The sequence below is a fragment of the Olea europaea genome, chromosome 15, assembly GCF_002742605.1.
Source record: "Olea europaea var. sylvestris chromosome 15, O_europaea_v1, whole genome shotgun sequence".
Taxonomy (NCBI): Eukaryota; Viridiplantae; Streptophyta; class Magnoliopsida; order Lamiales; family Oleaceae; genus Olea; species Olea europaea.
This window is the reverse complement of record NC_036251.1, coordinates 25,548,415-25,617,442: the sequence shown is the minus strand read 5'-3', so window position 1 is coordinate 25,617,442 and position 69,028 is coordinate 25,548,415. Positions and strand designations below refer to the sequence as shown.

The 69,028-nt window shown below is 34.0% G+C and overlaps 5 protein-coding genes across 7 annotated transcripts; 3 read left to right on the top strand and 2 right to left on the bottom strand.

Moving 5' to 3' along the window:
- The first annotated feature begins 4,287 nt into the window (after nucleotides 1–4,287).
- Nucleotides 4,288–8,717, top strand: LOC111410638 (RNA pseudouridine synthase 4, mitochondrial). Its single transcript, XM_023041076.1, has 10 exons — nucleotides 4,288–4,652; nucleotides 5,151–5,201; nucleotides 5,328–5,471; nucleotides 5,581–5,628; nucleotides 5,709–5,789; nucleotides 6,517–6,630; nucleotides 6,714–6,812; nucleotides 7,287–7,395; nucleotides 7,932–7,978; nucleotides 8,080–8,717. The coding sequence occupies exons 1-10, from the start codon at nucleotides 4,305–4,307 to the stop codon at nucleotides 8,431–8,433; spliced, it is 1,395 nt and encodes a 464-aa protein (XP_022896844.1). The 5' UTR covers nucleotides 4,288–4,304; the 3' UTR covers nucleotides 8,434–8,717.
- Nucleotides 8,718–30,183: 21,466 nt separating this feature from the next.
- On the bottom strand, nucleotides 30,184–31,675 carry LOC111410636 (transcription factor MYB44-like). The gene has a single exon (XM_023041075.1). It carries the CDS (start codon nucleotides 31,473–31,475, stop codon nucleotides 30,606–30,608), a length of 870 nt encoding a protein of 289 aa, XP_022896843.1. The 5' UTR covers nucleotides 31,476–31,675; the 3' UTR covers nucleotides 30,184–30,605.
- Nucleotides 31,676–34,610: 2,935 nt separating this feature from the next.
- LOC111410635 (tubulin-folding cofactor B) lies at nucleotides 34,611–43,928 on the bottom strand. 3 transcript variants are annotated; one of them, XM_023041072.1, is made up of 9 exons: nucleotides 43,801–43,928; nucleotides 40,107–40,233; nucleotides 39,341–39,492; nucleotides 38,813–38,931; nucleotides 38,084–38,145; nucleotides 37,625–37,666; nucleotides 36,610–36,743; nucleotides 36,469–36,538; nucleotides 34,611–34,927 (listed from the first exon to the last, which is right to left on the bottom strand). In XM_023041072.1, exons 2-9 carry the CDS (start codon nucleotides 40,206–40,208, stop codon nucleotides 34,880–34,882), a joined length of 729 nt encoding a protein of 242 aa, XP_022896840.1. In that variant the 5' UTR covers nucleotides 40,209–40,233; nucleotides 43,801–43,928; the 3' UTR covers nucleotides 34,611–34,879. The 3 variants fall into 3 exon arrangements, with proteins under 3 accessions (XP_022896840.1, XP_022896841.1, XP_022896842.1); XM_023041073.1 differs by having other exon boundaries at nucleotides 40,107–40,228; nucleotides 43,801–43,921; XM_023041074.1 differs by lacking the exon at nucleotides 40,107–40,233 and having other exon boundaries at nucleotides 43,801–43,921.
- A 3,258-nt stretch (nucleotides 43,929–47,186) lies between these two features.
- LOC111410634 (PRKR-interacting protein 1-like) lies at nucleotides 47,187–62,026 on the top strand. Its single transcript, XM_023041071.1, has 2 exons — nucleotides 47,187–47,572; nucleotides 61,514–62,026. The coding sequence occupies exons 1-2, from the start codon at nucleotides 47,306–47,308 to the stop codon at nucleotides 61,784–61,786; spliced, it is 540 nt and encodes a 179-aa protein (XP_022896839.1). The 5' UTR covers nucleotides 47,187–47,305; the 3' UTR covers nucleotides 61,787–62,026.
- A 3,410-nt stretch (nucleotides 62,027–65,436) lies between these two features.
- On the top strand, nucleotides 65,437–68,368 carry LOC111410633 (probable carbohydrate esterase At4g34215). The gene is made up of 2 exons (XM_023041070.1): nucleotides 65,437–66,158; nucleotides 67,978–68,368. The coding sequence occupies exons 1-2, from the start codon at nucleotides 65,601–65,603 to the stop codon at nucleotides 68,173–68,175; spliced, it is 756 nt and encodes a 251-aa protein (XP_022896838.1). The 5' UTR covers nucleotides 65,437–65,600; the 3' UTR covers nucleotides 68,176–68,368.
- The last annotated feature ends 660 nt before the right edge of the window (nucleotides 68,369–69,028 follow it).

The following is a 69,028-nucleotide window of genomic DNA, read 5'->3' as shown; positions in this document are numbered from 1 at the left end:
CCTCACTAAATAGGTTTTGGTCAAATAGCACATAATCTACGCTTAAATAGTTTTCAACTACAATTTTTAAAAACTATATATTAAATTTTAATCGCATGAAAGCTTCACATATTTTGAAATCAATATTCCGTTATCCAAAAAGGCATGCTACCGTTTTAAATGGCTAGTGCTAGATCAACTAATTTTGTTTTAGTTTCACGTTATGTCCCCACATATCCATATGAAAAATGAATCAATGCAAGTTTTCACTATATTTCGTGTGAAATCAAGACCTGCAAACTAAAACGGTATGTTGTTGTTTTAAGCTGTTGATGTCATTTTAGCTAATTATGTGCCTGTTATACTCTATGTTCACTCTTATCCTCATAAATATAAATAAATACAAGTTTTCAGTATATTTGGCCATCACAGTCTATACAAAGTTTACACGATAGTGATCAACATTATTGTTCCTAGAGTAAATTATATTAAATTTCAATACAAATGATGTTAAATAACTCAAATTACATTATACTCTAATTATGAGATAAGAAGCTCAATAAATTAGTTCATTAACCTTTTGAGTCTTCTAATAGGTTTCAAAATATGATCGACTAGTTTTGAAGTGAAATCGAGACTTCTTGACCCTAAATGACATGCTGCCCTTTTTTGGCAGCTGAGTGTTGTTTCAAATAATTTCGTGTTCGTATCAATTTATGTTCACTTATATCCACATGAAAATAGATAATGCAAGTTTTCACGACATCTGATATCACCATCGATACAAAAGTTCACACGATAATGACCAAAATTATTGTTCCGAGAGTAAAACATACTAGACATCACTACGAACGAAGTAAGCAACTCAAATTGCATTATATTTTAATTATCAGATAAGATACTCAACAAATTAACTCCTTTACCTTATGCAAGTCTTCTAAGATGTTTCAAAATATAATCAACTTGTTTTGGAGTGAAATCAAAATTTCTTGACTCAAAATGGTATATTGCCTTTTAAATGGTTAGGTACTGTTTCAACTAATTTCGAGTCCATTTCATTTTGTGTTCTCTCATATTCATATGAAAATGAATGAATGCGATTTTTCATTACATTTGGATGCTATAATAGATACAAAGTTCACACGATAATAACCAACGCCATTGTTTCATAAGTAAACTACGTTAAACTTCATTACGAACAAATGCAAGTAATTTAAATTACATTATATTTCAATTATGAGACAATATACTGAACAATAGCTAGTTTAACTTTTACAAGTCTTTTAAAATATTCCTAAATATGATTAACTAATTTTGAAGTGAAATTGAAACTCTGTAATCTAAAATGAAATTCTACTTTTTAAATGTCTAGATGTCCCTTCAACTAATATCGCATCAATTAGACTTTACTATGAACGAAAGTAAGTGACTCAAATTTTATTATATTCTAATTATGAAATAAGATACTCAACAAATTAACTCGTTTAACTTGTGCAAGTTTTTGAAGATGTTTCAAAATATGATTAACTAGTTTAGAATTGAAATCAATACCTATAGTTTTAAACTATCGTGTGCCTTTCAACTATCGGGTATGTTTGACTTTATCTTCACTCATATCAACATAAAAATGAATGAATGCAAGTTTTCATTATATTCGGACATGACGGTCAATACAAACTTAGCATGATTTCCTCTGAATAAACGACTCTAGACTTTCCTATGGTTGAATGCAAGTCACTCAATTTCATTATATTCCAATTATGGGATAAGAAACTCAACAAATTACCTCGTTTATCTTGTATTTCTATGATGTTTCAAAATATTATCGATTAGTTTTGGAGTGAAATCGAGATCCCATGATCCAAAATGTTTGAATGCTGTTTGAATTCATTTTTCGTCGCTCTCATTTGTTTGAATAACTAAACAAAATATCGTTAGTACAATTGGTGGTCTATTTAATTTTGTAAAATAGAAAAATCAATGTGATTGCAAGAAAAATTGTATATGCTATGTGATCCAACTGTCCGAAATAAATTGCACTAACATTTCTGTTAACATTATCTAAACCCCTCACCAGAAAAAACAGAAACGGGAAAATTGCAGCAACGGTCCTTAATCTTTTCATTTTTTGCAGAATTTATCCTAACCTTCATTTTGTGCCAGCGAAGGTCCCTAACCTTTTATAAATATGCACTTGAGGTCCATTTGGACGGAAACCGTCTAAAACACTGTCAGTTGACCGAGAAAATTCTTAAACTATTTGCTACCGCGACGATTTATTAGATGTTGATACTTTTTTTTACGGTGTTTTGGATGATTTTATTGAATATTGATTCCTTAATTTTTTCGATCAACTAACGACATTTTGGATGGTTTCCGTCTAGATGGACCTCATATGCATATTTATGAAAGGTAATGGACCTTCACTTGCACAAAATGAAAGTTAGGATAAAGTCTATAAAAATTGAAAAGATTAGGGACCGCTACTGCAATTTTTCTCAAAAATTAATCGAGTTTCACAAAGGAAGGCTTCGTTGGACGCCTTCATTTAACTCTTATCTTCAACAAAATAACATAGTCATTTTGCTTTCTATTCTTAAAAAGAAAAGGGATTCTTTTAAGTAGAAGGCATAGGCTCTATAAAAAATCATAAACAAGAAATTACATGTTTAGATATATAAAGAGGGCCATTAGCACATTGCGTCCCTACATTGCACCATTATTATAAATAACGTCTATATCTTTCATTTGTTGACATTTTTACCTTTAATTATACATTTGATTGCGCAAAATATCGTTTTCATCCAACTACTCAATATAAGGTTTTAAAAGGACGATTACTATTTAAATAAAACCAAAAAAAATAAAAATAAAGAACTAATTGCAACTATACTCCTAAATTGTTTTAAAAAAATGTAAACGAATCCCAAATAAAATATTAAAAAATTTATCTTTCTTTTCATTCTTCTTTCTATTCCTCCTCCTCCACCTCCACCAATAATTTGTGTGGACCCAATTTGTTTGCCGTTACTGTTTCAAATCCAATTGGAGATGGATAGCCCATGTGGAACATAGATATTCATCCTTAATTCATAAAACATCTTATCCTTCCCCATCAATACCCGAGTTAATTCTCTTAATGGTCACTGAACTTACGTCGATACTCTTTTATTATTCTATGAAATTTAAAATGTCGAGTTTTGTACACTATATTTATTCAAACGCTGGATGTTACTCATCGACATGACATTAGTTTCAAATCGTTGATAGAATTAGTGATGTAACTAAAGGAATGCACATGTGCCGCCCGTCAAGGTTGTTGTTCGTTAAAAAATGTATACCGCAAGCGCACGAATCGTGTAAAAGTAATAAAATGGACAAATGAGTCCAGATTGTCACAATAATGAAATTTAATTTTAATATATTTTTGTAGAATTTTAAATCATTGTTAAAATTATTAAATTAAAAGTTGGATTTTGCAATATTGTATGTTTCATTGTAAAAATTCAAATTTAATTTTTATTCTGATTTTAATAACAAAACACACGATACATTTGCTTAAATTTCAAATGATAAAAATAACTTAAAATTTTTACAATAATAAGTTAAAATTAAATTTAACTATTGTAGAATTGAGTAATCATTTTTCGTGAGATCGACATCTCGGACTCATTTGTCCACTTTAATGAATAACAGGTCGATGTCATTTTTATAATTTTAGTAGTTAAAATCTTATCACATCAAATTTCAGTTAGCAATTGAATACGTTTTTCAAAGTTTAGTAAACAATCGAATGTGTTTTTTAAAATTTAGTGAGCAATCGGAGACGTGACAATTTGTTAACAGTGTAATGAAGTGCCACGTGTGCATTTCATTAGTCACGTCACTAATTCCGTTAACGGTTTGAAACATATGTTATATCAATAGGTAATGTACAATGTTTAGACAAATTTAGGGCCTGTTCGATAATGATTATGAGAATTAATTTTTTGATCATTAGATAGAAAAGTGGGTCCTACCTGTGAATGAAGAAGTAAAAAATGACGATTGAAATAGTGAAATAATGATCAAAAAATTAATTTTTTGGAGAGAAATTACTACCAAACAGGGGTTTAATGATCAAAATTCGTCATTTTAAACTTAAGTGATCGATCAAAGACACGGACACAAGTTCAGTGCCATTGGGACAATTAACTCGAATAATTGGTAATTTGATATGTCTTATTTCTCCTCGAGGGTTTTTTGGGGAGTTAATATTTTTTAAATTAAAAAAAATATATTTTAATTCAATATTCAGGAGCAAAACCCAAATCTAAACCCTAACCATGACGGATCAATTTCTCATCAGCAAATTTCGGTGGCGGCCTCTCGCTGGCGCCAAAAAAACCGTGACCGCAGCATTTTACCAGCTTCAACATTACCATGCCACCGCTACAACCATTAATACCGACGGAGGAAACACTAACGAGGAAAAAAAGACCAACCAATGGCTCACTCTACCGGCGTTCACTCCCACCGTCGATGGTTCATCCATCGCAAAATTACTCTCCGGCCGGACACCGGACACGAAAGCCAGAACTATTACCAATAACATGACGGCGCTTAAATGGATCCTTAAGTGCTGCCCTCAACTCCCCAGGTCCCTTGTTCACAAGCTCTTTAGACTAAGACAGGTGCATTTTCTCAAACATACACAAACAAACACATACACACATTGAAGCTTGAGCCGAGCAGGTGATCGTTCGCGTCGGCTCATTTGTGAAACGAGCTCAAATCCATGAAGATGCTTGATTGTTGATAATTCAGGAAAAAACCAGTTATTTCTGTATATTAAAAACTAATGCATTTCATGAATTTGATTGACGCATTATCACAACAAAAATAATAAATAATGATAAATGATAATAGAAATGCAATTATAAACTAAGGAAGTGATTAGTATTCATTTTTTAATTTTTTTCAATTGGTGTAAAATAAAATGTATCCAAAATTTATATCAAGATTTGACTTTATTCAATTCTTCAACTCGTGTGCTTGTTCATGAACTAGCCTGCACTGGCAATTGAATGAACTTGCTAGCTAACTCGGCAGTCTGAACTGAGGGGATCTTACATATACATATCAACCCGCATATGTTTAACCTATTTCTTTCCTTTTGCATTTTACATCAGGTTCGAAAAGAATACTTAGCTGAAGAAACTAAGTCATGTCAACTCAAAAGGGTAAAACAGTGATTCATAAATATGATTTTCATGTCATTTATTTATATTGTTATTCAAAAAGGTTTATTTTACCCTCCTTTGATGCAAGCACCATTTTTATGTTCGACAATTTTGTGTTTTTTGAAGGTAGGAGCCAAGGATCTGATGGACATTGGTGATATAATATTCCTTCCAACAACAATTGATGTAAAGTCTCGCTCAACAAAACATGAGAATGAGAACCTTTGTAATGAAGGAATGAAGTTTATCCGTGGCCTTGAATTATTTAAGGTATTAATCTCTGTAAACTGTTTCAGTAGCATATGCTGTCAGATGCTTAGGTTTCTTTAGATTGTGCTACAACTATTTGGAAAGTCTAATTTCCTTGCACACCGTCCAGGATTCAGCAATAATTGTGATCAATAAACCACCTGGAATGCCTGTACAGGTAAATTATAAGTTTGCACTGATCAGTTCGAAACTGCCACTGTTGACATTTTCTTCACGGTTAAAGAAATTTCTGTTTAGGGTGGCATTGGGATAAAGAGAAGTTTAGACGAATTGGCTGCCAAGTATTTGCTATATGACTATACGGAGTCTCCTCGCCTGGTAAGTTCTACAAGTTTTTGATGTAGAAGGGAAAAGAGAAGAGAAAGGAAGAAGACACAGAGAAAAATGTTGAGACAAATTTCTTTATCATTGGATATATAATATCAATTGTCTATTTTATTCAACAATACTAGTTATACTTACGTAACGAAAATAGGAAGTTCCAAAATAGCATAATGGAGAAAATTTTCTTACTCAAAACTAATAATTATTACAAGAAAATAGAAAGTACGTGAAATGTATGTTTAAGATTATACTGCTTTTAGGTCAAGTTGATATTGGCCCAACTAGGTTGCACGTTTGAGATTGGTGGCTACTACCTTCTCCATTGAACCCACATCTTTATGTTGATACGTGCATTTGAATATGCATGTACTATTCCATGCATGTATGAATAATAGATATTTCGCCAAGTTTAATCTAGGAACTGTAAAATGAAATTGCAGTGAAAAATGTTTTATGATAGTTTGATCTTGCACTTATATATTTTTCCATGCAAAATCAATTCTGCTTCCAATTGAATGAATCCTGGAACTGAGCATATATCCTTCATGATTCACAAGCCACAAAGTTCATGAGCTGGTTAAAGTAATATCAGTGATCATACAATTTTCCTATGTTAATATCTTTCACTGCAATTTTTTCTAATTCTCTGTTGGTTGCAATATTTTTTCAGTATTTAATCTTTCGTTGCGTGTATTATTGAGGACAACTTGTTCTGTTTTAGGTTCACAGACTTGATAGAGACAGCAGTGGCATATTAGTGATGGGAAGGACACTATTAAGTGCTACCATTCTGCATTCAATCTTCCGAGAGAAAACTTTTGGAGCATCGGATGATGTGTGTAATTTTCTTTGATCTCTGATTCTTGTTGTGAAGGCTTAACTAACTCCATGTCTGGTTGATCCTTTCATGTCTTAAAGGTTCTTGAGAGTAAAAGATCCTTGCAAAAGCGCTATTGGGCACTTGTTATTGGATCTCCTAGACGTGCTGGAGGATTAATCTCAGTACCATTAGGAAAGGTGCATTTCTTTTTTGTAGTAATCTCTTTTAGAAGAATCGTCAATTTTGGAGTTTTTGCTATGTCGATTGTTATATGTTCTTGCTCCATATATTCTTTCTCCAACTAACTTGTCAAGAGAAGCTTTTCTAATGCCCAAATAATTTCATTTGATAAAAGCTCTAATGCTGACAAGCATTTGAACAATTTAAGAAAATCAGCTTTGTATAAAGGACCAGTTCAGAAAATTCAACATAAGATGAATCTTTTAGTGTTTATCCTTCTAAATCCAAAAAACAATCATATAGAACAGAGTTTATAGATTGTCTTAGAAGGTAGGAGCAGTACTTTTTGGTGGATGTTCCTTTTGACTTTTCAGATGCACCTAAACATTCACATGCATTGGAGGTTTACTACTGAGGCATAACTTGTACTATTTTCAGCCTGAACAACTTGTATCTTCGACTTACTTCTGTTGTTTTTGCAAAAAAATTAGGTGGTGATTGACGATGGAAAGTCTGAGAAGATTACTGTAGTCGACAAATTCCACATGTCAGCACAGCATGCTGTGACAGAATATCGAGTCATTTCATCTTCATCTTGTGGTTCGTTTACAGTGCCTTCAGAAATTTTGTAATATACTGTTCAAGAAGTAAATTCAAAAAATTGTTTCCAAAATTGTCACTATATGCTGCCAGTAATCTAATGTCTTTTTTCAAAGTCATTTCTCCACTACTTTTCAGATGAGTGGCCGAATTATTTTGTTTTCAGGAAAGAGTTATAGGTAGTTTAATTACTTTCCCTAAACTTTTTATTTCCGAATATGTTTGGTTAATTTAATTTTTTTCTTTATTTGAAGTAAAAAAAAAGTTAATAATTTGAAACTCTTAACATTACTGCCGAAATTCGTAACTTCATTTTTTTTCTTTTTATCAATTTGAACCAATAACAGAATTACTTATTTTAAAACCTTTTTTAGTTATTTACTTGACCTCAATAGAACTTGCTCGTTGTTTATAGGTTTCTTGGGGGAGATGGGGTTGTTTCCATTTGTAGTTTGATGCTTTGTTTCTACCGGTTTCTGTTGTTTAATCATAAAAGTTTTATGTTCTTGTTTCCTAATATAGTGATAAAACTGCAGGTTACACATGGCTAGAGTTGTCTCCACTTACTGGAAGAAAGCATCAGGTCTTGATTACTGCTGTATTCACCCATGATTTTAAAGCATCTCATATGGCTTAAGCATGTTAATCTGATTCCTCCTCTTGATTTTTGCTATTATTTGATAGCTGCGTGTTCACTGTGCCGAGGTTTTGGGGACACCAATAGTCGGAGACTACAAGTATGGGTGGCAAGCTCATAAGAAATCAAAACATATCTTCGTTAATTCAGATTGCCAACTGGAAGAGAAAAATTCCAAGGGAAAATCGGATCCTTTTGGCCTCGATTTGGAGAATGGAAGTATCTCTGATAAACATTTTCGTCTTCATCTTCATTGTAAGCAGATGCTGTTGCCGAACATTGCTCAGGTTTTGCGACGTGACAATCCAGATTCGGATTTTGATTCTAAAACTGTAGAAAGCATCACGATAGATGCTGATTTGCCTCCACACATGCAAAGAAGTTGGGACTTGCTGAATTGATATTTTCTTGAACTCTTGTAATTCTAATTGTATCAGATTCCATTTTCCTTGCATATCGTAGAGTTAGTTGGCCATTTTGTCCCCTTAGGCAGGTTACAGCTCGTAAAACAGATTATTTTCCCCAGGTAGCTCGAAATATATGAATCCCATGTTCGGCATAATTAATCTCTCGTTGATATCGTCATGTATGTAGGTATTAGTCACTTGCGAGCGTAGCATTGTATCTACCATTTTTCCAATGTAAGGGCAACATACTGTTTCATATTTCAACATGGACGATGCTACATGCATCGAATTTTTTTACCTATCACTCACAACAGGGGTGGGGATCATATGTAGGCATTTTTAAATTCACGCGGAGCCCGCATGCATTGTGAGAGGGAGACACCATTTGATATTCCGATTCGGTACATATGGAATAATCCTTTTAACATATGTGGCATCAAGAAACTTGGCATTGAGTGTACAGAAATTTGTACCAATGTGTGGAGCTAATTCGAGAAGTGAAAAACATGTTTCCTTGGAGATAAAATCAAGAATCAGTATTTCACACAAAGAACACAGTTTAATCTTCGAGAAATGTTGCCATTCGACAGGTATCATTTATCATTGGATAATGCTATTCATCAAACAACCAAGAGATCAACGTCACTTAATATTTGTGATAGGTAAGCAGAAACACAATGGTTGTACAAAAATGACTCCATCAACCAGTATTTTCAGTTGAGTAACCCCTCCATTCAATGACAATATTTTCAGCCGCCAAAAGACCTAATCAGACCTACTGAAGCTTCCCCATGGCATATCCCTTGTGCATAAAAGAAAGAGAACCAGCTAAGGATCTCATTTAACTATCACGTGTTTAAAGTATCTTACTGGATATCCTTGTGTCATGTTCAGAATATCACTAAGAGAAAGACGAAATATTCAAATGCTAGGCAAAAAAAGAGATGCATAATAGAAAAAAACTAAATGCATAATAGAAAAAAAACTAAGTGTTGAGATACACACGCAGGGGAAAGGACTATGACAATGCCAATTGGATTTAGAAATAAAGTGGTTCACTCCAAAAAGGGCAATACTGCATCACTGGAGAAGAAAAACCACCAAAAGAGAGAAGATCATTTTTAGATACAAATTTTGGCAATTTTTTGTGTGCGTTTTTCCCAGAAAATCAGGAAGCCAGTAATCAGAGAAAATGGGGGCATATAATAAATTCTAAAACCCAAACTATGTTATGTAAGGAATTTTAAACGATCATGTGGGCTTATATGTGTAAATTGTTGTGCATTAAATTAAAAGCTATCGAATTCGGTTGAGTCTATTTAAAGTGATCTAATAAGGTTTCAATTTTGGACCGTTACGCATCCAATTAAAGTGTGGATTTACATATGTGTAGAGATCGGGCCCAATACATCTAATTCTAAGATGGGTCGAATTAGTTCAAAAGGGCATCTTTATATAAATACGGTTATGGTTCCTAGATCATACGTACGTATTATTCATTCCCTCCTACATCCCATTACAGAGAGAAAAAAGGAGATTACGTGTAGATTTGGAAGACAAAATCGAGAAATTCAATCATTGCATTAACTATGTCTGATTCAGATACACTTTCGCTATATTTATGTATTTTTTGATGATTTAACATGAAAGATCCGGTAGTTTAAGATAATAAATTATCCTATAAGTGGTATCAGAGTCTTTTCATGTTGAATCATTGAGAATCAAAGATTTTAATTTGGTTCTTGCAATATTTTGAAGTTTTCAGATTTGACAATTTTGGATCTAGTTTTGTTGAATTTGAAAATTATTCTGTATGTTTTTCTTGGTTATCTTTTCATAATTTTGGATTAGAATTGGTTTGAGGAATTTCTGGTTAAAATATATTTGGAGTACAGATTTTGTAATAAAAAAAAAGGGGGATTTTTTTTTTCCACAGCGAGCAGTGACGCCGCTGTCGTTGCGTGGGCCAGCAGCGCCGGGCGTGCTAGGCCAGCGCTACTCCACTAGGGTGGCGCGCGCGCACACACACACACATTATTATTTGATTTGGGGGTGGAGGCTTCCTCTGTGTGTGTGTGTGTGTGTGTGTGTGTGTGTGTGTGTGTGTGTGTGTGTGTGTATATATATATATATATATATATTATTATTTTTTTTTTTTGTTCTCAGTTTATGTGGATTTGGGGGCGGGGGCTTTCTCTGTAAATTAGATAATTTGAGCCCCTGACTACAATTAGGCTTAGCGTTTTAAAATTAAGATTTCAGTCTCTAATATTTTAAAAGTACATCCAATTTGGGCCTTTAAGTTTTGAATTTAATAATTCAGTCCATAAGGTTTAAAATTAATTAATTCGGACCATTAAAGTTCTGAATTTTATAGGGATGTCAATGAGTCGAATCGAGTCGGTTCACGAGCCAAAACTCGAGGTCGGGTAAACTAAGTGGGTTTTTTTTTCGAGCCCGAGCTTTTGGCTCGGACCTTTAGGCTCACTTTTTTAACCTTTTTGAAAAAAAAAATTAATGGTTGCGACTGCCTCTTAAGGCAGCATTTAGCTGCCTATTTTTTTTTAGGCTCCCGGGCTGGCTCGGGCTCGGCTCGGCCCGTCCTCCCAAAAAGAACCAAGCCTCGAGCCAAGCCGGCTCGGGAAAAGAGCTATGGGCAGTTCGAGCGGACGAGCCGAATTGTCATCCCTAGAATTTTATAATTAAAGCCCTCAAACTTTAATTATTAATTCAAATTGGTCCCCAAAGTTTATAATTAATTCAAATTGACTCCAAAGTTTCAAATTTTCAAAATTTGATCCCTAAAGTTTTGAATTGATCAATTTTTGGCCACTAAAATTTTAAATCTGTTCTAATTGATCCTCTAAAATTTTGAATTCATTAATTATGGTCCCTAAAGTTTCAAGTTTATTGATTTCAACCCCTAAAGTTTGGAATTAATTAATTTTGCCCCCAATAAAGTTTTGAATTATTAATCCTAAGTCCCTTAAATTTTAAAACTAAGTCAAATATGCAAAATTGGTAATTCTTTTTTCTCAAATCTTGGTACTAAGGACTCTTTTTTAGGAGATATAATATTCGAAAGTTGGTTAATTGAAGCAACATGTTGCCAAAGCAATCTCTCTTGTGAAAATTGACTAACTTAGAATATTAAAATGTGTTTGTACATGTGTTAGTCGTGAAAATATTGGTCGGCCCAAAGGAAGGTCAATATTTAGCCGAATACACGTGCACCTGTGGTGATAAACATGTGACGATTATTTGGTTTAATGTGTGATCAATAAATCGGTCCAAAGAAAGGTTTATTGATTGACACATTGTTTTATTCTCAATGTTTGATCACTACACCAAGAGTACCATTTACAAGTCAATATTTCTGTCCAAAGACTAGATATTGATGTTGTGCTAGGTATCTTATGATGGGCTCTACCACTATTTGAGATTATTATTATTTGCATATTAAGGATATCAATGTGACCTATTCGTAATAATTGTTTTCTAATTCAGTTTCGAGCTCTGCTGCTAATATCCCTACTAGCATCAACTCAATTCCAATTCTTAATGGCACAAGCTTAAAGGTATGGCAAGAGAATGTATTCATTATTCTCGGAGTCATGGACCTAGACCTTGCTTTACGGGTCGATCAACCTGCTACACTTACTGATAAGAGTATCTCTGATGACAAGAAGGAGATGGAAAAATGGGAACGATCGAATCGCATAAGTTTAGTGATCATGAAGCGTGCTATTCTAGAAGTATTTCGGAGCACTATGTTCGATAAGGTGACCACGGCTAAGGGTTTCCTTAAAAATCTTGAAAAGATATTTGCCAAGAATGAAAATGCTGAAACTAGTACACTTTTGGCAAACCTTACTTCAATGAGGTATAAAGAAAAAGATAAAACCAATTGATAAGGAAGCTGCGGGTATATCATCACAAAAGAAATATCAGAAGGAACAAACTGAAGGTGGTTGTTTCTTTTGTGGAGCTACAAGTTATAAGAAGAAGAATTGTACCAATTATCATGCGTGACGTGTGAAGAAAGGTATTCTTCTTCATTTGGTTTATTCTGAGATTAATATAACTAGGGTATCTAGACACACATGGTGGATAGATTCTGGTGCAACAACTCACATCAGTGTGTCTATGCAAGGTTGCCTGAGTTGCCAAAATTAAGTGATTGTAAAAGATACATCTATATTGGTGATGGCAAGACGGTGAAACTAGAGGCAATAGGAAAATTTAAATTATTGTTAAAGACTGGACTTTATTTGGATTTGATGAAATATTTATTGTGCCGTCTTTTAGATGGAATTTGATTTCTATTTCTATTTTAAACAAATCCAGTTATTCTTGTTCATTTGGAAATGGAAAATTTAGTTTGTTTCATGATTAAAAATTGGTTGGTTTCGGTTCTTTATCAGGTTACAATAATCTTTATTCAATTGATACAATTGCTTTTTTTTAATGAATCCTTGCATGTTAGTACTCAAGGTGTAAAGCGAAAATTAATCGACGAGAATTCTGCCTCGTTGTGGCACAAGAGATCACATCTCCAAAAGGAGAAGTGAGAGCCTTGTGTCTGACGAAATTCTCGATCCTCTTGACTCCACAGATTATGATTTGTGTGCTACGAAATATTTTCTTTCGATTTAAATCACCGCAAGTGTACGATTCGTTAACAAGTAATAAAGTGGATTAATTGAGTCCGAATATCGTCCCATAGAGATTGATTAGTTTAATTTTACCTAACTTGGCCTTAACCGAAACTGATTTGTCAAACGTGAATTGTAGTGACTTAAATTAACCTTACTTGGACTAAATATGCAAATATGTATGATTTGAATGAACTAAAATGCAAAGTGAATGTGTTGATTGTAAGTTGGTGTACTCAATGAATATAAAAGCGCATTAGGATCACGAATCCCCAAACAATGCTCAATTTAACCTTAATTCCACACTTTGACAACACCATGACATTTTAAAGAATCAATACTCCTAAATCTATCCAACATCTCTCTCAAGACGAATTGAACCTATTCTCATACACCACCAGCCTATATCTTTATGACGGATGCAAATATATGAGGATGCATGTAGTTTTGTGAGTACTTAGAGAGATTCACGCAAAGCATAAGGGTATATTTCTATCCCCTATCGGACCCTACGATGATTTATACCTTGTCGAATTTATTTCTCTTCTTTCGAATAGATGAAACAAACCACCAAAACTCACAAAATTACGGGCCCATAATCATGGAAGTAATTAAATGCATATAAATCATTCAAAACAATCAATACATGTTTTTTGTCAAAATACGGAACAAAGAATTAAATATCACGTTACAAGGTTCATCGATCTCTTAGTATATATTTTTCTAGCCTAGCATGATGGGAAGAAGAACACAACAACAAGAATCAAGAAAAGACATCATCCAATCGCCCTTTGATTTGAAATCTTGAATCTTGGAATGAATCCTCTCGTTCTTGCCTTCTTTTTTCTCTTCAAATCCTCCCAAAATAATGTATAATGCGTGGTGTCTATTTTTGGACGTCCCTAGGGCTTTAAAAGACTCCTAAAATTTGTTTCTATAAGAGTTTTAATTAGAAAAGGAAATCAGAAAATTTTCACCTTGATTGGCCTGGACTGTCGCTCAGGCAAAACCCAGGCTGTCGCCCAGGCCAATATTTATTCTCGATAATAAGAAAAACATATGGGGCGATCGCCCGATTTTTATAACTGGGTTGTTGCCCAGGCAAAATTTCTTCCATATTTTGCATTTTACCCCCCCGAAGTCGATTTTTGATTCTTTCATGCCCTTTCTCTTGCAATTTCAACTCTTTAACTTTCATTTGCATCCAATTGAACCCATAACATCTTTAATCTTCATTTTGTGATCCGACTCGACTATTAAAATATTACAATTTAGTCCTCATACTTTGAAATTTTTTTCCTTTTTGGTTCTTTTTCGTTTCTTTTCTCTTGAATTCCACCATATTCGTCAATATAGTCTTACAAAACATAATTATATAAAATTAAGCCATAATTCAAACTCTTTGATCATAACTAAGTCATGTTTGTGAACTAAATAAGTGTGTAAAAACACACTTATCACTGTGTGTCAACTGTATATAGGGAAAACAAACCAAAAGGAGATTTCAAGCCAATAGGACTTCGGACGTCTTAGAACTTATACATTCGGATATTTGTGGACCATTCCCTACGGGTTCTTGGAATAGTCAACAATCTTTATAACGCTCATAGACGACTTTTCAAAATATGGCTATATATATCTCATTCATGAAAAATCACAGTCGCTGGATGTGTTCAAAAATTATAAAGCCGAAGTTGAGAACCAACTCGACAAAAGAATTAAAAGCGTCAGATCTGACCGTGGGGGTGGATATACTATGGCAGATATAACGGTTCAGATGAACAATGTCCAGGAACATTTGCTAAATTCCTAGAGGAATATGGTATCGTCCCACAGTACACTATGCTGGGTATGCCCACTATTAAATTTTGTTGCTGAGAAACGAAACAGAACGCTTAAGGACATGGTAAGGGGTATGATTAGTCATTCTACCTTACCAGAATCTCTCTGGGGTCAAGCATTAAAACCGCAGCGTATATACTCAACAGAGTTCCAACTAAGGCCACTGATAAAACCCCATATGAGCTTTGGACAGGCAAGAAACCTAGTTTGAAACACATACACATTTGAGGGTGTCCAATTGAGGTAAGGCCCTATAAGCAAAATGAAAAGAAACTGGATGCAATGACCATCAATTGCTATTTTATTGGATATTCTGAAAAGTCTAAGGTTTCAAGTTTTATGATTCCACAACTAAGGCAATTTTTTAGACAGAAAATGCTTGGTTCTTTGAGGATGTTGAGTTTGCGGGGGGAGAAAGGGTCACAGGCTTTGTCTTTGATGATGAATATGTTGAAATTCCTCCAATTACCATTGACAACGATCAGGTTTCTATCCTTGAAATTGTTCAAAAAGCAACTTCGGATCTAGACAATGTCATACCTCCCTCTCAAGATCAACAAATTGTTCCAGAAGAACAAACTTTACAGTCTCAAGAACCAATGTCATTAAGAAGATCCACTAGAGAGAGGAGAAGTGCAGTTTCAGATGATTATATCGTATTTCTCCAAGTACATGAAGTTGACATTGGAATGGTGGAAGATGATCCGATCAACTTCCATCAAGCCATGGAAAGTTCTAACTCTCAAAAGTGGCTCGATGCCATGAATGAAGAGATAAAGTCCATGAAGAACAATAAAGTTTGGGATCTCATTCCATTGCCTGAAGGTGCGAAACCCATTGGTTGCAAATGAATATTTAAGACCAAGAGGGATTCAAAGGGTGATGTAGAGAGTTATAAGGCTCGTCTTGTCGCAAAGGGCTTTACACAGAAAGAAGACATCGATTATAAAGAGACTTTCTCTCCGGTTTCTTCAAAAGACTCTTTTAGGACTATAATGGCATTGGTAGCACATTTCGATCTTGAGTTACATCAGATGGATGTTAAGACAGCGTTTCTTAATGGTGACATTGATGAAACAATTGATGAAACAATTTATATGGTACAACCAGAAAACTTTGTATCGAATGATGCAAAGCAAATGATTTGTAAATTAAAGAAATCCATCTATGGACTTAAATAAGTGTCTCGTCAATGGTATTACAAGTTTCATCAAGTGATCATCTCATTTGGTTTTGAGATGAATTTGGTCAATAATTGTATATACCACAAGTTCAGTGGGAGCAAGTATATTTTCCTGGTTTTATATGTCGATGACATATTGTTTACCAGCAACGATATAAGCTTATTGCAGGAAATCAAGAGATTTCTAGCAAAGAATTTTAAGATAACAGATTTTGGTGACGCCTCTTTTGTATTAGAAATTCTAATACACCGAGATCGTTCTCGGGGTATTCTTGGATTATCACAAAAAAACTATATCGAAAAGGTACTTAAAATATATGGCATGCAAGATTGTAAACCAGGTGACACCCCTGTGGCTAAAAGAGACAAGTTTAGTTTAAGTCAGTGCCCTAAAAATGACTTTGAAATTAAAGAAATGCAAAAAAATTCTTATTTCTCAGCTATAGGGAGTCTGATATATGCTCAGATTTGTACGCGTTCGAATATAGCGTACATTATTGGGATGCTAGGGAGATATTTAAGTAACCCGGGAATGGATCATTAGAAAGTAGCCAAACGAGTCATGCGGTATTTATAGAGAACAAAAGACTATATGCTTATATACAAGAGATGAGATCAGTTGGAGATCATCAGTTATTTTGATTCTGATTTTATGGGATGCTAAGATAGTAGGAGATCCACTGCTATGAGGCATCAAATCGTGGAATATGGCTACGAGATTTTGTCACTTGGCTGCATATTGTGGACAATATAGAAAGACCATTCAAGATATTTTATGACAATAAATTAGCAGTGTTGTATTTCAATAACAACAGGAGCTTGACAAAGTCTAAACATATAGAGATCAAGTTCCTGACTGTTAAAGAAAGAGTTCAGAGTGGATAAGTGTCAATAGAGCATATTGGAACAAACTTCATGATTGCGGATCCGCTCATTACGAAATTGATACTCAAGGTCTTTCATGAGCACACTGCTCATATGGGCAAAATGTCTCTTGACGATATTTAATTTCAGTGGGAGTTTGCATTTTTTGTGCTAGACACCTATACTAACATTTTGGATATGGCTTAAGGTTAAAGTTATTTTTGGTCATAAGGTTTATTTGGTTTATTATCTCTGAATTTGTTTAAAATGATCTCACTAAGGTATTAAGGTGGACCAGTTGGAAATAGGCATGTTACGGATCACATCACGTGTAATTTCCATGCTATACATCCATGCTTGATCCATGTCATTTGGTTGCATCAATATACGTGACCATTGATGGGTTTAGCTACATGAAAATAGTGAAAGCCGCTTTAATCTTATGATGATATGATTGACGGACATGATTGTTTAGGGATGCATTCAGTAATGATAGCAAAATTCTGAGTACTCTTAGGTTATATTTAATGCACAATAATAAGGTGACACATATAGTCCAAGTGGAAGATTGTAAGGAATTTTAAATGATGGTGTGGGCTTATATGTGTAAATTGTTGTGTATTAAATTAAAGGCCATCGAATTCGGTTGAGCCCATTTAAAGTATCTAATAAGGCTTCAATTTTGGACCGTTACACATCCAATTAAAGTGTGGATTACATATGTGTAGAAATCGGGATCAATACACCTAATTCTATGATGAGTCGAATTAGGTCAAAAGGGCATCGCTATATAAATACGGTTATGGTCCCCAGATCACACGTACGTATTATTCATTCTCTTCTGCATCCCATAACAGAGAGAAAAAAAAGAGATTGCATGTAGATTTGGAAGATAAAATCGAGAAATTCAATCATTGTATTAACCATGTCTGATTGAGGTACGCTTCCGCTACAATTCATGAATTTCTTGATGATCCAACATGAAAAATCCAGTGATTTAAAGTAATAAATTATCCTACATGTTAAGTGCATATTAGTAAATGGAAAGGCAAGTCTTTTAGGTAAAATTTATCTTACCGTCATAGACTAACAAATTGAGGTCATGATAGTAGGAAACAACCACTAAGAAGAGCAAATTTGATAACAATTCAAGAACAAAACCGTGAGCTACCAGAAGAGGCGATAGAAAATAATGCACAACCATCAGAAAACGAAGACATCAGCAGCATTTTAGCATATATTTAGACTATACTCCAAGAAGATAAGTAGTTTCACGTCATACTGACCATAAAGCAACACGAACATTGGGAAAAAAGAGTTACAATGTACATCAAAGCATACAACCTTCAGAACATAGATAAAAAATAAGTTAGCAAAAAAACACCATTGCAACAATAGAAATGCGACTTTCCCAACAAGTGCACTCCATTCATCCTAACAAGGATATTATCAAATAAAATGTAGCTTTCAAAAAGTGGAAGGGAAAAGCTGAGAACTTGCCACCCTACCCTTTGCTCCACTACATGGCTATTTGGAGCTTCTTCTCAAAGATAATTGTTTGAAATGAACCTGCATAAAGTTTGCTGTATAAGTTTCCATTTAGCCACCTTATTTTGATCATAACAAATAAGATTGATATTGTTTCTAACAATTTATTTTGAGTGATGATAATTCGATGTTAAAATCTATCAAGCAACATATATTGGACTTGAAATGAAGATCAAATTAGAAGTTGCTTATGCATTCAAGTAAAATCATTAGAGATGATAAACGCCAAGAAAAGTCAAGAATTGAAGATCAATGATAAGAAACATAAAGATCAAAAGTTCAAGAGCCAAACATGGAAGAAACATCGAAGGAAGATATAAGACTTAATTTATTAGGCAAAATGTAAATGTATTAACACTTTGATATTTGACAATGAATGGTTAAGCTCAAAATCCTTCTATGTATTGAAAACAATTTTTGTGCATTAAAAGTGATTCCAATATAATTTTTTGATCAAATATAAAAATGACTTTTAAAAGTGATATTTAGATTTTAAAAAATATTTTTATCATGAAAAGTTAGTTAAATATATTTTCCAAAGGTCCACGAACTTCAAATCTTTCAAATCGGAACAAATGGGGCCAAAACTTAAAAACACTGTGCTGCCGGGAAGGTCAACCGTCCAGAGAGGCAGTTGACCTGATCGGTCGACCGACCGTAGGAGGCAATCGACCGGACACCCTCTAACGGTCCAGAATTTGACCGTTCTGACTTCTGATTTTTGCTGTACAAACGGTTATATTGATCTTCCGGACAAAAGGCGATCGACCAGACTAATCTTCCGTCAATATAGATTTTTTACTCTTTTTTGAACTCTATAAATATCCTCACTCTTTCCATTTTTAAATAGATTTTCAAGTGAATGAAAGTGAGATATTTTTGTTTTAAGAATTCTTGGAGCCTTCATTTGCATTCATTTCATTTGTTTCCTCATATCAAAAACTTTGATTGATTCAAACTCATTAATCATCATTCTCATCAAAATTTTCTATCTTTCTTTGTGTTTAACTTATTTATATCATTCTTAAAAGAGTGATATGTTCTTGAAGAAGGTATTTGCACTTACATTGCATAAATATTTATACTTCTTCATATTGAAAAACTTTGATTGTTGAATTAAATTTCTTGAATCGTTTCCTTCGTCAAGGTTTTTCATATCTTTTTGTACTCAACTTATTTATATCAATTTTCAAAGAGAAATATATTCTTGAAGAAGTTCTTTGCACTTATATTGCATAAACATTTCAACTTCTTCATATTGAAAACTTTGATTGATTGAATCAAATTTGTAAAATTATTATATTCATCAAAGTTTCTCATTTCTCTTTTAGCACTTGATTTATTATAATCATTCATTAAAAGAGAGATATTTCTTGAGAAGATTATTTGAATTTACATTACATTTAATTCTTCTTCATCTTCTCATTAAAATACTTTGATTGGTTGAACTTAATTTTTTTTATCAAAGTTTTTCATCTAACACTTGAGCTATTATTTGTTACTATTCATTGAAGTGTTATTATCTCTTCGTACTTAATTTGTTTTGTATTATTTATCAAGAGAGGATTTGATTGTAAAATCACTTTAATAAAATGTGGGTCGTGTTGAAGTCTCGAAAAGCTCAACATTGTGTAAGGATTGGTGCTCCTTGTTGTAAGGCACCGTGTGGGTCATATTAAGGTCCCGTAAAGCTCAATAGTGTGGGTCGTGTTGAGATCCCGAAAAACTCAATGTTGTAAAGAATCGGTGCTCCTTATTTGTAAGTCACCTAAAAGTTTTGTAGAAAGTTGGATTGCACCTTAAGTCAATCAATATAGTGAAAAATGCCTTACTCGTATTGGAGAGCTTGATAACAGGAGACGTAGATCATTGCATTGGATCGAACCTCCACAACATATCGTTTGGCTTCTATTCCCTTTTATTTATAGTTTTTTACATTTGTTTATTACTCAATTCCTATATTGTTCTTTGCTTGTTATCGTGTTTGTGGCTAATTGATTAATTGAGTCATTTACTTTTGTATTGGTTTAAATCTAGAATTAATTTTCGAAAAGCTTATTTAACCAATTCACCACCCTCTTGGTTAGCTATTCTTGGGTTTTCAGGTTAATTCCCAATCGATGCATGATTTGATCAAAGATAAAGGTAAGGTTGTCATATTAAAGGTTCACTTTAATAGCTATTACAATTATCTCAAAATGATCCTTCAAAAAAAAATTATACCGAAATGAGAAACTAAGGTGAAGTGGAAAGCAGGGGGAGAAGAGATCTCCATTAAACTAATAGAATTATTTCCCTCTTTGATTAATTTCTTCTTAATTTTGCAGTTCCATAAACTTTCGAGGACAGAACTTCCAAATCAACAAGTTCAAATACACTTTACATAAGGACAAATCTAGATGCTACGAGCTTTGGAAGGTTTATGCAAATCCAACATTTTGACAAGTTCAAGGCTGAAAGCACGTCTTGTTAATCCATAAACAAAATATAAATAAGATGTCTAGGACTAATACAATTTGAGACCTCAGGAAGAAATTCAGCAAATTTTGGCCTAAAACTGGAATTCACAACTTATAACATTAGGTGTATGGTCAGAAAAATTAGTTTTACTTCTTCCACAGCAATGCACATAATTAGACCAAAGCACTGGAAAGACTAGATGTTTTTGGAGAAGGGAAAGTCCCTCATTAGATTTATAAACAATTCCAGTATGACCATTGCTTCCTGCATTATATTAAAACGGTTCTTACAATCCACACCAATTCAACCATGGAACAGCGTTTCTTATGGGGTTTACCGTCCAATTATGCACAGATCGATCTGCGCATAAAGAGTATCTCTGCATTCAAAATGCACGTGCTTGCCTCCCAGAGGAGCAACCTTTACCACTGTGAGTTTGGGACAAGGCCTTCTGTCATTTTTTTCTTCTAATAAAATGATAAACTTAACTTGAATTGTCACATAATTAAACTAGAAGTTTGGCATATAGAAGAAGGGGAAACTGCCCTTCTCATTTGAATTTGACAGCGCACGTCATAAAATATGACAAGATTACAGTTTCACAAATAAAAATTGACTAATAAATATTTTTTAATTATTCAACATATAGCCAAAAGAAAATTATTAAATCCATTAGAAAGCAAGCTCACAGACACTTACGCTGCACAATAAGCTATTGTAGAAACCACCAAAAGAAGACTGCATATGACAACAAAAGCAGGATCATCAAGTGCTCATTGGTTCTTTGTTTCTACAAAAAAAGAAATATAAAGAAAAACTACGAATTCTGTGAGTTAAGGTTTGATTGTCCACTGTCATAATTTAGATAGACTGATAAATTAAGTGGAGGACATGAAACAAAGATGAAAACAACCAACAAGAAATTCGCCAATCACGCAATATACTTGAAGCAACATACGAAAAGTGTAAGCTCATATAACGTTGAAATGGTTCGATATCAGCTAAAACACCAAACTACAAAGACGATGAGTTCATCTATTCCCACAAAGCAGAAAGATCTAACTTAAATATGCGCTCAGGCTAAAGCTACTGTTATCGCATTAACAAAACTGACCAAAGAATTGTTCTAGTTATAAACTAGCTAAGCAGCATTAAGTCTTTTAAATTAAGACCTAAAAAGATGACAAGCTTAATTAATTTTGTTCACAAAATCTATGGTGGCATTCATCCAGAATCATGCCAATTTAATCCGTTTATTGAGAGAAACATGTAATGATTATAATGTTGAATGAACAGGATTCTTCAAGTTGAAAATTTTTCTGACATATTAGTGCTGGAAGATGACAAGACCAAACTGCACAACATAGCAAATAGAGTCCTCGGCAATATAACGATTTACACTGAAATATATTGCTGGACTAAAAGAGTTAAAAATAAATAACTCTTACGTTTATGGTACTTTATGTGTTGATAACTGCATCCATTTCATAGTACATGCGACATGAAGAAATATCATCAGAAACATAAAAATATTATAAAGAAATGATGAGGACCACTATTTTTCTTTAAGAACCACCAACCACGAAATAGCAAAATTACCAATAACACAACTTTTAACACAGCTTGAACAGACAATAACATGAATAATAATTTGCATAAAAACTATCTCGTACACTATCAATCATTGTCACACTGTGTTGTAGACACTTTAATTAGGGCAACGAGTCCAAGTCCAACAAATGTCGTCGTGTCCAAAACATGTCATATCAGATCCATGTGTCCATATCTGTGCATCATTGTTGTCACCAATCTCAAAATACACGGACTACCCTGTAAGTACATTTCAAACCATTATGCATCGTTAGGTACTAACAAAACTACACTAGGCTAATTCAAATTTCAGAGGGGTTGAACAATGTGCATTGTGAAATAGTTACTAAATTGACTGTAACCAACACTATTGAGTTTATTAAAATAGAAATGGCAATAAGTATAAAACCATGTCTCCTAGAGTGTGGATATTACAATTCGTGCAATGAAGTAACATAATTCGTTGCCTAGCCAAGTATGCAGTAATCTATAGGTTAATATTTCGAGAATTTTAGATGACACTATCGGATTCTTTAGATAACAAGACTAAATGTAAAGACTTGCTGCCAATCCTCGAGTAAAAGTCAACTTGCATTTTTTCTATTTGAAACTTTTGCCTCCTTTAGTTTGAATAGAGGGAAGCTAAAAAAAAGAATAATTCACCATGCAAAAAAAAAAAGTAGTGTTCCAAAATTTGGAAAACCATCCAATACTTAATCAGTAAACCTAAAAATATAACTTAAGCCACCTACAATATGTAGATTCTATATACTTACACCACTTTTGGGTAGGTACATAGGTGAAGCATTTGCCAGAAAGTATATTCTACGTCCATTTCTTGACACCATGGCCAAACGAAATAAATGCCTGTCATTTAAGGAGAACAGATGTATTTATAAATTCAACCCTGCTTTTTGGCCAAGTTCAACCAGGCCAAAAAATAGGGGCACCAAATATTTTTTGGTCTGGTTTTGAACCTGGCCTTGTGACTTTTTTGTTATAAATTCATAAGAGATAAGTCTGCACAGTGCTTCAATCAGGCTTCTAACATTCACAGAGATCCAGAAAAAAAAGGCAAGTTTCAAAACTATGTAGACGGTCATAAATTGTGTGCATAACAGATCACAAATTGAAATCTAGACATGTCCGCAGGTAAAAAGATAAAGCAACTGAAAAGATATGAACTATCAGAATGGTTAAATGACACAACCCAAAGTCTTCACCTCCTCTGAAGCCCATTCAATCGGGTCAGTAAAGGCAAATGCAAAGGCACTTTGCACTGTACATGTAGAACCTCTGGCAATTCTTAAGTGTAACTTTCCAACTGACAAAAATGTTGTTTGGCAAAAAATTCAATGGGACAAAAATGTCGACATATAAAAATGAGTACAAATAATTTGGAGCAATATAGTGATAATCTAGCGGATCAGAACTTGATCGGAGGAAAAAGAGTACAACTACTCCACATGATTTCAATTCTTGTATCAAGCTATCCATGTCTCGTACATCAATGTCTTCAATATTACAATTTCTAGTGAAGTATGTCTCATGTTATCTTGCATAGTTTTCAAATAACACTGTCTTCATACGAGATATTTATCAACCTTTAATGACTATAGTAACATGATGATTCGAAAATAACTTTTATTGATATCTTCGAGAGTCTCGTGCATATAAGGTATTATTTTGAGGGTAAATATCTTGTATGTTGTGGACATCATTGCACGAAAAATATGCCTCATTAAACTTTATCAGGAAAAAATCACGTGGGAAAATTCTAATGAAGAAAAACAATACATTATTCTTTTGAATAAGCTACAAAAGTTGTCTCATTAAAGACATTGTCAGGAAAATCTAATGGGACAAAACATTGGTCAAGGGAAAAAGTGTAACGTGTATTTATTCCCCCCCATGATAATATCACTTAAATTATGTTTCAAGCATATTAGATCCTTCAACGATAATATTAAATTTATGCAAAATGAGATAAGTTGATTATAATCGCATTTATTTTATGCAAATCAAATTTTCCGCATTGTCAATCTAACGAGGTAGAGACCTTTGATTACATCCATTACATGATAACTTATTTATTTATACAAATTTTTGCGACATTTATGATGTAAAAATCGTACATTTCATATTATGATTTTGCTTTTTCCATTTTTATTTCGTATAAGTACCTTAAGGTGTTCATACTATAGATCCATAAACTTTAGGTTTCTCTAATAAGCTCAATTTTACTAGGATTATGTTCATAAATCTCTAGTAAATTCTTTTACTAAGGTTTCATCGTTTTATTTGACCAATCATTACTTTGATCGATGACAAATTTATTTCGATATCCGGGCTATTCATAATATGATGCAGTACATCATATGTAAAAATGTTGTTGATTACTTTTTCTTTTTTTTGTTCGATTCTAATTCCTTTCTCAAGATAACATAACTTATTGAGATGTCTCAATTTTCAACATATCGAGTACCTGAACACCTATTTTGGAGTTTTATAATTTGTTATGTTTAAATACCCATTAAGAGCACAAGCCTCCATAATGAGACCGTCATTGTGAATTGCTCCATTTTCATTTGAAATTTTTTCTATTATTATCGAATACCATCACAGTTTAAGCTTGTTGTAAATATATCAAATATAATGCCAATAAATTGTCCTCATAGGACATCAATTCGTGTTGAAGTATTTAAAATTAGTCATGAGATATTGTTGATTCCTTTGATCAATAAGTGTACCTAAATAAATTATCTTTCGAACTTTTAATTCGAGTGATACATTTTTTTATTATCTTTAGCTTCTTAATTCTCTCCCTCAATACTAAGAGAATTGTCCAAACAAATTGACAATCATTTTTTCAGCGTTATAAAATATCTTTCATTTGGATTAAGGGTTTAAACTACGCATTTATTTTCAAAATTCTTTATTTTCCACCTCTGTGTATTGTCGTGGATCAATTTCACATTTATTGCACTGTCAAAATAATTAGATGGAAAAATTAAGCTTTGACCATAAGTCGGTTATAATAGGGAGAACTATGATATTGACATGATGCGCAATAGCTTTCCCTAAATAAAACTGGAAAGCACTTTATTCTTAATTAAATTAATTGGAGGCGATTAACAAACCATATTCTTAAACTATTTATCGACATCCCAACTAACACTCATTAAAGTGTTGAGATTTATGCCCCTAGTATTAATAAGACAAAGTTTTGATTATATAGCCCTTGTTCGAGCCCCATTCTTTTGGAAAAATGTATTTTTCAACAGTATTTTGACATCATTTCAACCACACATTCTTCAATAAAATAATATTACACGCAAATTCAAAACTTTTTCTTATTTTTTAACCACATATTTCTCATCAATACACTATTTAAAAATTCATTCATCCCAAAAAATTGGGGCTCAAACAAGGGCATAATATGAAAATTATGCTCATAATTTAAAATTTGAATAGAAATTTTACAAATTTCAGGTTGTGAATACCATGCAATCATCTAATATATATATCAAATTTATTAGATATAAATAATATTTAGATGATCAACATAGGTAATGATGGGGCCCCATTTATCACTCAATTAATTTTCAGAAATATATGGAATTCATCCCTCTATTTTAGCTAATGATGGTTAATAAAAAATTTCGTGAAAAAGAACAAACATTAAATATTATTGAATTGAAAAATCTTCTGATTCTTCATTGAATATCTATTTGAATTTTTCATTTCGCATCATTATCGATCTAGTGATGATCCAACTGGTCATGCCAATCAAATTAAACTTCTGGTTCACTATAAGATATAAGTCAATTATTTGATTTCGAAAAATATGATTAAAATTGAATGTGTATGTTTTCTTTTAGGGATAAACACGAATTCAAAATGATATATTCTTTGAAACATGGTGCTACTTCGAGAGCACGTCGTATTTTATTATTACTCTTTCAAAAACAATATGTCAATATTTTTTGGAGTATTGAAAATTACAATTCGTGCTTTTTAAGATCAATCAAATATTATTATAATAAATTATATAGAAATTTACTCTTCGGGAGTAAAATATAATTTGCATTAGATCGTATTTAATTATACTTTTTAGAAGCAAGTAAAATCTAAATAAAATATTTATCAATAATAGCATGCCTCTTTAGGAGCAATAATATTCTTTTAGAATACTAACAATATTATATTACTTCAAGAGCACCAACAAATTATTTGTAACAAAGAGTTATCAGAATACTGAATTCATAAACTATACTATGTATTTAAAAAAATATGAATGTGATAATTAATCGAGCGATAAATAAGAAACAAACAATTAAATACACCACGTGCAATTTTTTATGAAACCAATAATTAGCATTTTTTTATGGAACAAAAATTATGGAATTAATTACCAGTTGCATAAGTAACAATTTATTATTTGGCTATTGCATTAATCCAAACTAGAAGGTTTTGCGATGATTAAAGGCGATATATTTCATAATCTCATGCTTCAAATACTCCTCGTTTATTTCTGGAAAATCCCATTGTAAATAGGATAACCAACGAGCAAAAGCCTAGCCAAAAAACCTAATACACTATATGCACTTGGCAATCAATTCATCCACTTTCAATGCCCCCTTTTTTCTTCTTTTACAATTTTCAAGATAATATATACATATATGCTTGTATATATATATACTAGAGAGAGAGAAAGAGATTTGATCAAAAATTAGAGAAAAGAATTCATTTGGCAGGGTAAGCTTCACATAATGAGATATCGTGCCGATAATATGTTATAAATTAGAGAGAAGAAGATAGAAAAATTAATAACTTGTGTGTATTATTAAAAATCAATGCTCTATATTTATGGTCCAAAATCAGAGTTACAATTGGAATGAAATAAATCTTTTAAACTAGATAAAACTTATCTATGTATCATGATAATACTAAATAATCATCAATAATTATGTCATTATTTTACAGCAGATTTTTGTTTTTTATGAACAAGATGGTAATTTACTTATTATTAGCTTAAATTTTGTGCTTCACATCTTGACTTTTTATAAAATAAACTAGAGACGATATTGATTGACAAAGTCATTTCTCCTCTTCTTTTTGTATTTTAAGAGCAAACTAAATCAAGTTGGGAACACTTTAAAAACAAACTAGAATTATTAAATATAGATTTAGTGCAAGCTCATGGACCCTTTGCAAACGTACAAATGAAAATTTGGGATTATCAATCTCTTCCTTAAACATTGAGATGAGTTAATATCGATTGATGGTATGAAAGCATTTTTTGATGTTGAATTTCAAAAAGATTAATTATATTCACACTATATATTTTCTTTTATTTGTTACATCACATTTTAATTTCATTGAAGGTCATCAATCGTTGCTTACCGTAACCCTTATATCCATAACTTTTATTTTTTAAATATTCATATATTCAATATTTTATCAATTAGCATAACTCATATCTTATAATGGTTTCTGTCAAACAAGTCCACTCGGAGGAGTAAAATAGCTTACTATTGAATGTGGTCGTTAGTTCTATTTGAGGACTCATTATGCTGGCCCAGCACGTATGTCATGGAGTCCTCGAACGTGATAGTGTCCTCGAGACAGTGCCTGGAGGACTAAGTACCACACTCCCACAAGATTTGGGTGGCAACATCCTCAGGGTAAGTCTTTGAGATGCCTTTTCCCAAGGTACAAGAGTTCTCGAGCACTTCCTCCACTAAATTTCAAAGACCTTTTTGTTTAAACCCAGAAAGGATCCTACTCTCTAAGAACTCTAATCTCACCCAAAAATCTCAACCCAACACTCCTATTGTTAGGAGGATTCTACCTCGACAATATTACCATTAAATCATGATTGACCCTACAATTATAGTACAAGTCCAATATCCCTCTCGAGTAGGACTTTTTGAGATAAGGATATTTAACTAATTTAGTCTTAGTAGGAGTGTACTACATACCTCTATAAATAAAGTGTCTATTCATTATTCAGTTACGATTTTACATGATTTTCAATTTATAACTTCACGCATAAATCATATCTCTAACTCGAGCATTGGAGGGACGGCATGAACATGTTTAGACTCCTTTTGTTTCAGGTGTAGAAAAATCTCGTTCGTGCTCATTCTCGATCGTCAAACTTGAAAGTCAATAGGTATGATTTTTGGTGGCATCACTATCCAATCATAATTTTGAAAAAGAATAAGTGCAAGAGTGTGACCAAAAAGAAAAAAAAAATCCTCAATTCAAAGCAGGCAAAAAATTAGTTAATTGAAACTATCATAAAAAACAAGACTTGATAATTAATAGAATGTTGAAAATAAGAATTCGACAAAAAAGAATTATAGACAAAAATTTTACAATGGACAAAGATTGATGGCCTTCAGTAAAAATAAAATGTGGCATTATTAATAAAAATTATGGTGTAAATATACTCTTCCGAAAATTAGCAAAAGGTTCCACACTCATCTTTGCTCCGTCTTAGGACTGAGTGATAGTCTAGATCAAAGTGAAAGTGTGATATATCTAAAAACTCAAGATCTTAAATAGATTTGGCACGATTTGAGTGCCATTGATTGCCTTTTTCATGTCTTTTATGTCGTTTAAATCCATCCATGACCACCTAACTTTAAATTTAGTATCGCTATGGTCATCCAATTTGATTTGGTTTTATCATGGCCCCCAATTTCATACTTAGTATCATCATGACCACCAATTTTGATTTTATTTTACCACGATAACCCGATTTCATATGACGTTTCGTCATAGCCTCCCAACTTCTCTTCACCAACTTTTTAATTAATTATAAGAGGGGTAAAGTAGTAACTTTACATCATACATAAAACAAATTAATAAAATAAAAATAAAATTTTTTTAACTTTAAAAATGTATTTTTTAAATAAGTTTTTATGTTATTTTATTTTTCTTTGTAACAATAAATTGTTATTTTATTTTTTTAAGTAACTTTTTTTAAATAAGTTTTTATTTTATTTTTTAAAATTTATTTTTTATACATAGTGCAAAGTTACCATATTACCCATTTTAAAACTAGTGAAAAAGATGAAAATTTTGGGTGATCATGATGAAGCGTTATATGAAATTGAGTGATCATGGTAAAATAAAATCAAATTGAGTGACAATGGTGACACTAAATATAAATTTAAGTGATCATGATGAAACAAAATTAAATTGAACGATCATTGTGACGCTAATGGTCTATTCGATTGGAGTGAATTCCACGAAAAATGTCACATCCGAAAAAATCGTTTTCTATTTTGACCATTTGATTCGAAAGTGAAAATAAAATTCGAATTTCAAAGTAGAAACACTTAAAGCATGTTTTTTGCTAATTCCATGAAAAATGCATTCCTATGGTTTTGATAATTTTTTCTTTTTCAACTTACATGAAATTGATTTTTTTTTTCAACTTTTCAATTAAATGAATCCTAAATATAAAGTTGAGCAGTTATTTAACCTTTTTTTTTTTTTTAATGACGAGGAAACTCACAATCGCTATCTTTTCGAGTGCGTACTAAGTAAATCCTCGAACTAACGCAATAATATGCAGATCACGCTAGATAGTTTAACCCTCTTTATATTACATTGAGTGGCGACGATAGTTTTGTGCCATCTGGAAACTGGAGGTACAATCATTCAAATGATACGGTTTGCTACATGGCGTTACCACATTCCTAATCTGTCCTGGCAGTTACACGTTACAGGCCCACACTGTTCGAATAATTTCATGCAATGACCAGTTTGCCCCTTTTTAACTCCGTAAAGACACGTCATTCGCGATTTTAATCTTCCTAATTACAGCACTTTACTAATAGAATTTTCACTGGCAGAGCAAAAGAAAACTCGAACTCTGTTAATTTTTCGTTCCCGGCCGATTCTCTTTTACATTACACTGTAATAATAGAAGTCAAACTTCCTGTGTGAAAACAAAATTTGAAACGTGAAAGATTAATTTTCTTTTCTTCCCCGAAGCCAATTCGCGATTACTCGTTAAGCTTGCTAATGCCAATGCGCTTAAAACCAGCGGATATAACGCCATCGAATTCTTCTTGGAGGTAATTTCGAATTTCTTTCCTGATAAATTCTTTCATAGCAGAAAGTAACTCCGCGCCAAACAACGTGGTTTCCTTTTCCGCTGTAGCCACCACCTTACCGCGGCTATCAATCTGCTGAATCTGCCGGTTTTTGACAGAATCCTTGTCTTCAATCTTCACAGAAGATGATCCACTACCAGTCCCAGGCAAGGATAGAGTCAACGCAGTCAAAATATCATCATTATTCTCGTTATCGGCTGGTGGCGGAGGCGATTTCACCGGCTGTGCCGTCGTCTCATTTTTCATGAACGAAAAATAAATTTTCATATTCGCTGGAATTTTATCAAACGATTCGTTGAGAACAGAATCACCAGGATCAGGATTTAGTTTCAATCCATTCATCATTGCAGACGTAACATCGCCACTATCTATTTTCTTCAATACCTGCACAGGCCGCACCTCTCCGACTACCATATCAGCTGCGCACTTTCGCTTCAGCGTCGAGTTCCAGTGGTTCTTAATAGAGTTATCAGTTCGGCCATTAAGGAGCCTCGCTATAGATGCCCACTTGTTACCATACTTTGTGTGCGCCTTCAGAATGATCTCATCCTCCTCGGGCGTAAACGGCCGGTGCTCAACTTCCGGTGACAGCTGGTTGCACCACCGCAGCCTGCAAGACTTTCCCGGTCTCCCAGGAATCGATCTGCTTATCATAGACCAATTCCTAGCCCCATGCAGCTGAACCAACCTCTGTAACTGCTCGTCTTCTTCCAGATTCCATGGCCCCTTAATCCTATCGCCGCCGTCGTGAGATGCCATTGGTACATGTAAAAAAACCTAACCTTAATATAGATATAGATACAACTTTTTATGTACAGACGGGTCTTGGGGAAGACGACGAGGGTGATATAAAGGGGTAAATTAGGGTGAAAGAACCGGTTAAAGAGGGAAGGGGAGAAGCTTTACAGTTACCGGTTATAATAGGTAAGCGGTTAACGGACAGCTGGAATGGACACGCGTCTCCGCGTAAATGAATGGAGTTAGGAAAAAATTGCAGGAAAATATCACGGTTGGGGTGGGGGCGTTACTTTATTTTTATTTTGACTCGTGCCGTTATGGAAGTTGCTTTATTTTTTAAACTTAAGGAGTGTTCTAGAATAGGAGCAGTTTTTATTTGAAATTTTTTCCTTCAAAAGTATATATTTTGGGAAGTTATAACGAATTTTGGATTTAAATTCTAAAAAATCAAATGAATAGTAAAGTTGGATATTAAAGAGATTTGTTATCACCGGTTTAGCATGATAAAACAGTTAGGGTATGTTAGATTGATTTTATTTTTCATTAAAAAAAATATCATATTTCTATTCAAGTTTTTATTTTGGGAGTGTCCTAATTTTTGGCCTAATCTTCTTCTGATGATCGATTCAACCTCTGATCAAAAAGATATACCTTGATTATATTTCATCTCTTCAACGAGTTTAATAATGAGCATAACGACCCTATTTTCTAGGCAATTCACAATTCACACTTCTCAGAAAACTCAACTTTACAAAAAAATATTGTTGTTGGTGTCAAATATCAGTGATATTAAATAGTATTATTCATTATAAGCAATTCAATTGCTTAAAATTTATTTTTTTCCATATAAGCTCTATTCTTACAATCAAACACACTCTTAAATATTTAAATTAATATTACTAGAATATAAAAATACAAAGTAGCAAGTATTTTAAAAATAAAAAATTGGTGGCCACGCACTGAAGAAAAGTTGAAATTGAAGTTGAAGTTGTAAAGATCAATATTGAAGATAAGCACGAAGAAAGGACGGTTTGATCTTTGGAAGCTAAAGGACAAGTTGGCATATTGTTTTGTGGCAAGGCACGGAAGTGGTGAGGTTGACTAAACGACAAATTACATTCGCAGATGAAGGACAGATTGTCATACTGAGCCTAAGGACACCCTCATTGATACCTCCTAATCATTATCTTTTTCATTTTTTTTATATTCAGAAATCCCAATTTACATCAGACTAAATTTTGGACTTCTAAGACCCATGCCCCTAAATACTTGGAGGGGGTAAATCGCGGGTTATGCCTCAACTAGATCATAGGTTTCCTCCATTGACTGTACACTTCTGCGCACAAGAGACCCTCCTCCACAGTGATTGTTCCATACCAAATTTTTGGCCGCAGGTTTCCACCAGGAATCGAACTCTCCACCCTGCCGCTGGAAGCAAGCCAATGTTGATTGATCCACCAGTTAAGCTGTGCCCCGGGGGGCCCTCCTAATCATAATCTTGTTACGATAACTGGACTCTTATTCGACGTTTGGTACTCAATTTTTTTTTTCAAAATGCATTTCTCTTTTTTTTTCAACCACACGTACTTTATTAAAAATAATATTACACGTAAATTAAAAACTTTTCATTATTTTTCAATCACACATTTCCCATCAATTTACTATTCAAAAATGTATTTTTACATAAAAATATCTCCCAAACACTCTCTAAATTTTGAAAAAAAAATTATTGTCCCGTTTAAATCTCATTTTTATTAAAATATATTTTTATCTCTTTTCTTTTTAACCACACATTTTTCATTAAAATAATATTACTCAAATAAATAAAAATTCGTTATTTTTCAACAACACATTTTTATCAATCTATTATTCTAAAATTCATTTTTCTATAAAAATGAGTGTCAAAACACCCAATATATTTTAAAACGGTGATTTTTTAAAGAATTTATTATTAAAAAAGAAGAAATTTTAAATTTAAGTATAATATATATTTTTTTTATTGAAGAACATATGATTGAAACAAAAGAGAGAAAAATGTATTCTAAATAAAATGAAGTACAAACAGAAGATAAATGATGAATTGAATTAAAAATTTAAAGGTGTAGAGTTTATTTAATTATCATATTCAATTAAATTTAAGAATACAGAATCTCTTTAATTGAATTTATAACCCCCTGCCATCTAAATACCGTTAAACATTACTGATACTAGCAGGATAGACATTATTCTTCTAATAAACGTGAAATAATACATTAATTAAATATGATTTGCCGACAATTTGAATTTTTAGATTTTACTGAAAGACAGTAACTTATCACACGTAAATTGAGACCAGCCCATTTTAATAAAAATATATTTTCAAATAATAATTTTTAAAAAAATGTTTAATCAGAATAGAAGGAAAATATTTCAATTTATGTATAAAATTATTTTATAAAAGAATTTATTGTAAAAAAGTGAATTTTTGAAAAAATGAGAGTCAAACATAGGCTCAATCGTTGGAGTTTAAGAGAAAGGAAATAAATAATGAAAATCCTAATTTTCTCTCAAACAAGCTCCATTTTTGTCTTGTTCCTTCCTTTCTATTATGAGAGGGAGAGTGAACTAGTTGTTTGATTTCATTGGAGATTGTTGGCTACTTTTTAAATGCTTATGACCAAAATAATACTTTTCGTAGTCGACAATGTGACATCATATTTGTGAATGTTTCATTATTAATATGAAAATTCATTTGATTGTTTCCTTTTTTTGATTAATGTCATGGAATTGTTGGCTACTTTTCAAATGCTTATGGCCAAAATAATGCTATTTGTAGTGAACGATGTGACATCATATTTGTGAATGTTTCATTATTAATATGAAAATTCATTTGATTATTTCCTTTTTTTGATTAATGTCATACAAGATTATTATTGTAGTTACTCATTACGAATAGCATTATTCTTATAACCGTCAGTAAATAAATTATGAGAAGAGGTAGGGGTCTACGTCAACTGTCAAGTTAACCCATCCAGGTCTAACTTGAGACATTCCCAACGTAGACCATGCAAAGGCCAGGGATTGAGAACCCAGAATTTTCTCAAAATCCTTAGAAAATTTAGATTGCATGCTCCAAGAGAATCCCTAAAGAATTCTTATTGCTAGCAAAGAGGGTGATGCACGAAAAACTCCACAAAAGAAAATCATGTAAATGTAAGATCTGTTGGCTGCAATTGCAGACATTAATCAAATCATCAAGTAAAGCTGCATTCACCAAACCAGAAAACAATTATAAATTTAGCAGTCATGCCATTGCCATGCAATTAATCATAGCACGAAATGCTAAGTTTTCCTTCAGGCTTGTCATTCCAGAAATCATAGAAGTGGCTCTGAATTTAGTTTGAAATTAATCAGGAGTGAAACATAAAAGCCTTTTTTTTCGAGACTCATATTTCCTCTTCCTCAAACGGATCTTGTTCAGGAAAATCACCAACCTGAGAAATATTCAAATCATTTCAATGAACAAAACTATTAACAAGCGTTCCAAAAGCAAAAATACTAGCAACAAAATACATACAATTAGAGTTCTAAAAAATGTGGCAAGGCGACAAGGTTAAGCTTCAAGCTTTTACAGAGCCAAAATGAGCCTAGGCAAAGCTTATGCGTAAAAAAGCGTCAAGTCTGGCTAGGCAGCGAGGCCAAGTTTCGCGTCTCGATGATGCTTAGGCGAGCTTTTTAGAACATTGCATAGAATAATAATCTTATGTGAATTAAAAGAAAAGGTCACAGGGACATTCTTATACTAGATGTAGATAGATGACTAAGGGGAGACGTGGCAAATGGAATAGAATAGATAATCAGCTGCCAATAATCTCAGTGCAATTCAGTCAATCAATAAAGTCGAAGAAAACATGGGATAAACATTTTTAGCATTGGAAACACAACATAAACATTTCCTACAGTCCGTTTATCCTAGAGATGAGTATCTTTCATTTCCGAACACAGTTATGCCAACTGTAATTCAACAAACCCCAGACAATGACAGAAAATTATCTGAAAAAAAAAAAAACAACAAACAAGATAACTATAACTTTCCTCCAAGAAAGCTAGAATCCAAGCTTCTCAACAATGTTCAAGTCCACCAACAACCACCTCAGTCTCTTTCATCCTTGGCAGCCAGTATCAGTCTACATTCCCAATCCATCTCTCTTGGTTCAATTTAGCATTTTTGTTAAATTTTATATATTATAAATGTCTACCATTGATGAATAATTGAGTATGAGCAATTATGCTTATGTAGAAGAAATAGGAATCGGATGTTTCACATTTATGATCTGCAGAAATGTAGAAGCAAGGTGGGGATTGAGCAGTAGATAGGCAGGTTAAATTAGAGGGTTATCTAGACATAGGGCTGCCTCTGGCATAGATCAACCTAAATTTAAAAGAAATCTCTTTCATTCAGCAGAGCTCTGGTTCAAATGGTTCACGAATCCATTTCAGGGGTACCTTTTATTTTCTCTTTTTCAGTTATGGTTCTGTGGAAAGAAGTTTCATTGGCAAGGTGGTATCTTCTAGGAGATCACTGAAGCTTGGAGTTTAACTGATCTTTGCTTGAACTTAGCCCGACTAAGGCCAACTTAAGTTAGGATAACCAAGTGCCAAGCCTTTATATGAAATTGAAACAATGTCCTTCTCCCTGAACGGCTTTCTAAGCTCCAATTCCATTGTAATGCATATTCATTTTGTACAGTAATTTGAAAATTAAGTTCAATCATAATTTGCTTTCAGATTTCTTGAATCAGCGCAGCAGTTGAGCTAATGTTTTCCCATTATATGGATATACTATTGTAAATTTTCATGTTTTATTAGATAAACATGTCAGCTCGTTCTAGATAATAATGAGAAAATGTGGTTCTTTAACTAGGATTCATGTTCCCCACATTATTATCTACAATAAGATTTCAGATTTGGTTCTGCACATATATATTTTCCATAAACGAACAGCCTCTAAATTGCAATGTCTACGAGTACAAACCTTCACTTTGTCTGGTCTGACCATTCCACCATGAAGCGGAGGGCAATCAAAATATCGCTTTCCTTTCACCCTACGCAAGAAAGCCGTATACATTAAAGCTGCCACAAATATTACGAACATTAGAAGTTGGAGGTCACATACATGCCATCATGTTTTCCCAAAGGTTCATCATACTGAATTCCAACCCAAAAACCAGGTGCAAGAGTTTCTGCCTGCCCCACAAATTTGACGACCCCTCTCTTCTCCCCTGGTTCAACTTGACATCTATCCCCCACCTTTTTATCAAGGAAAAGAAAATTGTGACTGTTAATTATGAATTTAGACAAAAGAAAAAAAAAATTGAATATTAATAAAATTTGAAACATAGTGGATGGCAAGTTAAAAGAAAGTAATATACAAAGTAACATATGAAGAACTTGTTCTGCATTCAAGCTTTTTCTAGATCTAAATCTGTGTTCTTAAGATAAACACATTGTACGTGTCAGATTAAATAACATCAGAATTAATATCAATTATAATTCATAGTGCCATGTCTGAGAAGTCTTAAGGAACCAGAAATAATTAATAATTTGCAGTTTATTTCTTGGTTAAAGAATATTTAGAGAACGAATGGTCTTTAATGTGGAGTAGCCATGCTCTTCTTAACAACTGCACCAAACTCTGATGATTCAAGATTGAGAAATGCCGAAATATTTTAAAGCTTAGGGATTTATCATCTCAAAAACCTTGTCAGATCTTTCTTACATACCCAAATCAGAACACTGATGAGGAATCAACCATCAGCAGCCAATAAACACGTTTCAGAAGTTATCATAGAGCAAACTTATAATGTGATCACCATAAAATTGGGAAATTTCTTTACCAGATTCAGTGTGTCAAGAATAGTTATATTTGTACAAGTTCATATGATGGATTCTGAAATGCTTTAGTAACATGAAGAGACAATGCTAAACCTAAAAGAAGTAAGTGTAGAATTTTGGGATATTGTGGAATCAATAGCAGCCTTTGATGAGGATTCTCCTTGATCAACTGCTGATAATGCTTATCTTTTACAAGCATGCACTTAACACTCCCAGGAAACAGGCATCTTTGAGAAAGCTATATACGCGCGTAATTTCGATCGAAAATAAGAACGAAAAAGTTCAAATTAACCAACCTTTATATTTGCACAGAAATCCTCCATGAAGTTGTCCGAAATCTGTCGGTAGAAAAGAAAAGATACAAGTCACAGAAATGAAAACAGTACTACAAACAAATAAAAATGTCAAGGTTGCTTAACTAGCAATAATCTTTGCTCATGTGGATAAGTTCTACACTTCAAAAGAATGCAAAAATCAGCCATAACAAGAACCTAGCCATATTCTAAACAAACATGGAGCGGGCTACGTGAATCCTTTTTGGACATTCTTATTGGCTATAGAGCTAGGACTGAAAGGTCAGCTCTGAATCAGAGAATTCTCGTTTTTTTTTAAAAGAGAAAAGAGCATCACAAGAATTTTATATTTGTTGAGTACAAGGGAGACGTGCGAAGAAGCACAGAGATTATCATGCTTCTAGAATGGAACTCAGAAAAGCTATCCACAATACATTCCAAAGATACTGAAGAGATGTATACTTTAGACTCGTGATCAGATGGATGTTGATGTCCAAATTTTTCCTTGAACTTTCTGAAAGTACCTGAAACACAAATTATGCAATGAATTGAGGGTCATATCAAGTTATTGTTCATCTCATTACGAGGTAAGAACCTAGGCAAGAAAAATGTGTAAGACATAATTACAAATACCAACGAAAATTGAATTGACAGCTGCAATTCGACCTACAATATTGCCCGAGTCACCTACCTAATATAAAGCTGATGGATGGTATTAAACAAACCAAGCCTCAGCTTCAAAAAACCTATTCAGCTATAGATGTGGTGGAACTAATGCATTATTATGACCAGGGGTGGACCTGGGGGGTCCTATAGGATCAATTGACCCCCTAGTTTCTGCCTTTTTTTTTTTTTTTTAATAAAGAATGTCAACGTCTAAAATCTACACAATAAATATATTATACAATGGGCAGCTTCAAACTCAACTTTGTGCCTTTGTCTCTCTCTCCCAATTTGTCGACTACAGACTGTCATTATCATTTACAGTTTACCCACCGTCTGAAAGTTTGATTATGACCCCCTAATCGAAAGTGTTTGGGTTCACCCTTGATTATGACCTTGAAATTCATCACTATTTTCATAAAAGAAGCCGATAGAACACACTGGTGCAAAAAATAAACTAATTTACGATTGTATCTTTATTTAGCCAAAGGCAATGGTGGAAACAAAGATTATGACCACAGAGACTACCATCACGTTTCTCATATGCCTCTTCAGAAATTTTGTATTTCTCAACAAGTGACGTGTCTTCCAGCCAACCCCCAGATGTTACAGATGATGGGTCCTGATCGATGACATGCAGCCGGAAACTACAAAAGAAGATATGATGCATCCAAATAAGTTAGAGAAAATTTAGTCTCAAATCATGTAATCATGATAATGGAAAGTGACAAAACTTCTTTTCATTTTTATGGCACCATAACCACAAAGCTTCAGATTTGACAGTCATAAAAAAAAATGAATATTATAACACAGACAAAAGGGGCAACAAAAACTTGAGAAGTTACAACAACAACATGCTGAAACATCTAAGAGACTGACTATTTACCATGACCATCTTCTGTCAAAGTAATTATTGAAAGAAAAATTATGGGAATTTAGTGGAGAGGAATCAAAATTAGAAAACCGTAATAAGATGTGGACATTTATAATGTTTATTTATTAGCACATGTTCACCAAAAAGGGGAGGATTTAAAATGAAACTGACACTGAACTGACCCGTCTTGTGGGGAATAAAAACCCAGGGATCTTGCATCATCACCTACGTCTGCAATTTTAGCTCCAGTATCGTCATAAAGCTCGAGGAACATGGAATTGACAGAAGTACCACATTTCTTCCACAACTTCTCTTTTACAGCTTCTACTGTCATCTGCAAAGAAAATCAAGATTATATATCTCAGACCCATCACGAGAAGCCAAGCAATTCTTGTTTCATGCCTCGAATGCTTTTAGCAGAAGAACCACATGTAATCTAGCCAATACATTTACATTTTGTACATACATATTTCTTACGGCCTATGTTACTTGAACTCTTGGTTTACAATGCTGTACCCATGCCAGGCTTCATGCTTGACATGACACGTGATATGTGTCCAATGCTTAAAATCAGCACCAAGCACTGAGCCACAACCAGACTTTACTAACAAAAGTAACCAAATGTTCTTCTTTTGTGCCATTTTTGTCTTTTCTTTGTTGTCAAAGTTATATAGAACATATATATATATATATATTCTTCAGTATGCTTACTGATTCTACAAATAACGTGCCCATGTACTCAGCTACCTATATCCAAATTCAACACGAATTTGTAGTCATATCCTTTCACGTGAAATTGACAGTTAATATGTTTGGCACTTAGATTTACCGAGGAGACAATTTACTGGTACTAAAAGTCATTTTTCATGAATTGATTGATAGCTGGACAAAGTTAATTGAAGAAAGACGTAAAAACATCATTTAAATTAACTAGAAAAAGAAGTCCACCTGTAGAGAGAATCGAACGTCAGCTGAAAAACTTTTGATGTTAGAATGGGTGACACGTAAAAGAACCGATTCATCCCCCTGAATTTGTAGCCGAGAACCCATGTCCTTTCTTTTCTCTGTAGCTACACTGAATATTGTCTCCAATAAAATAGATTCTTAAAAACCAAAAATCACCTCATATAGAAAGCAAACTCAAAATTTAAAAAAATGCTCGCACAGCATTTTCCATTATCTTATAAAGTATAAACAGAAAAATCTCCCAATTTGTTAGATTGCAGTGTATCGTAGTATAAATGACATTATATGAGCACATAAATGCAACCTGTCCATATGCAACCAATTCTAACATAAAATTAAAATATTAAGCTATAATGTTTTCATACAATGGTAAACTGAATTGGCAAGTTGTGGTCTGATTGGATGGAAAAATTCAAACATTTTGCCCCTGCTTGACCCCCATTTTTCTAAAAACTCATTTTTACCCCCTAAAGTCATTCTCGACCACACATTCTTCGAGTAAAAAAAATTGGCACGTAAACCTAAGGCTATGTTTGATAGCCCAATTTTTTCCATGGAAAATGGAAAACAATTTCCAACTTCCACTTTTAGTCTATTTGATTGACAAAATTTTCTAGGGAATTGACTTTCCCACTTTGGCCGCCACGTCAGCATTTTCTTGGTTTCCATGTTTCTTTTTTTTTTTTTTTAATTTTTTAAATTTCCCAATTGTAAAAGATGATATCTCTTAAATTGACAATTTTCATGTAAAACAAAACCAAATGAACACCAAAAGATAGATAATTTTGGATTTTTTGGATTTCTTGTAATTTATTAATTTATTTAATAATAATAATAATAATAATATTATTATTATTTTGCAATGAAAACAAATTTTAGAAACAATTGTAAAAGATGATATCCCTTAAATTGACAATTTCCATGAAAAACAAAGCTAAACGAACCTGAAAAATTATACCAGTTGACAATTCCCAATAAAACAATTTTTAGGTAATTCAATTCCTTGAAATTCGTTTTCTTTCCACCCAAATTCCATCATTGCAATCAAACGGATCCTAAAATCTTATCCTACTTTTTAACCACAAATTCTCCAAAAAAATAAAAAATAATAAAAAAATCACTATTAGAAAACTTATTTTTTTATGAAAATGGGGCTCAAACACACTCTTTTGTGTAACTGGGTAAAATTAATAATTTGACCCAATCCGCCCTAAATCATCCTAATGGACCCGAAACATGACGTGCGTCAATAATGGATGTTGCTAGGTACCAGACCCACCAGTAAGGTTGACTTTAACCTTCTTTAACTATAGTGGATTTAATAAAAAATTTGACAAAATTTCCACCATAAATCAGACAAAAACTACCTGAAAAGAAACAAAATTTTCCAAACATATATTATCTGAAGATACTAGGGACCATTTGTCCATCTAACACATACTAAACAAAACAAACTGTAACCAACTCAATCATTTTGATATAGATTACAATACAACCCAGAAGAATATAAAACTACAAAAATGCAGTGAGTCCATATGCTTAAATACTTGAGACATTAACTTAATTATATGAATCATACAAACTGATTATGGCAATGGCTTAACTTGATATATCAACATGCTCAAATGTTGCTCAATTCAGCTAAGGGTTACAAAATATATAAACTTGTAACTCAGTGAGTGGACAGTTCTAAATAAGTATACTTTTCCCATTTATATATATTTACTAAAAAATCTTATTCACTATATTACAACTTTAATAAAATCTAAAATCTGATAATTACTTTTAATTCAAAAAAATGATGGGAAAATAAAATCCTTTATTTTTAGATAAACAATTAAATATAACTATATAAGTAATCTGATACCAATGAAAATATGAGTAAAAATGTCATTTCACTTTACTATAAGATGGAATCTTTATTCTGTAAACTGAATAAACTGAATTCTGTAATCTAAAATTTGATATACTAAAAAATCACACCAAAAGGCACCCGAAATAATCATACCCATGTGTCGATTAATATTGATGTACATGGGAAGACTATTCATAATCTGATAATTCTATAATTCTTAAATTCTAGTTATGCGCGTGCAGAATTGCCCAAAGGTTATATATTCTAGTCATACACTATGGAAACGTATTCACAACAATGCAGAGCAAATACAATTACCATATCTAGTCGTATTTAGTGAAAACGCATTCACACAAGTGCAAACACATTCACACCAATGCACAGCACATAAAATAATCATATTAGGTCATACTCTATGGAAATGTATTCGCACCCGTGTAGACTCTGGTAAAATCACTTAGGGTAGTAAGGGTACTTTTCGGTAGTTTTAAAATAAGCTTTACATATATTGAAATATTTAATACTGATACAATATGACGATAAAATGCAGATGAGTAAAATACATAGGGTACTTTGACTACTTTGCAGTGGTTTTAAATAAACTTTACATATACTAAAATAATTTTTACTGATATAACATGACGATGATATAATTTAACTTTAAAAAGAATTGCTTATTTCATGCTGTCTGATTCAATCATCTAAAATAAGTAACTTTTACAACTTATATAATTTACAATAAGCAGTATAATAAATAAACATTTCATGTATGCGTTATAAACTAATATAAAGTAATTAAGTGCTTATTTTCTGAAAAATAAGGTTTTCGCTTCCAGAGATATAGAAAGTAATCTCACTAAGTTCATGAGCTTCTCCAAACTTTCACGTTGCACTGAAATAATGGTATAATTACTCAAATCACAACCAGACAAATAAACTAATGCAAATTCATCTCTCCTCAGCTTCTACATTTTCTCTTGCATCTCCATTTCTCTAACTTTTATTTTCTTTAATTATTTACCAACTAATCACCAGACTCGATTGAATATCATTAATCCACTAATAATTTCTGAATTCAAGTCACTACCTATCATAACCCATATACATAATCCAACACCTAGACTCCAATATTTTTCAATTTAGCTTCATTCAAACCTTTAAAATCTGAGAAACTAAGGTAGTGGTTGGTTTGCGTTTTCATTTTCCATTTTCATTTTCAAAACGATTTTTAGTTTTCCCCGAAAACGGCCCGTTTTCCACGTTTTGAGCGTTTTCCACATTTATAACAGAAAACGCTGAAAACGATAAAAAGTCGTTTTGCGTTTTCAGTTATAAATTTTAACTCGTTTTCGAAAACGACGGACCAAACTCGTTTTCCGCATTTTCGAAAATAGAAAACAGAAAATGGGCCGAAAACGGCAAACCAACCACGGCGTAAATGTTTGACAAAAACAGCACTAAACTTCCAGAATATAGAAACGTAACATTCTGTATAGAAAGTTGGCACATAAACTTTTGACAGAAATAGCACTTTTCTGGACAGAATTTCAGACTAACACCATTGTATTACCTTTGCTCAAAAATAGTTTAAAATTGCATAAATAATGGAGGAAATCCAAGCTCAAACCTTTAAATCGAGTATTTGGTATCATAAAGAAAAAGTAAATAAAGAATAGGTCTCTCTTTCACAAACTCATTTTCAAAGTTTCACTTTCTTCAACATATCTTCTCCGATATTTATTTTTCCTTCCAAATCTTTAAAGTTAAACCACTATTTACAAACCTAAATGTAACAATATTCAACAACAAAGAATTACTTACCTAAGGAGAAATCGGAGGAATGGATAACTCAAGCTTGAAAAAGTCGGCCCTGCTTTTTTCCTCCTTTCTCTTCTCTCTCTTCTTCCCTTTTCTTTTTGTTCTTCTCCTTACTGCTCTACCTTTCCCGAAAGAAAAATGGAACCCTTTTTTCTTTTAGTTAATGTAGAAATTGTGTGATTGCAAATTAAGTCCCCAATATTCATATAAGATAACTTTTAGCCCTTTTATTATAGTAATAGAGAACTAAATCCCTAGGTTCATATTTTATTTTAGTTATAGCCCCTATGTACTCGTAATTATAGAGTAGAACCCATAAAAATTAGGAAAAATTGCAGCGACGATCCCTAACTTTTCACTTTTTTTAGACTTTAACATAACCTCCAATTTTTGCCACTCACAATTTCAAACATTTCAAAAATATATACCTGGAGTCTAAATGGATGAAAACCGTCCATTTAACTATTAGTTGACCAAGGAAGTTAAAATTTGATTAATTTTGATCAAAGTAAAAGGGTAAAATGGTAACTTTGCTATTTAACCTTATAAAACAATTAAAATGAATAACTAAAACAAAATAAAAAAATAAAAGGAAACTATCCATCTCCTTCCCCACCCTCAAAACCTCGAATTGGAAAATTGCAGCAACTAATCTTTGGATTTCTACTCCATTTCCCAACTCTAATCTTTGGATCATCCATTAATACATCAAACTATAACAACATAACAAGCGCCCTAATCACGTTCTCCCTTGCAAAATCCTCTTGTGCCAGTGGACAATGTTCCGCCTTTCTAGCCACCAAATTTGCAACTCTTATTTGAACACTCATCGACGAGTCCCCTAAAACTTGAACAACAATCAAAACCCTTGATTCATCAATTATTGAGGTCATTCTTTCCTTATCATTCGCTAAATTATAAAGTGCAACTATTGCTGTAATTTGAGCATTTGGGGATGAATTATCTTTATAAATTCCACCTTCAACTTAGTGATGGCAACAGGGCGGGGCGCTCTGACCCCACCCCGCCCCATTTGGCCAAAATCCTGCCCCACGCCACCTTAAATGGGCGGGCGGGGATGGGGCAATTTTTTGTCACATTTGTTGCCCCGTTTTATTTTTTAATTTATATTTTTTTAAAATTTTGAAAGTTTCGAATTATGTTATTATTAAAGAATAAATTTCAAATTTCAAATGGGTTTTTAACAGGTACACTGTCTAAAAATAAAATTATTAATTTTTTTTTTAATTTTTCCTTCATGAGGCTGGGTGACGGGTCACTCCACCTTTCTCCGCCCCCGTCAACCCGTTCGAGGCGGGTTTTTGGATCCCATTCGAGGGGGGGGGGATAGGGTGGTGCGAGGTAAATTGTCATCCCTACTTCAACTATATTTTTCTTATTTCTATCATTATCTTTAGCTAATGAAAGCTAATTCATTTGCAGCATCAATTTTATCTTGCAATTGACCCATACGTAACGAAGCAATAAAAGACTAAGCCCAAGAAATAATTGGGTCGTTGCTAGCAATGGGTGGAGAGGGAGGGTAATGTAAGCACGATACCTTCACTGACTCTGGAGCTAGTGGTTCTGCTGGGTGGCAATAATGGTGAAGGGTTGCAAAGAGACCATTTGAGGAGTAGGGATTGCAAAGGGCAATGTTTGAGGTTAGGGGTGGAGTGAAGAATGACATGAATAGTTTTTTCCTTTTATTTTGTTTTAGTTATTTATTTTAATTGTTTTATAGGGTTAAATAATAAAGTTACCATTTTACCATTTTTACTTTGGTCAAAATTGATCTTAGTCAACTAATGGTCAAATGGATGATTTTATTTGGACTTCAGATGCATATTTTTGAAAAGTTTGAATTGTGAGTAGCACAAACTGAAAATTAAGGTAAAGTCTGCAAAATATTGAAAAGTTATGGACCGCTGCTGCAATTTTTCCTAAAAACTATTTGTTCAATTTAAATTCCCATTTGACTTTGACTATATGTTTTCTTAACTTTGACCAAAAATGAGTAGGGTGTAACACTGTGTCCATATTTGGTATTGATTTAAATTATATTTTAATTTAATTTAAAATCAAACAATCAATATTAATCAGATATTTCATGGGTCCCACAATTTTGAACTATACATTTCAATTTTTTTTATTAAAATCTATTAAAAATTTAATTTTAATACCTATCAAACAAGGCTATACTTCAAGGTTTGGCTTGAATTAAGAAAAACAATCGCACGAAAATCATAATTGAGCTAAAATCAATAAATAAAGTGCTAAAACTCTAGCACTGACCTGATGGAAGATCTAGAAACAATGAATAGGAGATACTTCGAAAGAGGAAAGTTTGAATGGAAAAATACGAGTGGGTTCATGCGAATTGAAGATGAATCCATGGATTCGAAATCCAATAGTTGGGAGTTTTGACCATTTACAGTTGTGGCCTATGGGTATTTAAATGCTTTTGGGTGTTAATTTTAAAAATCAATTTTTTGATCGTTAGCTTGAAAGATGGGTTCTACATATGAGTGTAAAGATAAAAAAGGATGTCCGACTGCACCAAATAACAATAAGAAATTTGATATTTGAGCATGAAAAATATGCACCAAATAGGGGCTTTATTTAGCTGCGTAGGAGTTACATTTTTTTGACAAATAGTTCAAAGGGCTATTTTCCAATAAGGAAATATGCAAATATTCAGCAGGTGTTTGCCGCCCCCCCCCCCTTTTTAAGTGTATTTTAGAATAGTTGATTGATGAAAAATGTATAGTTGAAAAATAATGAAAAGTTTTTTTATTTACCTGTAATATTATTTTAATGGAGAATGTGTGGTTGAAAAGAAGAGACAGAAAAATATATTTTGAAAAAAATAGATATCAAACAAAACCTCAATTCCACTACCAACTTACAAAAAATAAACAATGTTATTCACACTCAATGTTAATACTTATTAGACTAATTTTTCTTAGATCTATGTACTTGAAATATATTCAATTGAGACGAGGTGAATATGGTTTATGGACTCTGTGTTATGGAGTTTCACTTTTTATTTTTAATGATTCACAAGTATTGACTACTTATATTTATCTATATATAGTTTAAATTATTTATAAATATTTTTCAAGCATGCTCAAATGATGACTTATTTATCGCTTTTTCCGTCAATTAAGAAAAATCAAATTCTGTACCATTGGGAAAGAAATTAGTTAAACGACCACCAACGAAATAATAATAATAATAATTTTTTGAGAAATCTTACAAGAATTTTTCACTTGTTTTAATAAATTATGACTATTCAAGTAAATAGAATTGACGAAATTAACATGCACATCAATGTGATACAGGAATATTTTATAATTATACACTTATGGTACACAAATAATTCACATCTCGATTAATAAAATACTTCAAATTTTACGTTACCTGTGCTATTATTTCCCCAAACATTTCTGTAAAGCGAATTCTAAGTCAGAGGCACCCAGGGTTCTGCAGAAGATTTAGAATTAGCATGTCATCGTCATCCGATAGGCAGACTTCAGTCGCTGCCGGCGATCTGCAGGTTGTCACGGCGGCGGAGAGGCATGTGAAGGTGCTCCCTCCTCGGCCCCCGGCTTCGACTTCTTCCAATGCCCTAGTTGAGTATACACCACCCCAACCTAACCCTGAAGATGAGGACCTCGAGGTAAAACTACGCCGTATTATTGAATGTGTGCCAGTTCGGGTCAACAACACCTCTGGTAGTTCCGCTGGTTCTGGCTCCGGTGACTTCCATCAGGTATTGCATACCGCTTTTTCTGTTATGAAGTATTAATATATCACTTAGATTTGAATCTAATTTGGTTCATTTGAATTGACTGTTCCTGGAAATTGTTATCATTTACGAGAATCACGATTTGGTATCACTAATTTACCTGAACATGGAGTATGAAATGTCTGTACTTAAGATAATTGCCTGTTGTGAGCAATTTCATACACTATTCTTGTTCATCATGTTCTTTTGTATAGGTAAGATTCCACAACATATAGAGCAAGCAAAATGGTGATTCATTTGTTGAATTATATGTACTATCAATACATTTGTTGGAAGATGTTGTTTCTCTTGGCAGAAAGCCGTGGTTGGGGGTAGGTAGAACTACATCTGAAGATCGGATGAAAGCAGGGGCGGACCTAGGATTATGATCCAGTGGGGGCGAGAAAAAATTATGTAAAAAAGAATTTCAAGTTAGAAATAACGATAATAATCAAAACGTAGTACTTTTTTACAATTGTTCCTTACAGCTTCTCATACTTTGAAAACGCCGTATAATAGTCTTGTTATCGATTTCGTTAAATACATCTTTTTCCACATACACAATTAAGCTATTATTCATCCATTGGTCTCCAGTCTGATTACGCAGTCGATTCTTCACAATGTTCATAGCCGAAAATACTCTTTCAACTGAAGCATTAGCAACTGGAAGAGTTAATCCTAAAGTCACAAGCATGTAAACTAATGGGTACACTTTATTTCTTTTGGTCCCAACCAACTTCAATGCAAGTTCACTAAGTCCCTTCAATTCTCTGAACTCCTTGTTAGAGCGCATATCAACAATATAGTTTCAAAGCTGATCATCAAGTGTCATGAGCTGTACCTTTGAAAAATCTTTAGGATAATACTTAGCAAGACGAATTAATTTATCCTTGTTAAAAGTAGAGAATGAATCATCGGGGCATAAACATGTTAAACAAAGAAGTAACTCTGTACTTGCCTCAGAAAAACGATCATTCAATTCTTGAAGTTGCATATCAATGACAGAATAAAATAAATCCACACGTAAGCGATGAAAAATTGTCATTTCTTCATTATTACGCCGTGAGCGACCGGGCGTACAAACACACTATCCATATCAAGAACATCAATATTATGCTTTTGACAAAAAGAAACGACTTCATCCAAAAAAGAATCACACTCATTGTCCCTCATTTCTTGGAGTCTTTGTTTGCATACTGTTACTAAACTCATGGCATTGACAATATCTTGATCTTTTCTTTGTAATGCCGTAGACAATTCATTTGAAATTCCTAAGACAGTTCTCATGAGGTGTAAATTAAACACAAACTCAAATGACTGCATTGAGTCCAATAAATTATCAGCATCACATCTTTGTTCACGTGTTGATCCATCAATTGAAATCATTTCAATGACATCAATTATAGGTGAGAACATCAAAATCAAAGTAACCAACGTACGATAATGCGATCCCCAACGTGTATCATCAAAACGTGCAATAGTACTTTGTTGATTAAGACCTCGCCCACTTGAAATCTCACCATTAATGAGTGCTTTAGAAATTATGGCTTCTTGTTTCTCTCGAAGAATATCACAACGTTTAGAAGAAGCTCCAAAAATATTCACCACTCTAGAAACCAAATTAAAGAGTTTTTGGACTTTCTCATGCTTCTTTGCTATAGCTATAAGAGTTAATTGAAGTTGATGAGCAAAACAATGAATATAAAAGACACTTGGATCCTCTTTCAAAATAAATGTTTTGAGACATTTGAACTCACCTTGCATATTACTCGCCCCATCATAATCTTGACCTCGCATATACTCAACCCATATCTTGAAAATAATTTATCTATAGCCGCTTTAAGTGATAGAGCTATAGTGTTGGAAACATGTTCAATCCCAATAAAACATTCAACCACGTCCCGTCTTATCAACGTAACGTAAAACAACAGACATTTGCTCCTTCACTGAGATATCTTGAGATTCATCAACTAAAATTGAAAAGAATGTATCATCAATATCTTTGATGATAACTGATGCAACACCAATAGAAAATTTAATGAAGAAGCTGAAATTCAATGAATCAGGAAGAAGAAATTAGGGGAAGGGAGGGAAGAAAAGAAGATAGGGGAAGAAGAATGGGAAAGAGGGGAATTTCACGACAAGCTACCAAAATAATTGTTCATTCATTATCTGTCAATTACATGGCGAAAAAGATTTAAATAACAAAGAAAACCCTAAGAGAGAGGGCCAAGCCCATTACACAAGTCCATAAAAGTAACCCAACTAAAATAAACAAAATAACAGTCTAACTAAAATGAAATAAATAAACTGGATGTCACTAAAATAAATAAACTAGATGTCCTCATCAACTCTACCGAGGTGGGAGAAAATTCGACCCTGTTGGTGGATATATCAATATAGGTTGCAATCAATTTTCCAACCATAAGTTGAGTGGTTGGGCAAGCTTTTTCCGGCGTTTGTAGAAATGTGTCAGTGGAGGTCTGAATCTGGTGTCCTCACCAACTCCCCCTGGGTGGACGGGAGGCGATCTGGCCAAGAAAGATCCTGCTGATTCCGATAAAGCTGCAATAAACTTGACCCAATTGCTGTAGTGTCTCTCTGGGGATCCATGTACAGTCATAATTTGGTCGATCAACCCAATGAATAAGGAAGCGCTGAACCTCTCCATCATGAGTTAACACAGTTTCTTCATCTAAAATAGTATCAATATTATCTTTGTGTACTGTGAGAGGTGGTGGTGGGTTAGAAGTGGTTAAAGAATCAGGATCAAGGTCCACAAAAGGAGTTAACAAAGGATCAGCTGAGGGAATGAAATAGCCTTTATAAGCAACTAAATCCTTAATATTGAAAGTAGAGTGGTAACCAAGGTGTGGTGGGATGTCAACAATGTATGCATTTGGGCTAACTTGCTTTAAAATTTTATAAGGACCAGCACTACGGGCTTGCAATTTGGCGGGTCCATGTAGACGCCGCTTTGGCCTAATGCAGACCATAACATAATCTCCAATATTAAACTCAATATGTCGTTTATGCAAATCAGCTTGGAGTTTATACTTTGCATTACTTGCTTCAAGTTATTTATTGATCTCAATATGCAAATCACGAAAGTGTTGTGCACATGCTTCTGCTGACACTGACACTCTAGCCTGTGGGGACATAGGAATGAGATCTAACGGCTTTCTAGGCTTATATACCCGTGAACAATTTCAAATGGACTCATACCTAATGAACGATTCATGGAACTGTTTTACGCAATTTGAGCTATTAGAAGGATCAAATCCCAATTTCGAAAATTTTCCTAGACCAGACATTGTAACAAATTACCAAGACTACGATTAACTACTTCAGTTTGATCGTTAGTCTGAGGGTGGTAGGCCGTAGAAAATTTTAATTTGGTACCCATCTTTTGTCACAAAGTTCTCCAAAAATGGCTAGTGAAACGAACATCCCTATTGAACACAATGGTCTTAGGAAGCCCATATAATTTGACAATCTCATTAAAGAACAACATGGCAACTTTGGACGCATCTGAGATCTTGCTACAGGGGATAAAATGAGCTATTTTTGAGAAACGATCGACAACCACAAAAATAGAATCATGTTTCTTTGGGGTGCGTGAAAGTTTTAACACAAAATCCATACTAACATCTTGCCAAGGACAATTAGGGACGGGAAGAGGAGTGTATAGGCCTGTGTTTTGCCTTTTCTGTTTGGCCAATTGACAAGTGTTACATGTACTAACAATCTTAGCCACATTTTTCTTCAAACTAGGCCAATAGAATTAGCGTTCAACCTCTATGGTCTTATCACGCTCAAAGTGACCGGCTAACCCTCCAGCATGAACTGACCACACTATGAAATTCCGCACTGAAATTCGAGGGATGCACAATTTATTGGCTCCAAAAAGGTAACCCTCTTCAAGGCGGAAGCCATCCGTGGTATCTGACTGTTTACCTTGCAATTCAAGAAAAATATCCTTAAAATCGGGACATGCCGCATAATACTCCTTAAGCCTTTCAAAACCGATGACCTTGACACTTATGATCGACAAAAGGGAGATACGACGAGTTAAAGCATCAGCTGCTTGGTTCTCCACGCCCTTCTTGTGTTTTAAAACAAACGAATAGGCTTGCAATATTCAATCCAACGACCATGCCTAGAGCTCAATCTTTTCTGGGAGTTGAGGTAACGGAGAGCCTCGTGGTCTGATTAAAGAACAAATAGTGGCGCCAATAGCGCAACGCTTGGACCACCACATACAATTCATTATTATAAGTTGAGTACTGTTGTTTGGCCTTATTTAACTTTTCACTGAAGTAAGCAACAGGGTGACGATCCTGACTCGAGACTCCTCCTATACCTAACCTGGAAGCATCACACTCGACCTCAAAGACTTTGGAAAAATCTGGAAAACGTATGACAGGAGCCTCTGTCATTCGCCTTTTGACCAACTTAAAGGTCTTAACTGCCTCTTGTGTCCAATGAAACTCCCCTTTCTTCATGCACTTTGTGATAGGAGCCATAATGGTGCTAAACCCCTTGATAAAGCGACGGTAAAATGTAGCTAAGTCGTGAAAACTCCTGACGTCATGAATAGTCTTAGGTTCAGGCCAATCAAGAATCGCCTGAATCTTAGCAGGATCAGTAGATACCCCTGTCGAAGAGACAACGAACCCAGGAAAACGACTGTATCGGTGAAGGAAAAGCACTTCTCGACATTAGCATACAGACTAGTTCCACGTAGGGTAGAACAAACTTGTGTAAGGTGGTCACGGTGTTGCTCCTTAGTCTTACTATAGATGAGAATATCATTAAAGTAGATAACAAGAAACTTACCCATGAAAACATATTGGCAAATAAGCACAGAAATAGGTAAAGGAATGGAAGCACATCTTGCACCTTCTATGATCCGCTCTTTGAAGGTGCGGATGAATTACTAGTCGAAGAGTTTGTTTCATTGCTCGCATAAAGGTGCTTGGCGTGTTGCTTAGCCCAAAAGGCATGACCAGCCATTCATAAAGACCATCTTTCGTTTAAAGGCGGTCTTCCACTCATCACGTGGGCGGATTCTAATATGATGATATCCACTCTTCAGATCAATTTTCAAAAAGATTGTAGCACCAACCATCATATCTAGCATATCGTCAAGTCTACGAATAGGAAAACGATTCTTCATCGTGATCCTATTGATGGAATGATTATCCACACACATTCTCCAAGAATCATCCTTCTCAGGGGTCAACAGGGCGGGAACTGCACAAGTGCTTAAACTCTCACGAATGAACCCCTTGTGAAGAGTTCATCTACTTGCCTCTGGAGTTCAACATGCTCAGTAGGATTCATCCTATAATGAGGCAAATGTGGAAGGAATGCCCTCGGGACGAAATCTATGGCATTCTGAATGTCCCGCAGGGGAGGTAATTCGTCAGATGGGTCCTCCGGGAATACATCCCGAAACTCTTGAAGAAATGAGTGAATTTCAGCAGGGCTCTCTATTGCGGAGTTCAATGGAACCTCCATAATGACAACAGCGAACACTGAGTCACTAACAAGTGAGCGCTCAAACTCCGTAGGGCTAATGATATGCGACCCTTTTCGTTCCACACTTTTCTTTGTTTTGTGTGAGCCAATAGGTTTTGGGGGCAGTGAGTTAAAGTGAATCTTCTTTCCATTAAACACGAAAGAGCAGGAATTGAATCGATCATAGATGGTTACATCTAGGTCAAATAACCAAGGTCGTCCCAAAATGACGTGCCCGACATCCATCGAAATGACGTCACACCATATATGGTCCTTATATTTGAGGAACTAGATAGGGACTAGACAACGCTCCTTGCCAGTTATAAAAGAGGTATCAATCTAAGAGACGCTATACGACTGAGGGTGAGGAATTGGCTTTAACCCAAGATGGGATACAGTAGCCATCGAAACTGCATTAATGCAGTTGCACTATCCACGATAACTTTATAGCCCTTATTATTTATCTTGATGTAAGTGTGGAAGATGGCATGACGACGCTAATTATCAGCATCCTTGGGTTGGGTAAGAGTGCAACGGACGACACCGACTCTAGGCGTGTATGGGACAAGAGGATTGGTTTGAATACAACCTAAGAAGGTATCTTTACTATCCTCCAAGTCATCATACTCTTCCAACGTAGGTTCATAAACCTGGTCCTTTAATGGTTCGTAAACTATACCTTCACGCTCTTCCATAACTAGTGCTCGGCTAGGACACTTAGAAGAAATGTGACTGAAACCTTTACAGTTGAAACATTGAAAACGAGAGGGAGGACGCCCTTGAAACCTCAAAACCTTTACCCTTACTATTTGATGTAGGGCTAGCATTAGAAGGAGGAGGCCCTAGAATAGATTTAGGGGATGGAGTGGATGAAGAAGAGGTTGCAGTGCGGGTGTCACTACGAGTTCTATACAGTATTGTAGTCACTAACTCGTAATCCCGAACGAAAGAGTAGGCGGTGTCAAGAGTGGTGACGCCTTTAAGGACAAGCTCATGTCTAAGATCATCTCTTATGCCTTGCCTAAACCTACTCAAGGTCATGACCTCATTCTCAACAACCTGACATCTCATTCGAAACTCATCAAACTGAGCAACGTATTCGATCATAGGTCGATTGCTTTGCGTAAGTGCATTCCATTGATCCAGCAAGTTATCCCTATAAGATTGAGGTAAATACTTTTCTTGAAGGCGACGCTTCATTTCATTCTAACTCCCAACAGGGGGAGCATGACGTTTCTCCAGGAGGTCTTCAACACTTTCCCAAAAGAGTTGAGCAGTGCCAGTTAATTTCAAACTGGCAAATTGTATCCTCCGATCTTCCGGGACCTCATACCAGGCGAAGAGACGATCCATATCTTTAACCCATTGATTGAATACACTAGGATTTACACAATCATCAAATGTAGGGGCATTTGACTTAATGTTTCGAAAGAGACGCTCCTCGTGGCGAGGGGAAGACTGTGTACCATGACGGTGATACTCTCGTTCTCGTCCACGAGCCTAATTTTCATCCCTACAATCATGTTTGGCATGGTGTCAACCACCTTGTGGACGACGATAAGGTCTATTAATGGAAATTTCAGAGTTTTCAGCTTCAGTCGAATATGGGGTTGGATGAAGATTGTTCAACCTAGTGGCTAGGGCTCTATTCTCTTCACGAGTAGCAGTTCTCTCAATTTGGACAGCCGTTAATTGATTTTGTAATTGTGCCTACTGTCGGGTGAGGGCCTCAATTTGGGACGGATCCATGGCAAGGGTACTAGAGCTTGAGGTAGTAATGCGATCACTACGTAAATGCATACAAAGTAACACTAGCTAAGTGAAATGCACTACTGAGATCAATAAAAAATGGGTACCAACAGTAAAATAGCAATTTTTTTAGTTTTTAATTTTTAAGTTACTTAAAAAAAAGATGGGATTACGTAGGGCCGAACGTGGCAAGCTAATCATATTGATGCAAATAAAATAGAAAGCAAGGATACAAATGACTATTCGAAAGGTCTAATCACGTGGGGGTAATCGGGGAACAATGGATGTTAACTCACAAATTTTGATCAAGTGGATTTTTAAGACTACAATTATCAAATAACAGCAACACAAGTAATGTAAATGATGCGATCTTAAAATGAAGTAGTGTAAACCAACAATAAATAGAGGTCAAGGATTTCCCGTCGTTTAGTTGCTCGAACTGTTGACACGTGGGCTCTGGATATAATTGCGTCCTTTCCTTCGTTTCAGGTGGTTTCTTGTGAATATGAGTGACTACTGTTCTAGTTCTGCTAGTGGTGTATGTAGAAACTGTCCCTCTGTTGTGGTGTTGCGACGGCAGGTTGCGGTGGAGATGATTGTGACTTCTATCCTGAGTGTGTAAGTGAAGGGGTGTACTGTGTTTGGTTTGTGTGTAGGTGGAACGATTTGTCTGGTAACTGTAGTTTATGGTGGCTATGGTGACTGAGAAGAAATGGGTTGTGGGTTTGAATTGGATTAAGCGAGTGAGTTTTAACTGGGATTGAGAGTAATTTGGACAACTAGTTTATGGCCCAAATGTCTTGATAAAAGGAATGGGCTCGCGGGTAATAATTATTTGTGGATATATGGATTATTATAGGGTTGGGTTAACGTAAGGTGGGCTGATCTTGTATATAGGCTGAATGTAAGTAGGGTTTGATTGCTAGGGATGAAATTTATGAAACAACACACTTAGCAGCAGCAAACTCCTAAAACTCCAAAACTGATTTTTTTTTTTCCAAAAACTGACAGAAATACAAAAACTGACTTTTTGGGCTGTGAACAGTACCCATGAACAGTAACCTCTTTTTTTTTTTTTCCCAAAGAAAGAAAACTGAAAAAAAATGGCAACTCCTGCTCTTACACTAAATCTTCAATTGTGCTGTTCCAACAATTTTATTTTTTTTGGGAAGGAAGCAGGAAGAAATTTTTGGATTGGAGATGAGAGATTACCCAATTTTAGGTTCTGATACCAAATTTGATGCAGCACCAATAGAAAATTTAATGAAGAAACTGTAATTCAATGAATCAGGAAAAAGAAATCAGGAAGAAGGGAGGGAAGAAAAGAAAATAGGGGAAGAAGAATGGGAAAGAGGGGAATTTTGCCACAAGCCACCAAAATAATTATTTATTCATCAACTGTCAATTAGATGACGAATGAGATTTAAATAACAAAGAAAACCCTAAGAGAGAGGGTTAAGCCCATTATACAAGTCCATAAAAGTAACCCAACTAAAATAAACAAAACAACAGTTCAACTAAAATGAAATAAATAAATTAGGTGTCACTAAAATAAATAAACTAGATGTCCTCATCAACTGATGCAGCACCAATAGAAAATTTAATTAAGAAATTGAAATTTAATGAATCAGGAAGAAGTAATCAGGGGAAGGGAGGGAAGAAAAGAAAATTGGGGAAAAAGAATGGAAAAGAGGGGAATTTCGCCATAAGCCACAAAATAATTATTTATTCATCAACTATCAATTACATGGCGAAAGAGATTTAAATAACAAAGAAAACCCTAAGAGAGAGGGCTAAGCCCATTACACAAATCCATAAAAGTAACTCAACTAAAATAAACAAAACAACAGTCCAACTAAAATGAAATAAATGAACTGGATGTCACTAAAATAAATAAACTAGATGTCCTCATCAACTCTCTTGGGGCGGGAGAAAACTCGACCCTATCGAGTGGATATATCAATATAAGTTGCAGTCAATCTCCCAATCATAAGCTGGGTGGTTGGGCAAGCTTCTTTCGGCGTCTGTAAAAATGTGTCAATGGAGGTCTGAATCTGGTGTCCTCACCAATAACATCAATCGTTTCAACACCTCCAGCACTTACAATATCCTTCTGAATTTTTGGTGATGTTAGTTTGTAATTTTTTGGAGCATTTTTCGAAGTGATAGCTTTAATCCTTTCATTATGATCACAGCTAGAAACTTCAACTGTTCAAGAAAGTTACCTTGATTATTTGACTCTTCACACTTGTTGTGCATGTGGCTTATATAGAGTGGAACATAGGTCTTGGATCAAATGGGCCGATGTCGGCGCGGAGCGGAGCGACGGCATCGATCTTGCGCAGGTTTAATTCACTGTCTGGTTGTTAGGGATGCTGAATAGGTTGAGTGTTGCCCCCGCGGTACGGTACATGGGTATTTCCTGTACGAGCCTTAAAGTTTTATATGAGCCCAGGCTAGTGTTAGTATAAATAATATATTGTAACCCTATTTTTCACTATTGAATAAAGATATTTCTGCTTCGCTCTCATGGACCTGCACACCGCCGAACCACGTAAATTTTTGTGTTGATTTTCTTTTCCATCTCTTTAATATTGCGCATAAAATTCCAACAACACTCATCATGACCACGAAAAGCTAGTCCTTGATGTAAAAGAAGTCGTATACAATCAATTGATGCATTCAAACGAATTTGATATGCACTCCGTGCTCGTTTTGGTTGCTTGAATAAAACTGTCTCAATATGTTGCTCTTGATTCATCAAGGCTTCACAGTTTCTTCAGGCTTGATTGTGTGCACTATGGACATCTCCAACATGAACTCCAAGTCTATCCTTCTTTTTAAAATTATGGAGCCCCTTTTTTACAAAAGCATCACCACTTCTTTATTCCCTATTGTTTGGTCTAAAAAGATAACAGTATAAGCAAAATGAAGCATTTTTACTTATACTATATTCTAACCAATCAGGATATTCATTGAACCAAGTAGGAATGAATGGCCTTGATTTTTTACGTGGAAACACGTGACTCCGAGGTTGACACGGACGTCTCTGCAAGTATGCTCCTCTTATTTGATGTCGAAGATTAACATTGTAATCCAATATTGGAGTTCTTAATTTGGGATCCGTGGGAAGTTGTGCAATTTCAATATGCTCAATACTTGCTTTCTTTACCTCATCATTTTCTTAAAAATTAGTGTCATCAATACTTGCTTCTTTTGCTTCATCATTTTCTCCAACAGTAGTATCCTTACCACTGGCTTCCTTTGCTTCGACATTTTCTTGAATAGAAATTTCCTCAATGCATTGTTTCTTTGCCTCGACATTTTCTTCAGTAGATATTTGAGATACCCTTTTAAAATATCTCAACATATCTTCCTATCCTACAAGCCAAACAATGCTTGCATAAATATACCAACGGTGAAATGGAAATTTAAGAGATGAACTCCGAATCTAAAATTGATGAACTAAAATGACCTTGATCTCAAAAATAAGTGAGTTTCTCGAGTAATATAAATGAAATACAAATACTCAGATTGATACTTGGATATCAAATATAAGTAACTAAAACCCAAGAGACCTAAATCCTAATGTGAAAAAATTTTACAGGTTCCGGTAAAAATATGTAAAAAGGGTAACAATCGACATTTGAGAATCCAGGTCCAACAACTGAACCACTACAATCCAAATTCAAGACATTTTCAATTCCGTCCCTGATCCAAATTCCTAGACAGGAAACTCAGGAAGTAATTAAGTAAATCTAAGTTATCTAACAATTTACAATTCAAGACATTTTCAATTCATATTGCTGAAATATCAATTCATTTCATTCACTGACACTGATTCACGGCTTCATATATTTTTTTAATCCAACCACAATATCTAAACTTGCTATTTGCATAAATAACTATATAAAACATAAATAATAGGATTAAGACAGAGAAATTGATTACCAAATTTTGTTTCTTCAATCTATTCGCACTGCACCGTCCGTCCTCCATCACACTCGCGCACTCTCGCTTCCTCACACTGGTTCTGGTTTATAGGGTTTGGGAATTATGGATCTTATTTTCAATGTTAAAAACTTAAAAGATTGTTGGTCTTGGGTTAAAAATCATGGGCTTCTATTAATCTATTGTATGGGCTTTTTTGAATGTCAAGAAAATTTAGTGTCCAATGGGGGCAATTAATAGGTCCGCCCCTGGATGAAAGCTATTATTGTTCCATCAATTGGGAGCTAATCTGGGATAGTTTTAGTTGAAAGAACTTTGATGAAGAAAAGTCAAATGATTACAATCCTAATAGCAGGTGTCGTAATTTCTGTCAAGGCAAACAAACTTGATTTGACTAGATATATGGTTGAAAGGATTTATGATTAGGCCAAACAGGTTGCAGCCCTTCTCCTGACAGTTATCTGTCTATGAGGCCAACTTGTGTTAGAGAGGCTGCCATGGTATAAAATCCCAAACCAGAAGCAAATATAGAAGCCAACTTTAATAATCCCAAAACATGCTCGTTTCACTCGTGCCCAATTTTTTTTAAGTACAGGCTTCTAAAAAATACCCGATCTCTAGTGGTAAATAAATGGACTTGAATTTGAAAACCTAAAAGTCCACCACTGAAACCGATTAAAATTAAGGTGAAAGCCTCGAAAGGCATGCATCTAATGTCCAAGATGCGTAAGCCTCTGGTTGTCAAGGGTACGCCTCACCTCAAAGACTGCAAGGCGTAAGCCTCACACACCTTCGGAAACAATGGATCCATGTTGACATGAAATTGTGAAGTGCAACCATAATGAGTCTTGGGTATATACTTGGAATAGCATGTTGCCACTAACCGTTACTCCTATTTACCAAGCAATGGACAATTCCCCTTTTTAACATGGCAATTCAATTTAGCAGGTGGATTTAGAGATGAGAGAAATTGGTTGGATTGCTAAATTCCCTTGCATCTGTACGCATAAATTTGGACCATCTGTGATGACAATGTGTACAGCGTAGTGGGACCCACAATATAATGTGCCTGCATGCTCACACAAATGGTTTAATCCACGCTCTTGCAAAGCTTGAATGTGTTTAGCATTTCTCAACAGAAAGTTGCGAGAATTTGAGGCTTGTTTGTCAAAAAAATTTAAAAGCTTTTCCTAAGATCATTTATGTAATTAGAATGGGGAAAATGTGGCAAATTTATAAGGCAATCATTGACTATTAGAACTGTATAGGTGACTGCAGTAGCTTTGATGTAAGGACTAAGGATATAGAGAATATAGTTGTTGAGTAAACACAAATGCGAGATTATGGGATGTAATTATAGCCTATAGTGAAATAAGTTCCCACCAAAGCTCAATGCGGAGAGGTAGGGATGGAAAATATAATCATGCCCTAATCAATTGCAAATAATGGCACTTGTCATTTTTAATGCAAAGGAACCGTTAATGCACTTATCTACGTTACAAAACTCGTCTTTGGTAATATTTTATGTTTGTGTCTAGAGTAAGAAACATTCTCTCTTTTGAGATGAGGATTATTTCCCTGCTATTAGATGAGAGTCCCTTGTAGAGGGGTGTATTAACACTGAAATTCGAACATTGAAAACAGAGAACAAAATAGTATTTGAACACTTCAAGTATCTAAATTTTAAGTACTGGAATTTAAGCTTGCAATTTATAAATTTAAAGCATTGTAACGATTAATATTTTAAATAATTATGCAAAGCTTAAGAGTGAATGCAAAGTTTTTCAATTTCAATTAAAAGCTGATAATAAACTTAAATAAATAGAAGACGAAACATGTAGCATCAACCAAACAGAAATTTGAAAAGGCATCAGCAAGTGTGTTGCCGACTATAGCTTTGGTTAAGCTCAAGCTCCTAAGGTTTCATTTATGACACCTTTTGTTTGATTATTTTTATGTATGTGTATGAATATATATGTACTGTAATAGTTGCAAGTATGAAACCAATATAAAACAAGAAATTATTTAAATAGAAGCGATAAATCCTCTTACTCTGCCTGAACAAATACTAATCTCATAAACCATAGTGCTGCTGACTGAATGCAGAAACACATGCAGCTGAAAAATCCTTCTTTGCAAACATTGATTAATATTCAAAATAAAGTATGGGGAACAAATTCCAACAATATATTTCTCCATCGAGGAAGAAAAACCCTAGATTATAAATTCATACATGGCTCACTCCTCTCAAAGAATGGCATGCAACAGTATTTGCTTTGTTAAAAATAGAGCTCTCTCTGTCTGGCAGTTTTCCCCTGTTATGTCTGAAACTCGAATTCTTCACTGGATTTAAATTGCAGCTGAGCTGAACGCGATGCAGAGATTAGACAAACTGTTCTTTAGATATTATGTGCAACTTTATAGGTTTGCATATTAGGTTTCAAAAGAGCAAATTGACCGTCAGCATTTTATATTATCAGATTAAGTTTTGTTTCTTCTGCTGGAATATTCATGCATAGTTTTGGAAGGTCTGATTATTTTAGATGCACCAGAATATTGTTAACAAACAATTCAAATATAATAAGCTCAAAAATAGTTTTTAGCTTTTAGGACTTTAATGTGATTATTGAAATCTCTATAGCTTAACACCTCATGTTTATCCCCTGGCATGAAGATTTAACCCTTTTTGGGTCATGATTACAGTATAGGCAGATGAGACGGAAAGAACAAGATCGGCTTGCCAGGATGGATGCTGATTACCAGAAAAGGAAAGAAATTACAGAATTCATTCGGAGAAGGGAAGAAAGATTAAAAGCTGCAGAGGAGCGCACAGCAAAAAAGCGTTTGAAACGGCAGAAAAAGAAACAGAAGAAGCAAGAGAAGAAGTGCAAATTGAATGCTGTCGAAGAAGAGCATAAGAAGGAACAATCTTCCGATGAAGATGGAGACACGGAAAATGATGAAACTGAGAGATGATTTATATGTACCATTATGCTCAAGGGTAGCCTTGCTGTATCAATTGTTGTGACAAGTTTTTGACAACCGTTTTGCTGAAAAAAATAGGTGCTCCACAAAAAAAAAAATGAATTGTTTCTTAACTTAAAAGAAAAATTGTCTTCTGCATTCATTTGCACCATCCCATTGGTTATAGGTGGATCCACAAAAAAAAAATGACTTGTTTCTTAACCTAAAATGAAAATTTGTCTTTTGTTTTCATATGCACCATCCTATTGGTTAGATTGAATGGCATCACAAGAAATTGACAATTGATGCGATGTAACACTGGATAGATCATGTCACTCGATATTGATCACCACTTGATTTGAAAGCCCACCCACTCTTTTGCACCTATTGGACACTCTTTTGCGCCTATTGGATCACGTCATCTCCAGCGCTGTAAAATTTATACCAAATGAATAGTGGTTAATCATTTTCTTCCTTTTTTATATTCTTAGTAATTTATTTACTTGAAAATATTATTTATTTAATCATTTTATAAATACGTAAATTACTAAGGCCCTATTTGAGCTCCATTATTTTTTCATTAAAATGAAAAATATGATCGTTATTTATCACATTAAGTTATTATATTTGACTTTTTATTTCTTGTGTGGGGCCTATAACGACTATATTTTTCATTCTCATTTTTACAATAATGTGGTTCAAACGGGGGCTAAATAAATAATTACGTTAAATTATGTAAAATATTAAATTCATTAATAAATATAAAAAAATAGTACAATTAATAAAAACACCGCAACAACGAAAATATTAAATCATTTCATCAACAAATGTATTTTCGTCGTTTAATATATTTCGTATTAATTAGCGCTGCATAAATCTCTCGAATCGAACTCGATGGTTCTTGTCAAATAAATACCCGAACGGGTATCTGAATTGAGAACCGACGGGTACGGTTCGATTCTCGTTCTAGACCAAGAACCGAAGAGCTGAATAAATTAAATTATTTTAATTTTAATTTTTTTCTAAACAAATTAACAATTTCTAAATCCAAATTTTTTGCTCAAAAATTTGTTTCATTTCTAATTTTTTAATTTTTGGCTTAATTACCCATTTTATTGTTTCATTTTTTAACCCAACATCATCCAACCCACTAAATAATCTTAAACACCATAACGTTGTCTCGACTCTCGCACTCATTCTCCCAGCCTCACTGACATTCCAAAACCTATACAATCGTCGACTGAAGCTGTGACCACCGACTGAAGCTGTAACCTCCGCCAATCGAAGCTATGACCGCAGCGATCATTTGAACAAAGTAGTCTACTGGTCTCTGACATTCCTAAACCATTGCAGTTATTTAGAGCTTGGATTCAAGGGGTTAAATGTTCATGTGATTTTAATGAGTTATTTAGCGCTAGAGAATTTGTATTTGCTTTCTGTTGAATTCTGCTTGAGAGACTTGCAGTTGAAGATTTTGTTGAAGAATTTGTATATGGTTTCTGACTTTTGGTTGAATTCTATTTGAGAGACTCGAGAAGAAAATCAGAGGATGGCCTATCCAGCATAGTATAACTCAAGAAGGAAATTAGGCCGCAATTGTCTCAATTCCTTTCTGCCTCAAAATTAGTTTCCGGAAAGGAAGTCAAGTGTATGAGTCTATGACTATTGTTGTCAAGACTATAGCCAAACATGTTTTCATCCGTGTCTGCCTTGAAAGGTCTACCTTAGACTATTACTATCCAATGTCCACTACATGTGGGATTGAACTCAACTTCCATGTTGAATTTAAATATTGCATTTTCTCCCCAATTCCTACGCCTTTCTTTTTCCATGTTATCAAGTCGTCTATAGTGGAATCATGTTAATAAGATTGGTTTTGGTAGGTTTGTATGCAACATCTAAATTGGAGAAATAGCCAGTTAATCATGTTAATATGATCAGTTAGCAGTTAGCTTATGCTCTTTAAGGGTTTTCCAGAATGTTTTACTGGTTTCTTTCTGTTCAATTGGTGCAACTATCATTTGTTAGTGTTTGATGATTTTGTTCCACATTGTTTGTGCAGGATTTAATAAAGTTTCTTGTTAAGGTGATATCAATTCTGGATGCTTAAATGGGAGACAAAAAACAGCCTAATGAGAGGTCAGAATTATTTCACTAAAAACAGCATATGAGGACATTAAGACAAGTAATAAAATATATGTTATATATATATATATATATATATATATTTTTATAAAATCTTATTAGTTGAACAAATTTGAATTTATTTATGTTTATTAATAACTTAATTGTGCTTTTTCAATTTTTTCTTGCAGAGTTTCTTAATAGTGAGTATGGAAAGTCAAGCAATTGATGGATAGTTGAAGTTTTAGTATTAGTATCTATTATTTGGTATTTCTAAATTGTAAGTATTGGTAAATTAATCTTACTGGACAACTTGTTATTTACATGTTATTAAATTTAACTATGTTAATTTGTAAAACTACGATTGAATGCGTCATTAGTTGTATTTATATAGTGTTGTTATAAATGTTAAAAAATTTAATTATAGTACGGAACCGAATGGAACCGAACGATTCCATAATTATGTTTGGACCCTACGGTTCCATTTACTAAATATCCGAAAATTTTGGTTCGATTTGGTTCTCTTTAGAACCGAATTGACCTACGCCCATCTCCAGCGTTAACTTTAAGATATAATCGTGTTTGTTATATTTTAATTTTCTTTCTTCTTTTAATTAATTCATTAATTATTATTTTTACATTTAAAATTTATTTTAATGCAAATAATAATAATAATTTATTGTATTAAAAAATATATAACACAAATAACACAATTTTTTTAATCAATTTATTTGGAAAAGGATAAGAAAGGGTAAAAAAGACTTTAAACACTTTGCACCAAAATAGTATAATTTAATGCAACACTATTCATTTATAGCGTTGCATTGGAGTTTTTTTACAACAAAAAATAGTGCATTTTGGTGTTTTGGATCCCACATTGGAGATTGAGTCACTTATCTCTATACACACTCTTTTCCACCTACTGGAAGTCAATAAAAGTCTAAAAAACAAAATTTGCAAATAAATATAAATGGAGGGCATTACAAAAGACTCACTTGTATTTTAGCCACATGTTTGGCAATCTTTAAAAATTTAAATTTTTTGTTAGAATATCATTCTTCACCACACATTGATACAATAAAATATTGTACACATAAATAAATAAATTTTTCTTAATTTTTAATCACATATTTTTCAAAAATAATATTCAGAACTCTTTAATTTTTTAAATAATGAGTGTCAAACATGGCTTTAATAGCAAACATAACCAAATTCAATGGAATGTGTTGATATATTGTGCACGTTAGCCTCTCATGTTGCTTCTTTAACTTTCGAGTGTTAGAACTTTTACTTCACTATTCATTATAACCTTACATCACCACTATTTCTTCGTCAGATTCTCGTCTTTCTCATTTTCCAGTACATATTCAACTTCGGTTTCTTCTCATTTTCTTGTGAGTTTTACCATTGTAGCTTGAATTTGGGAATTTCATCATATAAAACAAAAGCAAATAAAATAACATCACCAACTCAAAACTGTAAAAAATAAAAAACAATTGACTAAAATAAATATTAAATTGCACAGTTAATTCTAAAATAGAGTCTATAGAGAGACGTTTCGACCGTGAGCAATGGAGATTCATCACCAACTCTGTTTCCTGCGTTACATTTTTATTAGTCTTTATGATTAGCCTGGTTTTCTTACAAATTCTAGTTTCCATTTGAATCCGATAAACAAGAATTGCTATTTTTAAGTCCATTAATGGAGCTTCCCAATTCTACCCAAAAAAATGATACCCAACCCCAATCCACAAGACAAATCTTCATCCTATCAGGCCAAAGCAACATGGCGGGCCGCGGCGGAGTCGACAAACAGAAAAAATGGGACGGTGTTGTTCCGCCGGAGTGCTCTCCTGACCCTTCCAAAATTCACCGCCTCAACGCTAACCTCCAGTGGGAGCCAGCAGCTGAACCCCTCCACTACGACATCGATTGCAAGAAAACGTGCGGAGTGGGGCCCGGGATGTCGTTCGCAAACGCGGTGAAGGAGCGCCTGGGAATCATCGGCCTGGTGCCGTGTGCTGTAGGTGGGACCGCGATCAAGGAGTGGGAGCGTGGAGCCCTACTGTACGAGAACATGGTGAAGAGGGCTGCAGCCGCAGTGCAGGGTGGCTCCGGTGAAATTAGGGCAATGTTGTGGTATCAGGGGGAGAGTGATGCATTAAATCAGCATGATGCGGACAGTTATAAGGAGAATATGGAGGCACTTATTCATAACGTGCGTGCTGATCTGAATTTGCCTTCTCTTCCGGTGATTCAGGTCAGTTGGTTATGTTTTTCTGATCAAAATTAATGAGTAACTAAGCAGAAAATTGATAATTTTATATTCAATAAATCAAAATTAGTAGAGAATAGCAATGCCTATGAATAAGCATGACTCAATAATCCGTACTTGTGTTCCTAATTAGAGGAATATTATCTTAAAGCTTAGCTGGAGCCCAGAGTCAATAAGGTAGAAAAGCAACACACAAAAAATCTATCCATATCTGGCATGCTATTAAGGCTTGCGGTTCTTGCAAGAAGGTGGGTCGTTTGAGAACATTAATCCTTGAATCTGAAAGCTCGTTTGAACATTTAGATAGTTCGAATGGCTCGTCTGGGCATTATGGTATCTGATATAGTATTAAGATTTGAGGTCCTATCTTAAAATGTCTATATTATCGTTGAGGAGACCAGCTCAAATCCATATGTGGGATTTATGCCTTAATATTGCAGCAATAGAAAGGATGGTACAATATAATGAGAAAGATTCCAACTTGCCCCCTATAATTTGGAGCTATCCAATTCTCCCTATCAAATGTGCCATCTTATAATCCCATACATCATGACATGTAATTGGACTTTGATTAGGGTTATGGCAATCTGGGCTGGTACTTGTACTGAATGTATCAGTCTTTGCATGTCTCATTTCAATTTTTCTCACACAAAATAATTTTCTTGCTCTCAATTGTGTATATACATTTGCTTTCATACTGTCTTCCTTTCTCATCAGTTTCCTTTGGTTCAAATAGATCTAGCTTCAAATTCAACCAATCCGAGCCTTTTAGTTCTCGTTTCCTAATTAGTTGTCTTACTAATTGTTCTCTTTATTTGATACAAATATAATCAAATGTTGATTTTTTGGTCCTCTTCCCCTAGAGACAGGGGGCTCAATGGAAGGATGAATAGCACCAATCTTTAGAGAGCATGTTAGGATGTTCGTTGAGGTTAAACATAGTAACTCATTCTACTATTCTCAATGTTTTGGTTTTTATATTACTTGGTTTAGGTTTACGAAGTCCCAACCAATCCCGAACATACTTGAATTACTGTACACAGTTTTAACAAATCACATAATAAGCTCATGTTTGGTTTAACTAAAAAAAATGATAAAAATTTAAATCGAAGTTAATAATTAATTCTAGAGAAAAATGCATAATTACAAAGGTTAAAAGCCACACTTTGAAAAATAAGAAACTTGTGAAGAAGTTTCAAAAATCTGGTGGCCGGCGCTGCTTATGCGGTGGCAGCAGCAGGCAGCAATTGTGGTAGTGTGGGTGTGATTGTGACTTGGAGGAATGGGGAAACGAATGAATTAGGGTTTGATAATTAGCGAAATCAAACAGGGGCTCAGTGAGTGTAAAATGCACAGTAGCAAACATAAAACAAGAAAAGTCACCTTCCCCCTACACAGTAAGACAAGCACACGTTTCCTATGTCTTACATTACACCTAAATGTTTGGTTTTTCAAGTTTTTCAGGTCTAAATTTCCAACACATTTCTGGTTTTGTGACGACTTTGTTGCATTCTACGTCATTAAGTTAGATCTCGACTCGTGACTTGTGAGCTTGTGAACACTATGGGAACCTTCCCCGTGCATATATAACTTGTTCTAAATAAATATTTACTTCTTTACACTCATTTCAGCTCCATTTCCATGATATATGCAGTTTTGTCGTTTATATTACAAAACATATCATTGTGTTGTACATACTATTGGGTACCCCTCCCCAATCCACCCCGAAATGTCTACGTGAATCGAGTGTGCAGTGGCCTATGTATTTCTTTTGCTTAGTATGCTGAGTATTATCATGTTACAGGTTGCAATTGGACTAGTAAAAGGCGAATTCGTGGAGAAAATTAGAGAAATTCAGAAGGGGATTGACCTCCCTAATGTTGTATGTGTGGATGCTATTGGATTGAAGCTCAAGGAAGATAACCTTCACCTGACTACAGAGGCCCAGGCTCAACTCGGCCGCATGCTGGCTGATGCGTATCTTGCCCATTTCTGGCCATAGCCTTCTTCATCCGCTCATGCTTGATCAATATTTCTTACTCTCTTTCGTTTTCTATTTTGTTTCCATTATCGGGGTGTGAATTAACGATTTTTTTTTTTTTTAATCATTATTCGGTTTGTTATGTTCATTGAGCTGGGATGTATAATGAAAATTTCATAACTATGGTGGTTTAAGAACTCAATATCAAAATTAATAAAATCTTGTTAAATACTTTCGAAAGTCAGGTGATAATGGATGATCGTAATTTATAAATTGTGTAATTGTAATTTAATCTATACGTGACATGTCAGTTACATTAACGAGACCACATGATTTCTGAATAATAATAATAATAATAATAATAATAATAATAATAATAATAATAATAATAATAATGCTTGATTAACAAAATTAAAAAATTAAAAAACCACATTTTATTTCACGCAATTTTCATTTAAACAAATACATATTAATTAATAATAATTTCATATTAACTTGTTTGACAATCATTAAAACAAAATTCTCTTTTTCTCACTCTCATTTTTAACTGCGCATTCTCACAATAAAATATTTTGTATGCAAATCAACAACTTTTCTCCACCTTCTAAAAACACATTTTTCAAAAAATTATTATTCCAAGCCCATTTTTCTTTAAATCTCTTTTTTAATGGTTGTTAAATAGGGGCTAAATTATAAGCATATAAGGATGAAATAGAAAATAAATCAGAATTTGAAGCATTAATTGGTTTGAGCTGGACTAGCTATAGAATTCTTGGGCTCTATAGTACCTTCTTGTGTCTGGACAATTGGATTTGAAATTTTTAAATTAATAATTTCTTGTTCTAATTCAGAAATTTTCTTTTGTAAAACTAAT

Coding starts and splice junctions, on each gene's coding strand:
- LOC111410638 (XM_023041076.1), top strand. CDS start 4,305: ATGACGGATCAATTTCTCATCAGCAAATTTCGGTGGCGGCCTCTCGCT. Junction 5,629..5,708: donor CACCTGGAATGCCTGTACAG/GTAAATTATAAG, acceptor ATTTCTGTTTAG/GGTGGCATTGGGATAAAGAG. Junction 6,813..7,286: donor TCTCAGTACCATTAGGAAAG/GTGCATTTCTTT, acceptor CAAAAAAATTAG/GTGGTGATTGACGATGGAAA.
- LOC111410636 (XM_023041075.1), bottom strand. CDS start 31,475: ATGGCATCTCACGACGGCGGCGATAGGATTAAGGGGCCATGGAATCTG.
- LOC111410635 (XM_023041072.1), bottom strand. CDS start 40,208: ATGGGTTCTCGGCTACAAATTCAGGGGGATGAATCGGTTCTTTTACGT. Junction 37,667..38,083: donor CATCTGATCACGAGTCTAAA/GTATACATCTCT, acceptor TTCTACCGACAG/ATTTCGGACAACTTCATGGA. Junction 36,744..37,624: donor ATTTCTGTGCAAATATAAAG/GTTGGTTAATTT, acceptor CTTGATAAAAAG/GTGGGGGATAGATGTCAAGT.
- LOC111410634 (XM_023041071.1), top strand. CDS start 47,306: ATGTCATCGTCATCCGATAGGCAGACTTCAGTCGCTGCCGGCGATCTG. Junction 47,573..61,513: donor GCTCCGGTGACTTCCATCAG/GTATTGCATACC, acceptor TCATGATTACAG/TATAGGCAGATGAGACGGAA.
- LOC111410633 (XM_023041070.1), top strand. CDS start 65,601: ATGGAGCTTCCCAATTCTACCCAAAAAAATGATACCCAACCCCAATCC. Junction 66,159..67,977: donor CTTCTCTTCCGGTGATTCAG/GTCAGTTGGTTA, acceptor ATCATGTTACAG/GTTGCAATTGGACTAGTAAA.